Raw genomic sequence first — 71,805 nt, forward strand, 5'->3', positions numbered from 1 at the left:
AGAGCCCCGTCGCAACCCACGGGTGTCGGCTGCGGTGTGTGAGTGCCATTGGCACCACGGAGTTCATGGCACCGTTTGAAAAGACACATTCACGCTGCCCATCATCCTCTTCATAAGGGAGCGGGAGTAAATGTAACACTTTTTGCTCTTTTTTGATGTCCTTATTTGTCGTTCAGCATTGTCTCCTGGGACCAGTAAGAGGGCTATCTGCTCGCAGACAGATAGGCAGCAGGGTGGTATCCTGTGGACTCAGCACTGTGCTCTCTGCTTTAGCCAACCCTGCCTTTCACAGGGGGCTTGGGCTGGTTGATCTCCAGAGACACCTTCCAACCTCAACTGCTCTGCGCTATTAGCCATTGCAATATCATGTGCCATGCTATATTGATAGCTTGTAACTGCAGAGTTTAGTACTATAGATATAGTCACCAACTATAACACCATCACTTGCACAGGTCTTGTACAATCCGGATGCAGCTCTGAGCTGCTGGAGATTTCCAAAGCGGACTTCAATCTCGTAGCCATAAAACAGATATCATAAAACTTCACCAGGGCACTGCAAGTTGTTAAGGCACTTCAGTACCATCCTAACTGTGATAGATATTTCCTTAGATGTTTAAAACGACAGTAGAACATAGATACGCTTCCCTGAGCATATTGTCCCTCTTTCTTCACTTAACGATTCAGCAGTACTGACTAGCAACACAAAAGTAACTGGCTGCATCCCTACCAAGAACATAAGTCAGATAATTGCAGCCTGCAGTCTCAGGCTTGTCTGGAAAGAATCCGCCCCTTTCCCTAGCAGTTCTGTTCCTCAGAGCTGACTGCCGCCAGCTGCTCCGCTCTCCTGGTACGCTGTTACAGCGAGATCCCAAAGCAACTCGACACTGACGCAATAAGCTGTGAATGGGAATTTCCTTTGCTAGGGCGGTCTGCCTCTTCTGGATGAGAGCAGTGCCACTACTGCATCGGAAAGCAAGAAAACAATGGCACATGCAGCCTGTTCTTTTTAACCCTCTGCAACTGTTCAACTAATTTGGGTTTTTTTGTCTCTATGTCTCTACTTGTATTTTCTTCTTGATTCTACTTGCAGAGAAGACAGTTTCAGCACAAAGTAGCATTCCAGGGAGAGAACATGTCTTGCTCTCTGGGGATGCCGCTTGATCAGGAAGAACTTTCGATAACCACTAAAGGAACGGCAAATAAAATGCATCAGCTTTTCTTTTAGAACAAACCCATCTCCCATTTTCCTAAGTTTTGGTGTGTGGTAAAGGACATCTTCACATACCCCACCTAAAACAACCAACGGAAGACAACTTCAACCAAAAATCACCTACATCAGGCCACCTAAACCCACCAGCCTTCAACAACCAGCCTCTCACAACCACCATCAAAGAAGAACCTGCCTCAAACAAACCACCTCAACAACCTCAACCAAGCTACCAAAACCAAAAACCTCCCTCCACCAAAACAGCCCCTGCTTGGAAGGGCTCCAGCCTGGCTGCACCATCCACAGCTGCCACTCGGCACCTCTCCCTGCGGGCAACACAAGCCCCTGGCAGGGACCACAGCGCTTCTCGTGCATCCCTGCCCAAGAAGCACAGCAGCAAAACAAGGTGTGGAAGGCAAAAAGTCTGCTCGTCATCGCTACGTGTCATGGAGCTCTGGAAAACAACCCACTGTACCAGACCCGTCACCATCTTCTTCTCTTTCTTCTTCTTCCTCTTCTTCTTTTGTGCATGGTCAGTCCCGCGCCGCATTCTCAAGGTTCTCCCTCTGAGGAACCAGGGAAAGCTTGGCCTCTATTCCTGCTGCTGCTCTCTGCAGCTCTGGGACTTGCCTTTGCCAGCCCGCAAGGGCTGTTTTTTCAAGCTAACCTGAAGAATGCATCAGCCTGCTCCGGGCTACACGTGGGCTTGTGTTAAGGACTGTGAGCATTGGCTCTGAAACAGAGTGAGAAACAGAAATGACATGAAATAACAGAACATGAAATAACATAAAATTAAGTAAATTAGAGATATAAAATGAAATAAAATAACATAACATAATATAACATAACAAAACATATCGGAAAAATATAATAAAAAAACCCTAAAATAAATTAGAATAAACTAGAATAAACTAGAATAAACTAAAAATAATAAAATAAAATAAAATAAAGTAAAATAAAATAAAATAAATAAAGTAGAAAGACTTGTATGCATTGTGTTATGTGTCCATGAAAGTGGTTCTGAGGGAAGAAAGAAAAGGAAGGGAAGGGAAGGGAAGGGAAGGGAAGGGAAGGGAAGGGAAGGGAAGGGAAGGGAAGGGAAGGGAAGGGAAGGGAAGGGAAGGGAAGGGAAGGGAAGGGGAAGGAAGGGAAAGGAAGGGAAGGGAAGGGAAGGGGAAGGGGAAGGGGAAGGGGAAGGGGGAGGGGGAGGGGGAGGGGGAGGGGGAGGAAGAGAGGGAGGGGGAGGGGGAGAGGGAGGGGGAGGGGGAGAGGGAGAGGCTCTTTTTAAAGCTCGCACAGTCATTATTTGGACTTAGTTTGAGAACACGAGATAACACCCCAGCACAGAACTAATGTTTTTTATTGCTCTGGTCTGAGAGCCAAGGGCATTCTTACTGCTCTGCCCACAGATGTGACGTATTGAGGAAGGGGGACAGAGCTGGGACAGAGCTGGACTGACATCCAGGCTGATCAATACAAGAATTTCATCCCATTAGTGTCACGCTAATTATTTAAGGAGGGAGGGGATCTCTCTCACTCTCTCGGGCGCTTTCTCTTGCGGGCATAGTTTTTTTTCTTCGCTCTTTTTTTGTCAGAGCTGGGGGAGGTTTTGGTGCGGGATCTTTTGTTTGGCCCTTTGCCCTTTTGCAGAGGCCTCTGGGCTTTTCTGCCTTTTTCCTTTTTTATGTCTTTGGTATCAATTGTGGGGACCAGGTGCCCCTTCCTGGGACCGGCTACTTGTTGTGGACAGAGTTTGCGAGATTGCCTTGAGTACCTTTTATTTCTGTGTGTATAGTAGTATATTAGTATTTTGTTGTTTTATTACACTGTGTTTATCTCAATCCAAGTTTCCTCCTTCCCTTTTGATTCTCTGTTGGGGAGGGGGTGGGAGGATGGGGGGAATGAGTGGCTATTATGTTTCTATTGCTAGCTCGGGTTAAACCACGACAAAATGATAAAACCAACTTAACTCAATATTTTCTTAAATCTGAGTAGTTTAAGGCGTTCTTTTGCATGCATGCAGGCCACACTCGAGGACACTCTTCCCCTCTCCAGACAACCATTTCTCATTTCCCTCATGCCCAGAGACACCTTCACCGTGATGGCATGAGAAGGCTCACTTATTATTTTCTCAGCCGAAGTAACTTTTAAACTTGTAAAATAACCTGAGGCAGTTCTGGGGTGTTTAAAAAAATATAAGTCTTTAACCACTTTTGCAAACAAACAGGATAAGATAACTGACAGGATTTTTCAAAAGGCATCTTCTGATACTTCAGTCTGACTCTTAGATTCTAAAACAGGATGTTGCAAACTATGGTTTATATATTCTGCCTATTTGTTGTCTGGCAACATCTCATCCATATGTATGCTATTACTGTATTTTACAGAGTTTATTGATTTCAGAAGCAATGGTGATCTCAAATGTTAAGAATAAACTGTCATTTCCTCTTAACAGAAGTAGCTGTTAGCTATTATCTAGATGCATATTATACTAACGAGATCAGAGTCTTGTAATCCCTAAGAACACAGCGGCATAGGTTGAGTAAGAAATCTTTGTTAATGAAGTGAACTGTCTACGTTGCAGCTCTTACACCCAAGATATTACTTTACACATTTAGCTACATGAGCCTCCAATGACACAAAAGAACTCTGTGTTATGCACATGTAATGTAAGACGATGAATGCACAAATCAATACACACAGAGTAGACAATTAAAATGCTTGGAAGGTTTTGCAGAACTAACAGAAGAGAGATAAATAACCAAAGAGGAGTAAAGATATATTGCAAAGATACGTTTGCCACTGGATGTTTTCCCACTGCTTTCTTATAGATGTTCATATTACAAAATAAAGCTTTTGTACTTTTGTCTTCCTGAGCTTTCCATTCTTTGTGAGCTGCGAAATATCTGTGAAAAAAATGAAACACCATACTAATCTTACGCTATGATATCAAAAGAAAGTGCCACAACGTAACATTCTGATTAAACACTTGAAGTATTTGTGGATGTCTTCCGTTTGAAGAAATACTTCAAGATGGTAGCTCTCTTCCGCAAGTTCAGAATTTCAGCACTAATTTCTCAGAATATTCACCACATCCAGTACTGAGTCATTTGACAGTCTGTAGACACAAGCTGGAACAATTCACTACTTAAGTATGTGAATAGTAGCTATACGCGTGCATTAAACAATGTGTATCCGGAACGAATAGACCACAGAAATTCAGCTACTTCTTTACACTTGTACAGCCATCATGTAATTTTGGTTCATCCCTAATCATTACCATAATAAATAACAATCACACAAAGTTTGATTTAGCAATTGCTTGGCACAAACCTCCTTCATGGCCTGCTGGAGTGCAGACTAAATGACAGTTCCCCTTGCCTTAAAACTCACATTTCCATTTCTAGACTGCCTTGTTACTTGATTTTTTATATAAGCTTGATGGGGGATAGGGTGGGGAAATCAGCAGTGCAAGAGAGGTTTAATTAAACCAACAAACACATCCACTTTGTCACTTGGGACCATTGCCATAGTTAAGTGCTTTTTATAGGCAGCAGCCTAAGAAACACCCGCCAATTATTTGAACTAAAGTGGGTATGCTCTGCCTGAGCGCTCATGACGCCATCCCATCCTCTGGGAGACTCCAGCATGTCAGAAGAGTAAAGAGAAAGACAGGGAAAAGAAACATCACAAAAATCAGTTGCAAGTAAAGTGTCTTCTCTCGTTTGTTAAGGAGGATCATGGATTAAACTAAAACAGCTCTTCCCCAAGAGCTTCACATCCACAGCTCTGACCAAGGTTCCTGACCAGACAGTTCTTACCCCTGATCCCACTCTCGGTGCAGAGGACAACCAGAGTTTGGCAAAGAACAGCAGCTTACTTTCAGCTAAATGTTTAACATGAGACAACAAACGTTGTTACGGTAGCTGAGAAGTGTCATTCTTGTAAAATTAGTAAAATTTCACATCATTTTGGTCTGTAGAGAAAACTCACTGAATTTGTTTGCTTTTCTGTAGATTAGCACAGGTCCTGCAGCTAGCATACATGGCTGAGAAGTTTACATTTTATGCAGCTGTTGTTCATACAAGTAATTCCCTTTTAATCTCAAAGGGAAGCAACTTTCCCCCAAGGTACAGTTAAACTTTCACAAGAGGAAACTATTAGCTTTAAATTTGGTGTAAGTTTCAACTATTTAGAAGGCTTAACAGCATTGATGACTTGGAGCATGAAACTGAAGGATTTCACTTTTAAAGCTGCCCCTGTTGTTTGCATGAGATGTTAATTTAACCTTGGAGCAAGAAGCACATGCTCTTTCAGTACACACCCTAGAAAAAGCCTGTTGACTTAATGTGACACATGCCTTTCATTTTTATGTAATCTGAAACTTTAAGAACAAGCACAGGGAATTTTTATGTGAAAACTTGACTTCAGTTTAACATTAATTCCTCCGTGTTCAATAACAGATGCTTACTTCGCTATGTGTTTCATTTAGCCGCATCTTACTGAAAATTGGCATCTTCACTTGCTGCATTATGGTATACACACAGCTTACTATTCATAATAGCTTTGAAACTCAACATAAGATTAAAATAATTACTTACAATACGGCTAAATCAGTTAGTTACAGCTAAGCTGGATGTGCAAGTACTGTACATTCTGGCTTCACTCCAATGGAGTGTGGAAACTGTAGTTCAGTTTTTATTATTATCAGGTCTGTGCACTACTCAGATCACCTAAAAGTTGAAATTTCCTGTTGACGAGGTTTAAGCAAATTTCTTTTGATTGAGCCAGAATTTATAATCTGATATTTATGACAGTTCTTATGCTTTGTGGGGGAGGAAACAGTACATGATCCATCAGAGAGTTTGCCAGGAGAAATTGCTCACTCAAAATTTATTCACAAAAAATATTAGAAGAGCAATTTCACAAGATTTCACTGCTTTGCACCATGTAGTTACAGCATTTCTAAATGAGTGTTGAGTGTACTGAAACCATATTTGCTGCTTCACGAAAACATGGTCCCACTTGAGTTCAGTAGGGTTTCTTCTGCTCTTAAACCTGAATCAGGCACTTAAAAGCTTCAGTACACTTGTTAATTCAAACCTCCGACAATTTACTTATGCCTGTTATTTCTGATGCCCAGGATAGGTGAAAATAAAACTTTCAGCTCGACAGTTGTCATTGAGAATGATACGAGTTAATCTAGACCACACAAATGGAAAAATACCATGTTAGCCAAGAAGCCTTTCTTAAGAGATTGAAATAAACTTCTCAGGATCTTTTAAGCTTCTAAGTGTGAAATAATTAGTATAGCTTACAGATGTGGAAGAGAAATATTTTAGTATCATAACCAAAGTATTCTTTTCTCTGCTAACTTGAAGACAATCTATAATATCGCATAGGCACTTAAAAATGCGTTCTGTCACTGCTCTATTCTCATCCAACATTTCATTTTAGATATTTCAAGACACTGGGTCATTGTCTACCCCGTAAAACAAGAAATAGATTATTATAGAAAATCTCCTAACATAAAAAGTTAATGCATTAGACTAGCTGTGATACAAAAACTATTTGAGATACATATATGTTTGGCTTCTGATGAATTATCGAGTTGTTTGCAATCGCTAGGATTTCTCTCAGTAGTAAAACACTGGCAATATGCCTGAACACAAGAAACTATTCATGCAGCACATTCATCCTTTATGCAGTTAAATGAAGTTTTTAAATCACAAAAAGATTTGGCTGTTATGTAGTATGCTTAAACTATACAATAATGAGAAGACCATGTCTTTCATGCTTTGTTCTGTCTCAGAATCATCTCAGCTTGCAAAGCAGATCAGTTTTCTAGAACACAGATAACAAGAGCTCACACAGACTTTTCATTTAGAAGGCCACAAAAAGAATAACAGAGATGACATATCTTTTGCTTCAAAATTGTGCTTACAGACAGCTATTTTACCTCACTTCAAAGTGCTATGAAATTCGAAAATTACTTTCTTTAAAACTATGATGTTCTTTTTTTTTTTTTTTTAAACAATCTTATAGCTTAATCCTTAAAGTATTTTTTTTCAAGTTTTAATTTTTTTCTGATGAGAATCAACACAGGAAAATTCTGAATTGATTAAGCAAATAAAGTATTTGCTACAGTTGCACTTGATCAACACCCCTTTCTTTCCAAAAAATGAACAAGTGCAACCAAGTTTCTTTCAAGAGCCATACGGATAGAGAAAGTACAGATTCTGCTCTGTGTGATAGCAAGTAGGTGAAGGAGCTGCTACTGATTTGAAAACTATACGGGCTCTGCTGTGTCAGTTTTGATCCGGGGGAAGAAAAACAGCCCTTATTGTTCCAATATTTAGGTCCACGTTTTCTCATTTGCAAAGTAGATCCATTACTTGGAGAGACTGATGAGAATTACCTGGAACAAACACTATTTTAGCATAAGATCTGATTGTTTCCTGGCCAAAGAGTCACTATGTCTTGGTTAATAACACTACACGATTTCATCAACATATTTCTGTCTCAAGGTGCCCAGTCCTATTTTATTTTCCAGTAACACATTCCTCTCTAATTCCTATCTCGGACTTAGAGATGAGCAGCATATAATTTCTTCAGGGTCTACTTATCACCCAAGGAAGTCAACAAATCTCTTTTCTATAGTTACAAGGAGTTTTCAAGGATGTGACACTTCCCTCCAGGCATCAACTGACCTTAAAGAAGGAGCAAAATAAAAAAGGATCAATACATGTGAAAAAGACCTTTGGTATTAGGGAACTGAGATGAACTGGTGCAACTTTCTTCCTTAGTGATTTGAAAAGAATGCTGTTTGACTGCTGCTCATACTGATAATCCACAAAATATTTGCTACACTTTGTAGCCAAAGGCAGTGCCATCAGCAGCTTCAGAACACACCCTGAAACAAAAATCAGATGCTACAGCTCGAACTCTGAGGAAACAGAATCAATGACTAATGATAGCTGTAACATGGAAGGCACAGTAAGCAACAGTTGTACAAGTTCATTAATAATTTATCATGGCTCTGTTTTGAATACTGACATTTTCCATTACTTTCATTATACCTGTTATTATGAGATCATGACATCACCTATCAGACAACTGTAACTTTCTTAATGTTGAAATGAAAGCTTCTAGACAATACACAAAGTTACACAAGCGAGGGAAGTACACAGTGGTTTCACAGGCAATTTGGAACTGGGCTCCTGACTTGCATTTCTGACTTTGAAAACCTCTCTCCAAATCATTTGCCATCTTTCATTAAGATCCAGCAGCAGTTCTCTCCTGTGCCTCCTGCTTTCCTTTAGTCATCCAAAGCCCACAGAGCTGCACCGCAAGCTTGAAGAACAGTAGGCCAGCCTCATGTCCTGTTTCTGTCACCTAGTTTTTATGTACTATTTCTCACTAATTACAACACCCAGTGACTCCTCATCACACATGACACTTCAGTTAGTACATCCACGCATTATTTTTGCAGCATTGTATTTGCACAGATTAGCTGTTGAACCCTCCAGATGATGTCTTGCCTTTCAAGGGTGTAGTACAACTTCTGGGATTCTACAGAAAGTCCAAAGGGGAACAAAAGTCTGACTTCAAAGTGCAAATTGAAAACCAGCTGCTTAACCTGTAAAGGGCAATAGTGAAGAGAAACAAGTGTGTTTAAACATCTAAAAGGCAGCTATGAAGAAAAACTTTTGTGTACATCCACTGCACACAGGACACAGAATAATGAGGCTTAAGTTAAAAACCTGGAAAACATAGGGTATGTAGCAACCTTTGCAACAGCAGTAACATTAAAGGAACTTTTGAAGAATAAAGTAGACAAGCATTTGTAAGGAATGATACAGAAAACTGATCATCCTCCTTTGGGATGTGAGCAACACTAAACTATCTTTCAAGGTTCTTCTTTCCTCATTGCTGCCCCCCTGTGTGCTTCCGTGGTCATCACTGAACCATCATAGTATCAAGGATTAACAGCATTTGGATGCACAGAAACTGTCTATAGAGTGATGTCCACAGACATTGGAGTCAAGATCTGCTCTTTTTCTCTCCCAAGCTTGAAAGCTCTCTTCATTTAAGACTGTTTTCAAAATATTGAGTGAAGTAGAAATTAAATGCACGCACTGGAACATGTATAGAATTGTGTTAAAAACAACACAATGCAACAGTTCTACACTGGCTAGAAATCTCTGAAGTGTTCTGATGAAGACTCAACTTATTTCTAGGAAACAAAGTCTTTGGGGCCAAAATCAATATGATGTTCCAATCCAATCTAATTTTTTTCTAAAAATATTTTTTTCTTTATATATTGAAAAATTCTGGAGAAGGAAATCGGGACAGAAATGAAAACCCATTCAGGGAGTCAGTGGTATAGATTGTCACCACGCAATGCAAGTTTTTAATATCACAGGAGAACAGGCGCAGCCAGAAGAACATTTCCTCTAATGACTGCTCTGAACTACACAGGCAGGCACGGGCAGCTCCCAGTGCCATTAAATACACACAGCACCACTTGGTGGTGAAAGCAGAATCACCACTGACATGAAGAAGAAGATTTAACACCAGCCCTCTTTTAGGTTTGCTTCAGTTTTGGTTTTTAACCCCTTGAACTTGAACTGGGTCTGGTCTGTCTGTCCTCACTTGCCAAATACCATTCCGGTGCCTTCACTACAAGAAAGTGGAGCTACCGAGCAAAAGAAGTCCAAGAGAGATGAACCCCAAAGCCAGCAGAACCAAAGGCTGCTGAGCACCACACAGATGCAGCCACTTGGAGGAGCTACAGCATTTTATCACACGGTTTCTGGTGACACAGCCTGAAGATCTGTTTAAACACATGACCCAGCTTAGTATCTGCCTGTACCCCAAAGAAGAGCAACATCAGCTCACAACTGGTGTTTTCTACAGGCCTGGGCCATAAACAAACGCACCAAACACAGAAAAACCAAAGGCTTAGAGCAGCTGAAATACAACTATTATTTCTCTGTTCCATCAACCAGTTAGGAAACTACCTATGGCTTGTGCACTTACAGAACAGAACACAATAACTAACAAAAAGAAAGTCTTTGATTCGGAAGAGATCAGTGCGTCTTTACAAGAAGTCATGAGTTCAACACACAAAGTCAGTATTCTCATTAGCAACGCACCTCCCCCGAAGAGGAACTCCTCACCTTTGATCAAATGTCAGCTGCAAGAGTGTGTAAACAAAACAAAACAACCCACACCAAAACCCACCCACATCCCAAAAGCTCCATTTACATTATACATCTATATATAACATGTCTTCGTAGATGATAACTGTTTAATTCATACTTCAGGTCCTTCAACTCCAGGAACCAGCTATGAAAGATAAACACCATTTTCTGTTTGAGTTCTACAAGCCCATATGCGACAGCTCTTGTTTTACAACATTTTAGCAGATGGAGACTTCAGGGTTGACCACAAAAGCGGTTTTTATATTCAACATGATCTTACTCTCCCAACAGATGAAGTCAGTTACGGCCAGACAAGCAGACAGAGAATGCTTAACAAAACAGAAATGAGTTCCCAGAGAACACACATTTTGGCTTTTGTCTTTGTTATTCACTTCCAGGAAACAATTCTGTCTAGAAATGCTGCAGTTGATTTCTAAAAGGACAAAGAACATGCTTCCTTTCATGAAGCATTTCTCCAGTCACTCATTCTTCCCCAGACTGGCGCTAGACTGGGAAGGTGGTTTCCTCTTTTCAACTTCTAGTGCTATGCATAGTCCAACAAGTAATAGAGAGCCTGAACCCTTCTACAGGCAGCAGGGAGCCAGGCAGCATTGCACTTTCCTGTGAAGAAAGTAAAGAACTGACTGTATACACATATGCAGGCACATCACAAGAAGAGCCAGAGGCCAAAAATGCATTGCAAAGAGCAAGTTTTATTTTAGTTACCTCTCCAATGGGGGATCTCCGAAGCCACACCTGAGCTCCAGGCAGAGGTGACACCAGCAGGGATGCAGGCGCTGGTCAGTTCAGCCCTGCTGGAAGATCCCTGGGCCTGCTGAGCTCGCCTGTATTTCAAGGCTTCAGGCAGGCGCCAGCTCCCGCTCTTTCTCACAACAAAGCAGGAATCAGACATAGTGACAAGGTGCCTGGAGTTTCTCACAGGCCTCTGTTATCTAACACAGAGGTTCTACTCATCCAGCACACAATGTCAGTTAAACAATGAGTGTGATGTATGTGCTTTTTCTACAGACTGGTGCAAGTCACTTGAGCATATTTACATTTAACTAATCTCCTCGCCAAATCGTCCGCTATATCCCCATACACCCATATACCTACTAAATTGTAACATTAATTCAGACCAATGTGCAGCTGCTATGGAAGTCAGCTATGTTGTAGTTATGGTGTTTGCCCCCAGTGTGGCTTCCCAGTCCAATTTTGGACTCAGGAAGTTTCAAAAATTATTCCAAGAGAGAGATTAAGACACAAACAAGGTCAGATGCTGCTAAACAATCTTATTTTATTTTTATGCCTAAAGACAGAGTAAAGACAATCTATTTAATTTTAACACATAAGCTTCAAGCATTCTTTGAGTTTTAGCAATTGAGAGTGATCATGCATTTTGCACTTTAACTCGCTGTATTTAGACCTTTACAGCAGGCCCAATTAAGCAAGCAGCGTGAGCAAGCATTTCTCTGTAACAAGCGGGCCTTAAGCATTTTATTTTAGCAAGCAAGCTTTGAGACAAAGAATTCACACTATCTCAGCCTTCCACACTTATGCCATGTGCTAACACAGAGTTGTTTTGTGTCATCTGAGGCTCATGTAGCTAAATGTGTAAAGTAATATCTCGGGTCTAAGAGCTGCAACATAGACAGTCCACTTCATCAGCCAAGATTTCTTATTCAACCTATGCCACTGTGTTGTTAGGGATTACGAGACTCTGATCTCGTTAGTATAATAGCATCTAGATAACAGCTCACAGCTAGTTGTGTTAATGACAGTTAATTCCTAACATTTGAGATAAACATTGCTTCTGAAATCAATACAACTCTGTGAAACACAGTAATGGCGCATATATGGATGAGATGTTGCTGGACAACAAATAGGAGAATATATAAATCATAGTTTGTAACGTCCCGGTTTAGAATCTAGAAGTCAGACTGAAGTATCAGAAGATGCCTTTTGAAAAATCCTGTCAGTTATCTTATCCTGTTTGTTTGCAAAAGTGGTTAAAGACTTATATTTTTTTAAACACCCCAGAACTGCCCCAGGTTATTTTACATGTTTAAAAGTTACTTCTGCTGAGAAAGTAATAAGTGAGTGCTGCTGCCTTCTCATGCCATCACAGTGAAGGTGTCTGGGCATGAGAGAAATGAGAAATGGTTGTCTAGAGAGGGGAAGAGTGCCTTGAAGTGTGGCCTGCATGCTCCTGGAAAAGGACTCCTTAAACTCCCCAGATCTAAAACAATATTGCGTTAAACTGGTTTTACCATTTTGTCGTGGTTTAACCCGAGCTAGCAATACAACCACGAGAGCTGCTCACACCTGCCCCCCACCCCTCCCCTTCCCAACAGGGGAGAGAATCAAAAGGGAAGGGAGAAACTTGGAGTGAGATAAACACACTGTAATAATATAACAAAATATTAATACACCACTAGTAAATATATATAGAGAGAGATAAAATAGAAAGAAAAGGTACGCAACCCAATTCTCACAAACTCTGTCCACACCGAGTAGCCGGTCCCAGGAAGGGGCACCTGGTCCCCACAGTTGATCCCAAAGAGATAAAAAAGGAAAAAGGCAGAAAAGCCCAGAGGCCTCTGCAAAAGGGCAAAGGGCCAAACAAAAGATCCCGCACCAAAACCTCCCCCAGCTCTGACAAAAAAAGAGAGAAGAAAAAAAACTATGCGTGCAAGAGAAAGCGCCCGAGAGACTGAGAGAGATTCCCCTCCCTCCTTAAATAATTAGCGTGACACTAATGGGATGAAATTCTTGTATTGATCAGCCTGGATGTCAGTCCAGCTCTGTCCCAGCTCTGCCCCCCTTCCTCAATACATCACACCTGTGGGCAGAGCAGTCAGAATGCCCTTGGCTCTCAGACCAGAGCAATAAAAAACATTAGTTCTGTGCTGGGGTGTTATCTCGTGTTCTCAAACTAAGTCCAAATAATAACTGTGCGAGCTGTGAACTACACAGGCAGGCACAGATAGCTCCCAATGCCATTAAATACACACAGCACCACTTGGTGGTGAAAGCGGAAACACCACTGACATGAAGATTTAACACCAGCCCTCTTTTAGGTTTGCTTCAGTTTTGGTTTTTAACCCCTCGGACATGAACTGGGTCTGGTCTGTCTGTCCTCACTTGCCAAATAACATTCTGGTGCCTTCACGATAAGAAAGTGGAGCTACCGAGCAAAAGAAGTCCAAGAGAGATGAACCCCAAAGCCAGCAGAACCAAAGGCTGCTGAGCACCACACAGATGCAGCCACTTGGAGGAGCTACAGCATTTTATCACACGGTTTCTGGTGACACAGCCTGAAGATATGTTTAAACATATGATCCAGCTTAGTATCTGCCTGTACCCCAAAGAAGAGCAACATCAGCTCACAACTGGTGTTTTCTACAGACCTGGGCCATAAACAAACGCATCAGACACAGAAAAACCAAAGGCTTAGAGCAGCTGAAATACAACTATTATTTTTCCGTTCCATCAACCAGTTAGGAAACTACCTATGGCTACCGATGGTCTCTTCAAACACGTTTTGCATTCTTATTACTACAGCACTAAAGAAAATTGGTATTTCGACCCCTACAGCCATTGCACTTTCTGTGATGGGTCAGAGTCCAGAAGAACCGAGCCTTCATAAGCTCTGTCCTCTGCTTCGGAGGGTGATGCTCCCTCCAGAAACGCCCACACCTCTCAGAGGAGGGAGAGCTGCTGTTGTCCCGGGGCTGCAGGCCCTTCATTTTCTGTTGACTATCAGTGTTCTTTATTGAATTATTGATTTCTTTTTACTGATGTATGGTTGGTCATTTTAATACGTTTGGGGATTTTCTGGATATTAGTTTTCCTTTATTCTACAAGGGGAAAATGGTGTGGTGTTATAGTTGAACTGAGTTTTTGTAAGCTGTATTCGGTTTTGTAAACTATGTCCAAGATTCCTACCTCATCCTGAAGCTATGCAGGTTGTATTCAGGTTCTTATCTTAGTTTGAGAATAGAGAGCTGAAAGTTAGTCCTTATCTTATCTTGAAAGTGTAGGATGTGCATCCAAGAATCTCACATGAACATATATTATAATGAACATATGGATAGTGCGCATGTGCTGTGACAAGAGGTGAAAAGGACACGAGTGAAGAAGACTACTTACTTCATCCTGAAGACCACCTAATCGACCACCAGAGGACACTGCGCATGCTTAGAGTAGTTCCAAAGATGTTGTAATTGATACTGTAAAATAGTTGTGCAATCTAATGAATATGCAACACATACGTCGTAAACCTAATGAATATGTATATGACCAAATTGTATAAATGTAGTGGAGTTCGAAACAGCTGTTGAAACCAGCTTTGGGTGTGAACCCTTGGTTTCCCAGCGCTGAAATAAAAGCAGTGCATATAACTACGTCCGTGGTTATGTGTTTCATTTGCTAAGTGAGACAAATTTTGATTCATACATGATATAGGACTAACACTGCTTTTGCCAGTGCCTAACCAGACTCTACTGAATGGAGCTTGGGACTTGATACAAGGCTTCATGCAAATTTGGAAGCAGAGGGACCAGGGGATGTGTCTCAAGCAATACTACAGGCTGTTTCAAAACCATGGTCCCAATTTCACACGCAGAGTGATTTCCAATTGGGTCCATCTTTCCAAAACATCCTGTGCTTGGGGGAGAGTTGTGGAAACAAACCTGAGATGGGTCCTATGTTACCTCTGTTCCTGCTCCTCGTCCCATAGTACCGTGGCGGAATTCCTCTTCTGAAAGTGGTTGTTTTGAAGTAAATAAAACGTCTGTTGGCAGGAATTGTGGGAATTCAAATACATGGTTATTACACCTTTGGACAAATGTTTGCGTTAAAAACGGCGGCAAATTTTCTCTCCTTCTCCCTATATATGTGTACGCAGACTGTATAGTTTATAAAGACATGTAAATATAGAAAATTAAATCTATAAATGTGAGCACACAGAAGCCCACAGGAGACCACCGGAGACTGCAGGAGACCATCGGAGACTGAAGGACACCGCTAGAAACCACAGGACACCATTGGCTCTGCATCTTGGTTTAAAAAGGAAAAAGGTTTTCACATTTCAGCAAATAATTAAGACTTTTGTATTCTCTCTCCTTCTCCCTATATATGTGTCTATGGACAATATAGTTTATAAAAATATGTACATATAGACAATAACAACTATAAATGCATGCACACAGAAGCCCACTGGAGACCGCCGGAGATTGCAGGAGACCGTGGGAGACTGAAGGACACCACTGGAAACCACAGGACGCCACTGGAGAACGTCGGAGACCAAAGGACACCGTGGGACCTGCACCTTGCCTGGAAAAAGGAAAAGTTTCTTAACATTTTACAAATACTTCAGACTTTTCCTTTCTCTCTCTCTCTCCCTCTGTAAATAATAGAAATGCAGTACGGGAGAAAGGGAGAAAAAGTCTTCTTTTGAACTTACAATCATTATGATGCGATCTGCTACAATAATAGATTTTAACATTAAAACAAACATGCTCCTAGTGATGCATCTAGTAAAAAAATAGGAAAGATTTGTATCAGTTCTAGTGTAACATTGTATCTGGTGAGACTGTGGCTTCCCTAGATGTCAGCTGGGGAATAGAGAGGCTGCAGGAGAGTTTGTTGACAGAAAGCGGGAAACGTGGATTTTTTTTCCCAGTTAACTTTTTCTTTCCCCTTTCCTCTTCTTCCCACCCCTGTTTAGGCTCACGACCTTCCAAAAGCTGTTGCGGCAGATCACACACAAGTCCCTGCCATTTGCTCGAACTCTGAAACACCATCAGGCAGATACGTTATTGGGATATTGTCTTGCGTGCTGCTGGGCCAAGAAGTGACACGAACGCCGTGTAAACACGGGCAGTGATGCCTCCTGGTCAGCAGTCACAGGCTGGCCTCAGTAATTGCTGTGAGACTAATCCCACACAGGACCAACAGTATATGCTTCTGTCTTGTCAGCTTCATGAACAGGGCAAGTCGAGGAAAAAAATGCTCTTCTGTTAACTTAAAGTCATCATCTATGCTATCTGCAGCAATAAGAGATTTTAACATTTAAAAAAAAATTCCTCATTATGCATCTATTAGTAAAACTGAGAAGAATTGTATCAGATCTAGTGTACAATTGTATCTGCTGAGACCGTGGCTTCAGTACAAGAAAGCTGGGAATCTAGAAGCTGCAGGAAAATTTCTTTACAAAAACTGGTAAACTTGGATTTTTTTTTTTTTCCCACCATTAACCTTTTTCCCCCCCTTCCTCTTTTTCCCATCCCTGTTTATGCTCATAACCTTGCAAAGGCTATTGCAGCAGCAACACGTTTAGGTTGATTACTCCCCTGTCTTGTAGATGACAGGGTCTGATTCGGGGCCAGAACCCCAAAGGCTTCCTCCCAAGGGTGCTGGGCGGAGTTGGGGTGGGCGGGGCTGCACACGTGTGGCTCTGTCACGCCCGCGTCACAATGCCAGCACCCGGCAACGCCGCACTCACAATGCCCAGGCAGGATCAAAAGGAGCAGCCGGGTCTCGTGTCCACTGCCAGAGCCGGCCCGGGGGCAGCCCCAACACATCCCACAGGAAGCACTTGAGGAGCTGGTGGAATCACAGGGCAGGGGCTGAGGGAGGAAGACTTTGCATGAGGCTGCTGGAGGTTCTCTACTGCAAGACAATCTGCTGCCAGGGCCACCTTCCAAGCTCAGCTCATGGATGGAAATGCATTTGGGCACTCTCGGAAGTCCGGGAGATGGCTCCAGCTCAAGGTAGGATAGGGTAGGATAGGCGAGGGATTGGGCAGGTCCTGGGAGGCGTGAGCAGCCTGTGGGAAAAGGAGCCAGGTCTGGCTCACATGCTCAGGGAACAGCCGATCGCCAGCACTGGGGTCAGGAAGGAATTTTTTCCCCCGGGGCAGATTGGCCCTGGTCCCCGGGGGTTTTTTGCCTTCCTCTGCAGCATTGAGCATGACCACTTTGCAGAGCTCCTCTGGGCCCTTTTGGCTCGGTTCCCGCCTGCTGCTCAAGCACCAGGAACATGGCCTCTCGTGCCCTGCAGCTGGGGGGAGGAAGGCTTTTGCCCCCCGCCCAGGTGGGACAGCAAGTGTCTCCGGGGGTTTTTTGCCTTCCTCTGCAGCGTTGAGCACGGCCCCTTGCCACGGCTTCTTTGGGCCATTTGGGCTGGGTGCCTGCTGCTCCACGAGTTGGCCCTAAACTTAGCTAGAACAGCCTACCTAAACCAGCATAGAACAACTCACCTAAACCAACCTTAAACAACCTAAACCAGTCTGCGTTAAAAAACTTCAATCAGCCACCAACAACCTAAGCAGAACCTTAAACAATCTACAACAAATTACCTAAACCAACCTAAACCAAACAAAATAAACCAACCTAAACACCCTAAAACAAACCTATGCAAACCAAATGATCTAAAAAATCCTACCTAGAACAACCTAAAACTACATAAACCGGCATTTCTCAGCCAACCTTAAGCAACCTGTAACCAAACAGGCTAAACAAACCGAAACCAACCAATCTTAACGTAAAACAACCATTAAACAATCTCAAACAACTTCAAAACAATCTGATAAAGGATAAAACTACCTAAAACAACCCATCTAAACCAACCTCAAAAATATGAAACCAAATGACATAACCTGACCAAAATGACCCAAAGCAAACAACCCAAAGCTAAATAGAACCACTGAAACCAGCCTACAATCACCAAGCTAAAAACCAATCTAAATCAACTCAACTTCAACAACAAAGCTAAAACACCCTAAAAAACCTCAACAACAAAAATCCCACCAACAGCCACCCGTCCCCATGCAGTGTCTCACTTGGATGTGTCTGCAGTCTTGGAAGCTTGACTACCCCAGGTTCTCCTACAAATGGACCCTGAGCTTGTTTGGAGGTTCTCAAGCACAGCGCAGCTACCGTATACCCTTGATCTAGCAACAGTTCGCCTCTAGCGGGGAAGGTCGTCCTCTTTGAGCAAGGCAGGGAAACATGTGGAGCAGGGAAGGAGGACGGGGACATCTGCTTAGACAGCAGAAACAGCCCAATCAAGCCTGGTGATTAGTGGGGGGACACATGTCCCAGCGAGATTGCAGTCACATCCAAATCATCCAGACACAACCTAAACCCAACAAAACACAATGAAAATCTAACCAAAGCTCCTAAAGCACCCTCAACAACCAATCTAAACCACCCCAACCTGAAGGAACCCATCTTCAAAACATGCAACGTAAATAACACCGCCTAAAACAATCTACCAAAAAGTAACTAAACCAACCTAAACCAAACAACCTGAACCAACCTTAACAGAAACCCTTCAAGCAACCTAAACAATGTAAACCAAACCTGCCTAAACCAACCTACCTAAAAAAAGACACCCACCAACCCACCTAAACTGCTTACTGAAAAGAAACAACCTAAAATAACCAACCAAACAACCAACTTAAAATCATCTAAACAAACCTAAACCAAACTACTGAAAATGGCCTCAACGAAAACAGCTTCAGATACACCACCTACAACAACCAGCGGAAGACACCTTCAACCAAAAATCAGCTACATCAAGCAACCTGAACCCACCAGCCTTCAGCAAACAGCCTCTCACAACCACCCTCAAAGAACCTGCCTCAAACCAACCTCAAACGACCGCACCAAACTGCACCAAGCTACTAAAACCAGAAACCTCAACCAAACTAACACAACCAGTGCTAAAGAATCGTCAGAAAACAGCACCAACCAAAGAACCCAGCAAAACCAAGAAAAATAAACCTCCGAAGCTAAACAACATAGATCAGCAGTAAGAAAATCACATCACACAACCTAAACCAACGCACCTAAACTAACCAACTGAAACCAAGCTAAACCATCAAACCTGAAACAAGCAATCTAAGACCGCCAACCTAAACCAAGCTTAACAAACCTTAACCTAAAACAACCAGCCTTCAGTGACCTATGAACACACAACCTACCAACAATGTCATATGGTGCCAAACAACCAGTCTCAAAAAGCCTACCAAAGCCAACTCATACAAACTGACCTAAACCACCCAAATGAAACCAACTTAAAAAAAAAAAACAAAACCAAAACAACAACAACAACAACAGAAACAACATCAACAACAAAAACAGAACACCAAAGAAGGTAGAAAGAAACAGGCAAAACCCAAACAAGTTACAGACAAAGAAGGCAGATGTAGGAAACAGGATGCAGAGATGTTGCATGGGGACCCAGTGCTTTGGAGCAGCCACTGGTGTCCTGTCAGGAACAGGAAGGATTCGCAGCTGCCACTCGGCACCTCTCCCTGCGGGCAACACAAGCCCCTGGCAGGGACCACAGCGCTTCTCGTGCATCCCTGCCCAAGAAGCACAGCAGCAAAACAAGGTGTGGAAGGCAAAAAGTCTGCTCGTCATCACTACATGTGATGCTTTGGAAAAGATCCCACAGTACCACATACCTCTTCTTCTTTTGTGCATGGTCAGTCCCGCGCCTCGTTCTCAAGGTTCTCCCTCTGAGGAACCAGGGAAAGCTTGGCCTCTATTCCTGCTGCTGCTCTCTGCAGCTCTGGGACTTGCCTTTGCCAGCCCGCAAGGGCTGTTTTTTCAAGCTAACCTGAAGAATGCATCAGCCTGCTCCGGGCTACACGTGGGCTTGTGTTAAGGACTGTGAGCATTGGCTCTGAAACAGAGTGAGAAACAGAAATGACATGAAATATCAGAACATGAAATAACATAAAATGAAGGAAATTTTAAAAATAAATAAAATAAAAAAAAAATAAAATAGAAACACTTGTATCCATTGTGTTTTGTGTCCTGGAAAGTGGTTTTGAGGGAAGAGTGAAGGAAGGGAGAGGGAAAGGGGAAGGGCAGGGGGGAAGGGAAGAGAAGGCAGAAGAGAAAAGAAAGCCCTGACAGAGCCCTGAGGGCTCCATACCTGAAATTGTGCTGGTTTGACTGAAAGTGAACTCATTTTCTTCATGGAGTTAGAAACCTTTCTTTTTCACAGCTCGCACAGTCATTATTTGGAATTAGTTTGAGGAGACGAGATAACACCCCAGCACAGAGCTAATGTGTTTAATTGCTCTGGTCTGAGAGCCAAGGGCATTCTGACTGCTCTGTCCACAGATGTGATGTGTCGAGGAAGGGGGGCGGAGCTGGGACAGAGCTGGACTGACATCCAGGCTGATCGATAAGAGTCTTTCATCCCATTAGCGTCATGATAATTATTTAAGGAGGGAGGGGATCTCTCTCACTCTCTGAGGCGTGCAGTGTAATCTTGATAAACTGGCCACATGGGTCAAGAAAGCCACCTGGCAACCAAACAGACCCATTGCACTCTTCTGCTCAGCACATCAAGATTTGCCCTCTAAGTCTCGGCAATTTCTTAAATATCACCAATAATCAACACAGGTTTCAAACAGCAACATGGCATGACAAAATAATACACACTTCTCTTTAAGTCCACTCCTTTTTTTAATCTTTGCCTACACCTTCAGGAAATGTCAAACCAAACTAACTACTGAGCAGTTCAACACACAACCCACGCAAAATAAAGGCTACCAATTAGGAACCCGATTACAAGTAGCAATCGTGCAACTGCTACTCTATGGCACGGCTGCCCCGAGCCGATCACCCCTAGAGATGAAGTCCAAGGGAGAAACTACTCAGCTGGCAAATATTCCAAAAACACGTTTTGCTCACAGATCTTACAGCAAGTTTTCCCTCAGCAAACAAAAGATTAAACAGCAACAACAAGCAGAAATAATACTCACAAGTCCGTAACATCTTCTATGCTTGAACATCCATAGAAGTGCCTTGGAGCCAGAAAAGCACTGTCTCTTCAAACACGTTTTGCATTCTTAACACTACAGCACTAAAGAAATATCAGAATCCCTTAGCAGAGTAGAATTCTGCAACACAACTACCAGGTTTGTCGTGCTGGTAAAACATATCGTCCAAAGATCTGCAGCTCTTGCTCTTTGCTGAAGACAAAAGGCCGATGAGCCGGTTCCAGCAGAGGCAAACCAAATCTAAGCACTGACAGGGCTGCAGAGCAAAATGGCCCCGCAATGGGGCCTCGTGGCCCCGGGGGCCGCTATGCCGGCCACCGCAGCGGCCGTTGGGGACGCCACGAGCCTCTGTGATGGCAGTTGAAGCACAGCTGTGCCAGCTGCGCCATCGCTCCGAGAGAAGAGGCCGCAGACGACAGCGCCGGATCGACGCGAAGAAGAGAGAGGAGGCTCAGGGACCCCCTGGGATGGCTCCGCCGCCCAAACAGCGGCTGCCTGGCGGGAGCAGCAGCACCGCCCACAGGCAGGAGGAGCCCATGGAGATTGACCCACTCCGGGAAGAGGCGGAGCCCATGGAGGTGGATCCGCCTCAGGCGGGGCTGCTGGGGCACAGCACCAGCATGGCCGGACCGCCTCCGGCGCCGTGGTGCCCGAAGCGCCGCAGGACGGCCGGGGGCTCTCCCAGAGCCCCCAAACAGGCACCTGGCCGCAAGCAGCGCCGCCCCCGCAGCCGCCACTAGCCACCTCCGGGGGATGGGCCGGACCAGCAGCCGCTCTGGAGCCACAGGTGAGCCCGGCTTCCCAGCCCGCACCCCCGGCCCTCCTGCCGGGGCATCTCCTCTGCCCTGGGGCCTGGGCAAGAGGCGAGGAGGGTCGCTGCCATCTTCTGGTCGGCAGCCCCAGAGCACCGGGAGGAGTCCTTAGGAGCCACCACACAGCGGGGGACAGCGCCACAGACCCGAGGACAGCGCTGGAGCTGGAGCTTGCCTTCAAGGGAAAAGGTTTTCATGTTGCACAAATAATTCAGACTTTTTCTTTCTCTCTCCTTCTCCCTGTAGACGTGTATACAGACTATAGAGTTAATGGAAATATAGAAAGTAAAAACCAGATAGATTTATATGTGTGTGTGTGTGCACAGAAGCCCACTGGAGAGCGCCAGACACCGTTGGGGACCGAAGGACACCGTGGGATCTGCACCTTGCGTTAAAGAAAGGAAAAGTTTGGAGACGTGGAGACCAAACCTTACGAGGTATGCTTTTTATTCAGAGCCTGGTCTTTTGGAGCCCTTGTCTTACTCCTCGGTTTGGGTGAGATGCAAGGGTCTCCTTTACTTATGTGTTCTCTGCTCCTCTCCCTCCCCTCTTGCTGTTTTCCTCCATCATCTCTGTTGTGTCTTCTTGTTCCATTCAGTAATTCTCATCTCTGGCATTTTGTTTTTTCTTCCCAGGTTTGGTCAGGAATTCTTGACAGGACTGCTGGAAGGATTTTTCGAAGGTGAGAGGCATTTGGGCACTCTCCCAAGTCCGGGAGATGGCTCCAGCTCAAGGTAGGATAGGGTAGGATAGGCGAGGGCTTGGGCAGGTCCTGGGGGGCATGAGCAGCCTGTGGGAAAAGGAGCCAGGTCTGGCTCACATGCTCAGGGAACAGCCGATCGCCAGCACTGGGGTCAGGAAGGAATTTTTCCCCCGGGGCAGATTGGCCCTGGTCCCCGGGGGTTTTTTGCCTTCCTCTGCAGCATTGAGCATGACCACTTTGCAGAGCTCCTCTGGGCCCTTTTGGCTCGGTTCCCGCCTGCTGCTCAAGCACCAGGAACATGGCCTCTCGTGCCCTGCAGCTGGGGGGAGGAAGGCTTTTTTTTTCCCCCAGGTGGGACAGCAAGCGTCTCCGGGGGTTTTTTGCCTTCCTCTGCAGCGTTGAGCACGGCCCCTTGCCACGGCTTCTTTGGGCCATTTGGGCTGGGTGCCTGCTGCTCCACGATTGGCCCTAAACTTAGCTAGAACAGCCTACCTAAACCAGCATAGAACAACTCACTTAAACCAATCTTAAAGAAGTGCAACCAACTAACCAGCCTTCAAGAAGCTAAAATAAATTGAAAATAAACAGTTGTATCCCTTGTGTTTTGTGTCCTTCAAAGTGTTTTGGAGGTGGGAGAGGCGGGTGGGGGGAGAAGGGCATGGCTGCTCTGAACCGATCACCCCCTAAAGATGAATTCCAAGGGACAAACTACTCAGCTGGCAAATATTCCAAAAACACAGATCTTACAGCAAGTTTTCCCTCAGCAAACAAAAGATTAAACAGCACCAACAAGCAGAAATAATACTCCCAAGACTGAACCATCTTCTACGAGATTTTCCCGTACCGGCCGACACCGCCGGACCCGGCGGGCACACCCGCTGCCCCCGCTCCAGCTGCCCCCGCTCCAGCTGCCCCCGCTCCAGCTGCCCCCGCTCCAGCTGCCCCCGCTCCAGCTGCCCCCGCTCCAGCTGCCCGCCAAGCGGCGGCGCCGGCCGCGCCACCCACGCGTGCCCACAAGCGGCCTGGCCCTCCCCGCCCGCCCGCCGGGCACCGGACGGACCCCAGCGCAGCCCGGCCCGGGCACCGGGAGAGCGCGGAAGCGTCGCGGCGCCGGTTCCCGAGTGGCAGCAGCAGCGGAGAGGGGCTGCTGCTCGCCTTGGCCGCCATGCTGGACACAGACCCGACCAATCGCTACCGCCTCCCGCAAAGACCGAGCCAGCAGCCCCGACGAGCGGATGGCAGAGCCGTCGCTCCTCGGCCCCGCCCCGTGTTCCGGTAAACGCGGGAAGGAGCGGGAGTCGCGCGGTTTGGCTGCTCCCGAGAGAGAGCTGGAGGAGAAACTCTTCCCGCCCCCTGTCCCTTCTTCTCCAGCCGGGCAGCCTCCTGGAGCTGCCGCCGCTACAGCCGCTGCCGACAGCCCGGTGGCCCCGATGTGCCACCCCGCCCTTCCATCGGGCTTTTCCTTGTGCGTGGAGTGGCCGGTGGAGACTTTTCCGTGCTGTGTGTCACAGCTATTTTATGTGCTGATTTTTTCCCCACCCTATTTTCTCATTAACGCACAAGAAGGTTGATGCAAGAAGGATTTCTGGAAACGCTTGAACATCCATAGAATTGGCTTGGAGCCAAAAAGGCACTATCTCTTCAAACACGTTTTGCATTCTTCACACTACAGCACTAAAGAAAATCGGTATTTCGACTTCTACCGCCGTTGCACATCCTGTGGCGGGTCAGAGTCCAGAAGCACCGAGCCTTCATAAGCTCTGTCCTCTGCCTCGGAGGGTGACGCTCCCTCCAGAAACGCCCCCGCCTCTCAGAGGAGGGACAGACAGCTGCTGCTGTCCCGGGGCTGCAGGCTGGGCTCTCAAACGAGCCGAGTTCCCAGGTCACTCCCAACAACTCGGCTTTCGGCTCCTGGAGTGAAATGCAACCTTTGCAAGCACCTGATGCCGCTGCCCTGCCGGGCTGGGCACAGGAGCCCTTCGCCGTGACCAGGGCAGGGAGATGCAACGCTGGGCTTGACTCGCTGCGGAGCTGCAGGGCTGCTGTGCCATCCGGCAGCAGGGGGGGATGAAGTGCCAGCTGGGGCAGTGACAGGGACTGTGCCAGTCAGCGCAGGCAGGTCACAGGAACAACCAGCTGAGCCCGGCTACCCAGCCCGCACCCCCAGTCCTCCTGCCGGGGAATCTCCTCTGCCCTGGGGCCTGGGCAAGAGGCGAGGAGACTCGCTGCCATCTTCTGGTCGGCAGCCCCAGAGCACCGGGAGGAGTCCTTAGGAGCCACCACACAGCGGGGGACAGCGCCACAGACCCGAGGACAGCGCTGGAGCTGGAGCTTGCCTTCAAGGGAAAAGGTTTTCACGTTGCACAAATAATTCAGACTTTTTCTTTCTCTCTCCTTTTCCCTGTAGACGTGTATACAGACTATAGAGTTAATAGAAATATGGAGATATAGAAAGTAAAAACCAGATAGATTTATGTGTGTGTGTGTGTGTGTGTGCACAGAAGCCCACTGGAGAGCGCCAGACACCGTCAGAGACGGAAGGACAGCGTGGGATCTGCACCTTGCCTTAGAAAAAGGAAAAGTTTGGAGACTTGGAGGCAAAACCTTACGAGGTATGCTTTTTATTCAGAGCCTGGTCTTTTGGAGCCCTTGTCTTACTCCTCGGTTTGGGTGAGATGCAAGGGTCTCCTTTACTTATGTGTTCTCTGCTCCTCCTCTCCCTCCCCTCTTGCTGTTTTCCTCCATCATCTCTGTTGTGTCTTCTTGTTCCATTCAGTAATTCTCATCTCTGGCATTTTGTTTTTTCTTCCCAGGTTTGGTCAGGAATTCTTGACAGGACTGCTGGAAGGATTTTTCGAAGGTGAGAGGCATTTGGGCACTCTCCCAAGTCCGGGAGATGGCTCCAGCTCAAGGTAGGATAGGGTAGGGCTTGGGCAGGTCCTGGGGGGCGTGAGCAGCCTGTGGGAAAAGGAGCCAGGTCTGGCTCACATGCTCAGGGAACAGCCGATCGCCAGCACTGGGGTCAGGAAGGAATTTTTCCCCCCGGGGCAGATTGGCCCTGGTCCCCGGGGGTTTTTTGCCTTCCTCTGCAGCATTGAGCATGACCACTTTGCAGAGCTCCTCTGGGCCCTTTTGGCTCGGTTCCCGCCTGCTGCTCAAGCACCAGGAACATGGCCTCTCGTGCCCTGCAGCTGGGGGGAGGAAGGCTTTTTTTTTCCCCCAGGTGGGACAGCAAGCATCTCTGGGGGTTTTTTGCCTTCCTCTGCAGCGTTGAGCACGGCCCCTTGCCACGGCTTCTTTGGGCCATTTGGGCTGGGTGCCTGCTGCTCCACGATTGGCCCTAAACTTAGCTAGAACAGCCTACCTAAACCAGCATAGAACAACTCACCTAAACCAACCTTAAAGAAGTGCAACCAACTAACCAGCCTTCAAGAAGCTAAAATAAATTGAAAAGAAACAGTTGTATCCCTTGTGTTTTGTGTCCTTGAAAGTGTTTTTTAGAGAAGATAGAGAGGGGAGGGGGGAGAGGTCAGCAGGAAGAGGGGAGAGAGGAAGCAGGAGGGGGGACAGGGGGAATTCTGCTTTGTTATGCCTGGAGTTCCGCATGACAATCCCTGACAGGGCCCTGAGGGCTCCATACCTGAAAAATATTGCACTAATACCTACTCCCCATCACATACCTATATCAATAGTTGCACGGGAAGGGCTGATTTGCAAACTGTACCTCAGCAAACAGTTTGCTGGGCAAGCCATGGTCAGAGGACACGGGTAGGAAGGTGCCAGTGTTAAACAGCCCAAGAGAGAAAACCCGCTGAGTCCCCAAACCCATGGGTGCCAAAACATCCGCTGAGGCGGGAGCTGTCTAAGGAAGAGAAAGTCCAAACACAATGAGTCATTGCCCCAAGTGCCAGACAGAAGGCACCTTTGTGTCATTGAACGCAACATGGTCACAGGCAGTAGCGCTACTGGAAGTGAGGCTGGACTGGCAACAAATCCACACTGTATTTTTGCAAAAAAGGGACACAGATAGGTTGATTATTGCTGGTTTTCTGATCCTAACAGTTAACATATGCCCAGATTGGACAGTCTTTAATGGGAGTAAATATTATCATTCTGAAACAGATGAGAAATCTGGGGTACACAAGAAGGATTTGAGCAAGGTCATGTAGGAAATCAGCAATAATGAAGGGACAGTACCTGGTAGCTGATGCCAAAACCTTATCTTCTGCATTTCTCTGCCTTCTTAGTACAATGGTGGTCTGTGGGCTCAGAAGAAGGATCACGCATAAGAAGGAATGTGGAGTTTGTTGTTTGCAGGTACTCCTTAATGAATTGTGCTGGTTTGACTGAAAGTGAATTCATTTTCTTAATGGAGTTAGAAACCTTTCTTTTTCACAGCTCGCACAGCCATTATTTGGACTTAGTTTGAGAACATGAGATAACACCCCAGCACAGAACTAATGTTTTTAATTGCTCTGATCTGAGAGCCAAGGGCATTCTGACTGCTCTGCCCACAGATGTGATGTATCGAGGAAGGGGGGCAGAGCTGGGACAGAGCTGTGCCACAGACAAAGAAGGCAGATGTAGGAAACAGGATGCAGAGATGTTGCATGGGGACCCAGTGCTTTGGAGCAGCCACTGGTGTCCTGTCAGGAACAGGAAGGATTCGCAGCTGCCACTCGGCACCTCTCCCTGCGGGCAACACCAGCGCCTGGCAGGGACCAGAGCGCTTCTCGTGCACCCTGCCCAAGAAGCACAGCAGCAAAACAAGGTGTGCAAGGCAAAATGTCTGATCATCGCTACGTGTCACGTAGCTCTGGAAAACATCCCATGTTACCACATCCCTCTTCTTCTTCTTTTGTGCAGGATCAGTCCCACACTTCATTCTCAAGGTTCTCCTTCTTCAAGAACCAGGGAAAGCTTGGCCTCTATTCCTGCTGCTGCTCTCTGCAGCTCTGGGACTTGCCTTTGCCAGCCCACAAGGGCTGTTGTTTCAAGCAAACCTGAAGAATGCATCAGCCTGCTCCGGGCTACACGTGGGCTTGTGTTAAGGATTGTAAGCATTGGCTCTGAAACAGAATCAGAAATGGAAATAATATGACATGAAATAACGTAACATGAAATAACAGAAAATAAAGTAAATTAATAAATTAACAAGAAAATAAAATATAAAATAAAATAGAATAAAATAAAATAAAATAGAAACAGTTGTATCCATTGTGTTTTGTGTCCTTGAAAGTGGTTTTTAGTGAATAGAGACAGAATAGAGCAAAGGGAAGAGAGAGGGAAGGGAGAGGGAAGGAAGGTATGCTTTTTATTCAGAATCTAGTCTTTGGGAACCCTTCTATCACTCCTTGGATTGGGTGAGACTCAAGGATCTTGTTTGCTTACATGTCAGGGCTGTTGGAAGAAGGATTTTTTCGAATCCCTTTAGCAACCATATCATCAGCTTGCAGCCAAAACTCACCAGCTGTTCCAACACGCTTTGCCTGCTTAATGCTACCACATTAAAGAAAGTTGTTATTTTGAGTTGTAGAGTCATTGCACATTGTGTGATGCTGGGCTGGGCACGGGGTTTAGATCCCTTAGAAAGAGGTGACCCCTTGTGCATTGAGACCCCCTTCCTTTAGTTATTTAACTGAGAGCCTCCAGAAAGCCACCTGTCTGCACCTAATACGTGACTGACATTTGGTTCCCCAGCAGAGATCCCCGCTGCTGTTAATTGCCAGCCCCGACAGAATGACTCCCCTAATCCAGGGCCTGCCTGATTCCCTGCAGCTTCATCATGTACAACTGCAAGATCATCTGCCTGATGCTTTAGCCCCCAAAGATGGGGGGTGAGCTGGAGAAAATAGCAGCTGCCTGTTGGGATCAGAAGCAGCTCTCACAGGCAAGAGGAGCCCATGGACGCTAACCCTCCCCAGCAAGAAGATGAATCCCTGGGGGTGGATCCACCTGAGGCAGGGCTGGTGGGACTCCAGAGCACCATGGCTGGGCTGCCTCCAGCACCATGGTGCCCGTAGCACCTCCGGATGGTCAGGGGCTCTCAGGGACTCCAAACAGTCGCCTCACAGAAGTCAAATCTATGGAAATCTGTAGAAAACACAAGTCATGAGCTGATGTTGCTGTTCTTTGGAGTCCAGGCAGATCCTAAGCTGGATCATTTGTTTAAACAGGAGCTTCAGGCTGTGTCACCAGAAACCATGTGTTAGGGCGCTGTAGAATTCTGGAAGCTCTTCAAAGTGGATGCATCCGTGTGGTGCTCAGTGACCCTTGGTTCTGCGGGCCTTGACGTTCAGATCTCTTCGGCTCCTTTGCCTGGGAAGGGCACTGAGGGGCATAGCTTGGCATATCTGTGCTGGTTGAGCCCCTGTTGTGGTTTAACCTGAGCTTACAATACAACCACGATAACTGCTCAGTCACCTCCCTCCTCCGCTCCCCCTGTCCCCCCCGATAGGTGAGAGAATCAAAAGGGAAGGACGAAACCTGGATTGAGATAAACACAGTTCAATAAAATAACAAAATACAAACACACTACTAGTGTATCTATGTACATAATATAGAAATAAAAAATACTCAAGGCAATTCCCCACAAACTCCATCCACACTAAGCAGCCAGTCCCAGGAACAGATATCCCAGTCCTGAACAACTGATCCAAACGAGAGAAAAAAAGAAAAAGGAAGAAAAGACCAGAGGCCTGTGCAAAATGGCAAAAGGCCAAACTAAGCATCCCAACCAAATCTCCCCCAGCTGTGCCCCAGAGAGCGAGTGCTAGAGAAAAAGAGCCACCTAGAATGTCCTGACTCTTCTGAAATGATTAGCATGGTGCTAATGGGATGGAATACACTTTTTGATCAGTCTGGATGTCAGTCAAGCTCTGCCCCATCCATGCCCCCCTTCCTCAGTGCCTCACACCTGCGGGCAGAGCTCAGAATGTCCTTGGCTCTCAGACCAGAACAATTAACAACATTAGCTCTGTGTTATCTCTTGTTCTCAAACTAAGTCCAAATAACGAGTGTGCTAGCTTTGAAGAAGAAACTTTTCTAACCGCATGATTTTCAACCAAACCAGCCCAGCCTCACATCTGCAACAAGCAAGCAAACACACCAGTGTTTGTTCTCCAGCTCTAAGTCACTTCTGAGGCTGCCAACCAATGCTATAAATCAAGTTAGAAATGAGAGGGCTCCTGAGTTCAAGCCACATTTTCCTGATGGCTGGCGATGGGAGTAAGCGAGGAGCTGGGCAGAGACCAGGGGAAGAGAAACAGCAAGAAATGGAGCAGACGATGCCAGGAATCTGACTCTTGTTGCACGTTTGCAGCAAATAAAACAAGAGATGGAGCTACCCGAGACTAATTGCTGCGTTTCAGACAGTAAATGTGGCTGGGCAGGAAAATGGGAGTTGTGCTCTGTGCAGAGTAAGCACAAGACTCGTTCCCCTGGTGGGTTTCTCATCCAGTTCTGAAAGTTTAGGCAAAGAGTAGCAATATATCTGATCCAAAGCATTTGGAAAAAGTCAGGCCCTCTGCCCTTCTCGTCCCTTAATAAAACCGAACATGTATTTGACTCCTTTGTTTTGGTTTCTGTGAGGTTCCACCCAAGTTCATTTTCTCCAACGTTTCTCTTCAAATAGCCCAGACACAAATGTTTATCTTTATTATTACATAAATGAATGAAGCAAAATTGGAGTTGTGTCTGTTTGTCTTAGGCAGTCTGATCACAGCTGCAGTCATGAAATTTTGCATAATTGTAGCAATAGCAATCTCGGTCACTTTGCCCTTCAAATACCGTAGCTCTCAGGAAATGGAAGAGGTACATGGATTTTTATTAAATTAAAGCTGAGATGCAAAAGGATTTGCCTCTGGCCGGGGTGGGTTTAAGGCCCCAGTGCTTATGGGTGTTGCTGTACTGGCTGCGTTAAACCTGTCTCCTCCCTGCTGTGCAGAGGACATTTGCCCCACAGCATCGCCTGTGTTCTCGGTCTCGCGGAGGCCACGTTGTTGCTGTGGGATGCTCCCTGCTTGCTGGGGCCATCATCTTCTTCTTTTCTTAGGGGGGCTGTTGTCTTCTGGAGAGGCCTCATGCAATTTGGGGGTGCTGGCTGGCTCGGGGCGCTTGGCCTTGGTGCCGCCTGCCTCTCTCCATCTGGACGGATCCACCCCGAGCTGCCCCCGCTGCATCTCCTCCTGGAGCTGGTCCATGTGAGATGGATGGCACTGGGGGGCAGTTGGGGGGGTGCCCAGGGGACTCGGCAGCGGGATCTGCAGGGGGATGAGCACAGGTTTGTGACTATGAATCAACCACTTTATTCTACAAATATGACAGCCTGAGTGAGCCTATTCTGAGCTCTCTCTGCTAAATAAGCTGGCTGTATGGCGATGGTTAAACTACTCACAGGTCAGTGGATGAGCCCAGTTTAAGGTTCATATTAATCATTTAACTGAAGTAAATGCATAATAAACATAATGAATCATCTAGAAGCAGAAAGATGTGGGATTTTTAGTATACTCTCTGCTTCATATTACTTAGTAAACTGGATTTGCTGAAATCATAAGCTGTAGGGGTCTGCTCATATTTACCAAAAGCAACTACAAACTACACTGAACGTTTGCAAGATGAGGCCTGTTTTGCACTTCGCTGAGAAGAAAAGGATTTATTCACACAAAACAGCACCTACAAGGCTATGGACCATAAACAATGTCTGCAGCTGAACAAAACAAAGCCAAATATGAGATCAGTGAAAAGGATCCAATGAGAAGCAAAACGCCAAAGTGAAATATTGCTATTGGACTGAATCATGGTATGAATGGTCTGTAGAGATACAAAACTCGATGGTTTTCTATGCTCGGGTTGGACCTCTGTGCAGGTACCCAGCTTGAGACAGTGCCAGTGTTGGCACCTGTCTTAGAATTCGGCTGATTACCCCCTCTGAAGGTGGTTCAATTGAACACGAATACAACGTACATTGGGATGACGAATGGGATGCTGATTGGTGTTTACATATCCCTGACAAACCAGGGGAAATTCCCCATGTTGAGGTTTCGTAAGGAGTGATACAAGGCTTGATTCTGGAACTATTTAATACATGGTAGGACCATGTATTAAATAAATTGCACACTTGTAACTTTCAACGTGGAATGTTTCACCTGAACTAAGTTTCTAAGCCTCGGCCACTTGTTTCCCCTCTAAGTTATGGGGACGGGACACCCTGTGGCCCCTGTGCAGCACTTCGAGGGCACCAGGCCCTCTCCTCCCCTCTGCCCCTCTGGGCTCCTGCCGGCTGCAGGGATGACACCACTGTCAGGGAGCCGAGCAGCTGGAGGGTCACGGAGAGCCCCCAACCCTCCTGGGACACTGTGGCCGCTGTCCTGTGAGGGGACCCCAGGCCTGGCACCAGGACGGGGCTGGAGCCCCGGGCACACAGGGGCAGCTGCAGGACAGGCCCGGTGCCTGAGGGGCGGCCTTCCTTTCTGCAGAGCAAAATGGCCTCGCAATGGGGCCTTCATGCCCTTGTGGGCCACCATGCCGGCCACTGCAGCGTCCGTTGGGGACGTTACCAGCCTCCGTTACGGCAGTTGGAGCACAGCTCTGCCAGCTGAGCCACTGTCAGATTGTGCTCAGAGAGAAGAGTTCAGCAAAGGCAGAACCTCATCAAGTGGAAGAAGCAAGAGGAGGTTCAGAGAACCTGTCAAGATGGCTCCACTTCCCAGAAAATGGCAGCTGCCTGTTGGGAGCAGCAGCAGCTCCCACGGCCAAGAGGAGCCCTTGGAGCTGGATCCACCTCAGGCAGGGCTGCTGGGGCACAACAGCACCATGGCCAGGCTGCCTCCAGCCCCATGGTGTCCGAAGTGCCGCAGGACAGCTGGGGGCTCTCAGGGACATCCCAATACTGCTGCCTCACAACAACCAGCTCTGTCCCAGCAGCCTCTGCTAGCCGCTATTGAGCCATAGATAAGACCAACTTCCCGGACTGTACCCTCACGCCTCATTCCAGGGCATCTCCTCTGAGGATGAGGAAGCTAGTGGGGGTGGCTGTCCTCAGCAGGCTCTCACCTCAGATACCAAGCGTGTGGGTGAAGATGAAGCCAGACCCACCCTGGCAGTGCACAGAGAATAGCAGCAGGTCATCAGAGAACTTAGATGCTCTGTTGGTGCTAACATTCTAGACGGAGAGACAGCACTTCTTTATAGAAGCAGAAGACTTCAGTTCTGACATGGAGAAGTTTTAGCAAGACTGGTCAATAAGTGATTAAGTAAACAACAAGGAACTGATAAAATCCGATAAATGTCAATATAACAAAACCAAAAAGTGGTCTCCTCTGTTGTCTGGCAATTGTGGGGTCCATGCAGAACCCTGTGTCCCGTTCTGGTCTTCCAGGACAGGGAGGACACTGAAACAGGAGCTGCAGGCCCAGCCCAGCACCTACAAGATGGTGAGGGGCCGGGGCATGGGCCACACAAGGGCAGGCGGAGGGAACTGCTGCTGCACAGCTGGGAGGAGAGAAGGCTCAGGCTGGGGCTGACTGGTCATCTTCCAGAACAGGGACATTGCTGTCCTAACCAAATACCACCTAGAAAATCATCCTGTTTCTTTCCCACATGCACTTCGCTGTTGCCAGTTTGGGCATCCAGAACAGCAAAGGCTGCCTAAAAAACTAGAGAGCTTGGTTTCCCCAGCTTGTGTCCCTGATCTCTCTGGTAGGACACAAGCCACAGGCTCATTTCTCCTCACTGCTCCCTGAGCCCCAATGATCAAAGCAGCAGGACGGGAGCATTCACAGGGGAGTGTTCTTTGCCAACGTGGATGGAAGCGGCATCGCATCTGTTCCATCACATAAGCAACTTTCAAGTAGCCTCTGGGGCATATGATGGTGATGGAAAAGTTATCTTATTGCCTTCCTTGATGGATGTAACACGTTTGAAAACAAACAAACAAAAATAAACAAACAAACAAAAAAAAAAAACAAACATGAAAAGAACACGGCCCTAACTTTATTTTGGTGTATGCTTTTGCTTTTTTGATCTTTAGATGTGCAAGGAAAACACTTGGGAGAGAAAGATAATATTGAATCTAAACCCCACTTTTGTGGTCAACTCTGAAGTTTCCACCTGCTAAAATGTTGTAAAGCAAGAACTGTTGCGCATGGATTTGTAGAACTCAAATTTGTGGCACTAACACAAAATTGTCATATTCTTTTATAGCTGGTTCCTGGAGGAGAAGGACCTGCAGTATAAATCGATACAATTGTCATCTATGAAGACATGTCATATGTATATATAATTCAAATACAGCTTTTAGGGTATGAGTGCAGGTTGGTTGTTGGTTTTGTTTTGTTTTGTACACACACTCTTCAGTTCTTCTCCATCTGGTGTATTTGTTTATGGGCCAGGTCTATAGAAAACAGAAGTCGTGAGCTGATGTTGCTGTTCTTTGGAGTCCAGGCAGATCCTAAGCTGGATCATTTGCTTAAACAGGAGCTTCAGGCTGTGTCACCGGAAACCATGTGTTAGGGTGCTGTAGAATTCTGGAAGCTCTTCAAAGTGGACACATCCATGTGGTGCTCAGCGACCCTTAGTTCTGCTGGCCTTGACATTCAGGTCTCTTGGGCTCCTTTGCCTGGGAAGGGCACTGAGGGGCATAGCTTGGTGTGGCTGTGCTGGTTGAGCTCCTATTGTGGTTTAACCTGAGCTTACAATACAACCACGACAGCTGCTCAGTCACCTCCCTCCTCCACTCGCCCCGTCCCCCCTGATAGCTGAGAGAATCAAAAGGGAAGGGCGAAACTTGGATTGAGATAAACACAGTTTAATAAAATAACAAAATACTAATACACTAGTAGCATATATATATATATATATATAATACAAATAAAAGATACACCAGGCAATTCCTCATGAACTCCATGAAGCGGAAAAGGATTTGCCTCAGTTTGGGGTGGATTTAAGTCCCCAGTGCTTATGGGTATTGCTGTACTGGCTATGTTAAACCTGCCTCCTCCCTGATATACAGAGGACATTTGCCCCGCAGCATCGCCTGTGTTCTCAGTCTCTTGGAGGCCACGTTGTTGCTGTGGGATGCTCCCTGCTTGCTTGGGCCATCATCTTCTTTTCTTAGGGGGGCTGTTGTCCTCTGGAGAGGTCACGTGCAGGTGCTTGGCCTTGGTGCCGCCTGCCTCTCCCCATCTGGTCAGAGACACCCCAAGCTGCCTCTGCTGCATCTCCTCCTGGAGCTGGTCCATGTGTGATGGATGGCACTGGGGGGCAAGTGAGGGGCTGAGCAGAGCACTGTTCAGACGGTCCTTCAGGGGATCCTTCCAGGGACCGACCACAGGAGTGTCCTCTGAAGTCTGCTCTGAGCTCTCTGGAGAGCTCTGTTTCCAAGTCTCCAGGGGACTCATCGGAGGCCAGATGGGGAGATCTGTCACCCCAGTGCCCGTCTGCCCCTGAGGATCCCTCAAGGGGCTGTCTTGCACCCCCCAGATGGTGTCAGTGTCCTCCAGCATCGCTGCTGCTATTCGGGCCTCATGGTAGTCGTCATCCACCCCATGCTCCAAGAAGTCGGGGACTTCACTGAAGGAGGTGGTGCTGACTAGGCCGTTGAGGACATCAGCGAAGATGTTCTTCCCATCCAGGAGCATCTCTGCCGCCACTTGCTCCTTCTGGCAGCTGCCTTCTGCCCTGTACCCCAAGAGGTGGGGGAGCTTGTTGAGGGAGGTGGTCAAGCTGTGGACATCAGGGTCAGCAAGGAGGGTGTCCTTGCTATCCCACCCCACACCCTTCCCATTCTCCTTGGGACAGCTGCCCTTTACGACGTACTTGGAGAGGTTGGGGAGCTCATCGAGGACCTCTGCAGTTGTGCCACAGCCATTGGTAGTAAAACTGGTGCCCCTGCTGTCCTCTAGACATGCCACCAGTGCTTGGTCCTGGGGGCAGGTTCTCTCTGCCACATACTCAGAGAAATCTTGGAGCTCCTTGAGGCTGTTGGGGAAATCAAGGATGTCAGGGATGGTGTCCTTGCTGTTTCCCAGCCCCATGGCCACCACTCAGTTCTTAGGGCAGCCACCCTCTGCCACATACTCAGAGAGGTCAGGGAGCTGGCTGAGGAAAGTAGTAGAGTTGGGGCTGTCACCCATGACCTTGCTGTCCTCCAGCCCCTCCACCGCCACTGGCTCTGTGGGGTTGGTGCCTTCTGCCCTGTACTCAGAGAGACTGGGGAGTTGTTGAGGCAGGCGGTCAAGTTGAGAGTGTCAGGGACATCATGGATGGTGTTCTCGCTGTCTGCCAGCCCCACTGCCACTGCTCACTGCTTTGTGCAGCCACCCTCTGCCATGTACTCTGAGAGGCTGGGGAGCTCGCTGAGGAAAGTGGTCAAGCCAGGGCTGTCAGGGACATCAGGGACAGCATCCTTGTGCTCCAAGGTCTCAAGCCAGGCGAGCAGGTTGTTGAAGGTGATGTCCTCACCCTGTTCAGCCACCTTCACAGAGGCCTTTTCTGGCTTCAGCTCGGGCTGATCCACTGACCTCTCCAAAGCTGCCACCGTGGTCACTGGAGCTGAAAAAGCAAACAGAGCCAAGCCAGCCCTGGGGTGATGCAGCTTTCCTCAGCTTGGCCACACACCCACGGGCTCTGCCTTCCCCCAGAACTCACCTGTAGGCTCCATGGTGGCTGTACCACCCAACAGAGCCAGAGGGGACTGGTGGGGGCTGGCAGCATGGATACTGTCCTCGATGGCCACCCTGTCCTTGTTGGAGGCCTCCACTGGCTCCTGGGCACTGCTGGGCAGGGTGTGTGGCACAGGGGGGCCCTGCATCTGCTGAGCTGCGTGGCCACAGCGTGGTGGGGGGCCAGGGCAGGCAGGGACGGGCAGCTGGCAGGAGCCCATGTGGTACAAGGACTGCCCCTGGACCATGGCCAATGGCTCCAGCCCCATGGGCTGATGTGGGACCAATGTCCCCATAATCACCTGCTGTCCCCAGGTGTAGGATAGGGGACAAGTAGCAGGCACAGAGGGGAGTTGCACCCCATGGGAGTGCTGCGCCCCGTGTGGGAGCAACACCCCTTGGGGGAGCTGCATCCCCTGAGGGAGCTGCACCGGCTGCACCCCATTGAGGAGCTGCACGCCCTGTGGGACCTGCACCCCTTGGAGGTCCTGCACCTCATGCAAGAGCTGCACCCCTTGGGGAAGCTGCACCCCTTGGGGGAGCTGCACCCCATTGAGGAGCTGCATCCCATTGAGGAGCTGCATCCCACTGAGGAGCTGCATCCCTTGCATGAGCTGCACCCCCTGAGGGAGCTGCACCCCCTGGAGAAGCTGCACCATCTGCCCCAGGGCCCCCGGTACCTCCTGCCAGCTGCTGGCACGCGCCAGCTGGTAGGTGATGGTGTGGACCTGGGCAGGCTGCAAGGACACCAGCAGCCCTGGGACAGTGGGCAGCACACATGCAGTGACCAGTGGTGCCATCGCGGGGGTGCTGAAGGTCACGCTTGTCCCTTTTGATGCCGTTGGCAGACGTAGAGGGAAGCTCTCTGTTGGAGGAAGCAAAGAGGGGTGATGGGATGAGATAGTGGTGGTAGAGCCAGTTGTGGGGGTTAACTGGAGGGCAGGAGCTCCAGGACAAGCAACAGCTACTGCTGGACCTGCCATGGCGGTTGGTCAGTGTGGGCTTTGTTGGGGGCAAACTGGCTCCATCCCCATTGCCATTTTTCTGCCAGCACCTGCCTCAGCCAGCTTTGGGAGGGTTTGTGTTTTCATACTATGACTCCCCACCACAATGATTTCCTATCCTGCTGATGATTGCCTGACCTAGCCTGGCCTGGTTTGCCTCGAACGATGGATTCCCATCTTGACAGTCTCCCATTCCCATGATTTGCCATCCCAAGAGGGATTTTTGGGAGGAGGTGAATATTCTGTCCAAGGAGAAGGGATGGGGTAGGCATCAGTGCGATGCCGACATCTGTGTCTTTCTCCTTCCTGCTCAGTGTGTGTGCGGGGGGCCTTCTTCTCCTTTTTCCCCCTTTTCCTCCTCTTCCACCTAAATTCCCTGTTCCTCCATTCTCTTCCTTTTCCTCTTTCACTGAGTGATAAACATTTGCAGAAGAAATACAAAGAATAAATAAAATAGCGCATGGCCCCATAAACTTTTTCAAGTGCAGACAGGTGTATACGTGGGTGAGCACCATTTGTGTCATGAAAAGTCTGGTGCCTTGCGCCTTTGTTTCCTCACCACGATTTGTTTGAATGAAGAGGGCTAGGAAGGAAAGATGTCTCCTTTTTCATCACCTACAGCTTTTCTGTTCTTTTTTTTTTTTTTTTTTTTTTTTTTTGCCAGTGTGTCAGGAGGAACATCTACAGGCTAATTGGCTTGTGCTTGCCTCAGACCTGTCTGGGTCATTTGCCCTGTGTACCCCACATTCTGTTTTTTCTGTCAGTGGGGGAGATAATTGGAGGATTGCCACCATGAAGGTTCTGGCTCCTGACATCATTTCTCCTGGTGTCCAAAGTACTTCCAGCCCGGTGATGAATCTCCCATCACAGCCAATGGAGCTCATAATTGATAAGGCAAGGAAGCTCTGAAACCTCCCCCAGGACCAATCCTGGTATGTCACCTGTCTGAGCCACGGCACTCAAACGGGATGAGGATGAGGATAGCCTCATCGTCTTTTGCTGCTGATGGCAGTCAGAGAGTGTCACAGGCACTCGCAGTCACCGAGCGTGGAGAGCGCTCAGAAATCTGGCAAGACAGGTCGACTGTCAGCTGCCAGATGGCCTTGGGGAGAGAGCATCAGGTTATCATGGAAATGCACAGAGGCTTTAGGAGCCTGGGTGACATCATCTGTGCTGGTGTGTCACCTGGTTGATCTGGAGCTGGGCATGTCCCACAAGGCTGAAGGGATATTGGCACCTAAATAGAGAAGGATGTAGAGTGGAGAGTGGTGGTCACACTTCTGACTTACAGAGTTTTCTAGAAGTTTTTCCAGAGCTGTGGATATGTAACTTGAATGAGAGCCTTGCTTCCTCCTGTTCTTTCACACTCTCATGAAACAGATTTTCTTTTTTTCCACTTTTTTGTCCTTTCCATACAACTAATACACTCTAATCATGCAGAACTTGGAAAATTGTCCATTTGTTCCTACGCAAGCAATTTTTTCCTTCTAATTAAACATTTGGAAGGCTTTAAGAAGTGCAGACATTAGCTCACAGAAGAGTTCTATTCCTGCTCTTGCCCACCCTGGAAGTGGTTAGCTTTCCTAGCTGGCATAGAATCACAGAATCACAGAATAGTTTCTGTTGGAAGGGACTTTCAAACCTCATCTAGTCCAACCCCCCTGCAATGAGTGGGGACATCTTCAACGAGGTCAGGTTGTTCAGAGCCCCATCCAGCCCAGCCCTGCTAAAAAGTCTGTCCTCATCTTTCTTCCAAGCCTCTCTTAAGTACAGAAAGGACACAATAAAGTCTCCCTGGACCCTTCTCCGGGCTGAGCAAGCCCAACTCTCTCAGCATGTCCTCTCAGCAGAGGCGTTCCAGCCCTCTGATCATTTTTGTGTCACTCCTCTGGTCCCTCTCCAAAAGGTCCACGTCTTTCTTGTGCTGAGGGCTCCAGGTGGGGTCTCACCAGCATGGAATAGAGGGACAGAATCACCTCCCTTGACCTGCAACTACTACTTGAGGAGAATTTCTATGAAATAAGAAATTGCTGGGTTTATTTTGTCACCATGGACAAAAAAAAGAACTGTTTCTAAATTATGTCCACTACAGCTTATGCTTCTGTGATCCACTACTCCACAGATTTCTGTGCGCAAATGTCTTTGGAGAGGAACGGCAGGTGCTGGGTCATTCCACAGACAAGCAGGGTACAGTGTTGGCTCCCAGGGACAGAACAGGCTTTTCTTTCCCATCACCAGAAGGAGGAAGAAGAGTAGAAGAAGGGGGCTCAGGAGAGAGAGACTGCAAAGAAGTTGCTGTACGAGATCCTTTTGCCTTGCTCTATCTGCTGGAAAAGCTGCCTTCTGCTTGCTGTCTTAGCTTGAAATCCAGGGAGAGCTTCTTATTTTAGCCCATGAAAGGGGAAAGAGACCCTCCCCTCGCCCAGGGAGCTAAAATAACTTCACGCTCGTGATGTGCACAGGGACGGTTCCTTTCAGATGGCCTTGGTTGCAGTGATCTTTAGTTTTACTGCATGACTAACTCTCTTAGTAGGGATGTGGTTCCTTTCTGCCTACTGTTTCTGTTTCTTTGCAGACACAGCTAAGACAGCTGTTTGGAGCTGTGGAGTGAATACATATGTGTGTGAATGAGTGTGTATGAAAATAATAAGACCTAAAGTGTCCTCCCCACATCCTTAGTTTAGTTTCGAAACAGTCTCAGGAAGAACATGTGTGGCTGTGAGGGAGGGTCTGTGGTGCAGCATTACTGACATTTGCTACAAACAGTTTTGAAGAATGAGGCATTTGCTTTAGGAAAGGTATTTGAGGAAAATCTCTGATGCTGCTGAAGTTTATTGAAAAATCTGTGCCGATTTCAGCAGTTAGGCAGGTATGATTTCTGCTCATCCATTAAATTAAAAACAGACAAACAAGCAAACAAACAAAATCAGGGATTCTCCCCTCTGAAGGTGGTTCTTTTGAACATAAATACAACGTACGTTGGGATGCCGATTGGTGTCTACGTATCCCTGACAAACCAGGGCAAATTCTCCCTGTTGAGGTTTCGTAAGGAGTGACACAAGGCTTGATTCTAGAACTATTTAATACATGGTAGGACCATGTATTAAATAAATTGCACACTTGTAACTTGTAATATGTGTGATTTCACCTGAACTAAGTTTCCAAGACTCAGCTGCTCGTTTCCCCTCTAAGTTATGGGGACGGGACACCCCGTGGCTGCTGCGCAGCAGTTCAAGGACGCCAGGCCCTCTCCTCCCCTCTGCCCGTCTGGGCTCCTGCCGGCTGTGGGGATGACGCCACTGTCAGGAAGCCGAGCGGCTGGAGGGTCACAGAGACCCCCCAACCCTCCTGGGACACTGTGGCCGCTGTCCTGTGAGGGGACCCCAGGCCTGGCACCAGGATGGGGCTGGAGCCCCGGGCACACAGGGGCAGCTGCAGGGCAGGCCCGGTGCCTGAGGGGTGGCCTTCCTTTCTGCAGAGCAAAATGGCCTCGCAATGGGGCCTTCATGGCCTTGTGGGCCGCCATGCCGGCCACTGCAGCGTCCATTGGGGACGTTACCAGCCTCCGTTACGGCAGTTGGAGCACAGCTCTGCCAGCTGCGCCACCATCGTGCTTGGAGAGAAGAGTCCTGAGAAGACAGCACCACATCGAGTGGAAGAAGAAGGAGGAGGTTCAGGGAACCTGTAAAGATGGCTCCGCTGCCCAGAAAACGGCAGCTGCCTGTTGGGAGCAGCAGCAGCTCCCACAGGCAAGAGGAGCCCATGGAGATTGACCCTCCCCGGCAAGAAGAGGAGCGCATGGAGATGGATCCACCTCAGGCAGGGCTGGTGGGGCACCACAGCACCATGGCCGGGCTACCTCCTGCACTAATGGTGCCCAAAGTGCCGCAGGATGGCTGGGGCCTCTCAGGTGGCATCACATTGACCTGCAGCAGGCTGGGCGGGAGATCAGCCACTGTCAAGCCACAGGTGAGCCCAGCTTCCCAGTCTGCATGCCCACCCCTCTGGCCAGGGCATCTCCTCTGCCCTGACTTCTGAGGAAGTGGTGAGGTGAGGCGCTGCCATCTTCTGGCTGGCAGCCCCAGAGAAGCAGAAGTCCCTTGGAGCAATTGCAGGCCACCAGACACCACCAGGGACCTCAGAAGACCCAAGGACACAGCTGGAGCTGGATCTTGGCTACAAGGGAAAAGTTCTTCACATTTCACAAATGCTTAAGGCTTTTTCTTTCTCTCTCCCTCTTCCTAAATATGTGTATACAAACTATATAGTTTATAAAAGTCTGTAAACAAATATGAAGATAAAAAATGTAAATGCCTGTGCACAGAAGTGCATTTGGCACATGCACTTGTAGATGAGGTATACATACTTCACAAAGGATCTCTAACAGTGTTCAAAGTTAGTTTAAAAATAGGTACAGTAAATCACATAGTATACTGGGACACAGTGATGCAGCAAGTCCCTGCTGTTTGCTCTAATTTTGTAATGCCATCAGGAAGATACTTTTTTGGAATATTGTCTTGTCTGCTGCTGGGCCAAGAAGTGACACAGAACCATTTGATACACCTGTGTACAAAGGAAAAAAAAAAGTGGTTTGTGCCTAAAAGCCATAGTGTTCAAGCTGTCAAGCCCATGTGGTTGTTAAGCAGCTGAACATATAGCTCTAACAAGAAGATTTTTCTTAAACGTTTCAATGAAAGAGATGAAAGACTGTGACTTCAAGGCAAGATATTTAACATAACATCCCTTATTTCAGTGAATACATACTAAATTTTCAATTTGCTATTCAGAATTTCTTCCACAGACAAACCTACAGAGTATTTCATACCATTGACCTTTTCCTAGTGGATTCTTATGACCCTGTTAGAATGGGCCACATGCGGCCAAACAGGTTTTGAAGAAAGAGGGGACCACCTAAGATAAAGTGTTGTGTTCTTATGCTCAGTGATTACACATTTGATAGGTAAACCATTCCATGAATGTTGTGGTTTCCTGAGGAACTACTTGCGCTGTAAATAACACGTGGTCCTTCCAGCTGCTCCTGCAGGCTCCAGCGTCAGAGGGAAGGCACATCCAGCCATGAATTACTTTTGTTTCTGTTGTTTGACTACACATTTTACACATTTCCTCTGTCAGTTCTAGCACAAAGAAGTGTTTTGTTTTGTTTGGTTTTTAATTTTATTTTTAATAAATAGTGCAATGCAGATGAAAAAGCTGTGGGCTGACGCCTCACTGATACTGGCATACCGGCATCACAGGATGCTGGGGGCTCCCAGGGACCCTCCAGACAGCAGCTCCCACCAAGGGGCGGCATGGCCACCAGCCGCAGGTGGCACCACACCAACCTCCGGCAGGCTGGGCGGGAGATCAGCCGCTGTCAAGCCACAGGTGAGCCTGGCTTCCTGCCCTGCAGCCCCATCCCTCATGAGGGCGCATTTCCTCTGCCCTGGGGCCTGGAAAAGAGGTGAGGAGATGGGCTGTCATTTTCTGGCCGGAAGCCCCAGAGCACCAGAAGGAGTCCCTTGGAGCCCACAGGACACCACCAGACACTGCCAGAGACTACAGGATGCCACTGGAGACCATTTGAGATAGAAGGACACCACTGGAGACCACAGGACACTGTTGGAGACAGTTGCAGACCAAAGGATGCCGCTGAAGACCATCGGAGACCGAAGGACGCCACTGGAGACCACAAGATACTGCTGGAGACATAACACCTTAGCAGGACAGAAAGGTCCTCTCACACCTCCACTCAGTCCAGCCCAAGGAGGTGGAAGATGCTTCCCGCAGCCAACAGGCCAGCACCAGAGGCGGTGAGGCTGCAGACCACGACACTGGGTCAAAGGGACCAAAAGGAGGTGGGAGATGTCCCCACACGCATTGCCACTCACACGGCCAGTTTCCACAGGGTGTGTGAGGAGCCTTTAGGTGCATGACAAAAGCCCAGGCAAGAGGGAAGGGGCAAGTGCCCCAAACAAAAAGGGACAGAAGCAAAGGGGTGTCTCTGGAAGGTCTCTCATCCCAGCAGAGACTGGAGCCCCGCCTTCTCAGCTTTCCCGAGGAGGCACTTTCGGGATGGTGTAGCTACACACGGGCCCGCACATCTCCCAGCACCGCCTTGAAACCCCTGCCCCGGCCCGGCCCCGCTTTCCGCCCCACCGACCTTCCCCCACGGACACACACACCCCGCAGTGGCTCTGATCCGGCCCCGCTCGCCCCCTCCTTCCCTCCCGCCCTCAGCCCCGGCCTCTCCCCGACTCGGCCCCACTCCCGTTCCCAGCCCCGCCGTCTCCCGGTGGGGTCGACGGGGCCAGGCGGCGGCTGATGGCTCAGCCATGTGGCTGGCGCTGGCGGCGCTGCTGGTGGCGGCGGGGGCGCAATACAAGCACTACAGCTCCCGCAGCTTTCCGCGGGACGAGCTGATGCCGCCCACTGCTACGGCCCGGGCCAGTCCAGCACCGAGACCCGGCCCGAGAGCGTCAGCGACCCGAAGGTCCGCCTGCAGCTGTACCGCCTGCTCTGCGACAGCGAGGCCTTCTGCCACGCCAGCTGCAGCGCCGCCAGGCAGCCCCCGCCGGCGAGAGGTGGACGAGCTGTGGCTCCTGGCCGGGGTGCTGCGGCGGGCCCAGTGCTTGCGGCGCTGCAAGCAGGGGCTGCCAGCCTTCCTCCAGGCACAGCCCGGCCGCGACCTGCTCAAGAACTTCCAGCGGCACCAGCCCTACAAGTACCTGCAGTTGGCCTACTTAAAGGTGAGGCCCGGCCCTTCATCCCTCTTCCTTCCCGTCCCATCTCTCTGCCCTGCCTGTGCTCCCACTCCAGCCTCGACTCCCCAGATTGTTGCCTGCTGCTGTGTCACCCTCCAGCCAAGTCAAGCATGCCTGTCACTGTTGGGGTGGAGTGGGATAGCGTGACATGTCCCTGCACAGCCTTGATGGAGGCAGGTGCCCCGCAGACGCAATGCTGGGAAAACCTCCTGTTGTGCTGACCTCTCACTGGGCCCTCCAAGCACATTACTGTGGCCTTCTTCCCCATAACCTTCTCCACATCACTTTAGCCCCAGTTGTTGTCTGCCTCACGTCCTTTCCTTCCCCTCCATGGTTGGGCTCCACAGTCACTGCCGTCCCCGTCTGTCCACCCTGCACTTCAGCCTCTTCTTCCTGTCAAATGTTTCAGCCTCTTCCTCTCACTCACCTCATGTCACCCACAGATGGCACAACTGTCTGCCTTGTCTTGTGCCCTTGCTACTTACTGCCATCCAGCTCACTCTTCACCAGTTGTTCCACAAGTCATCCAGCACGTCCCCTCAACCAACCTCTCCAGTTATTCCCAGACCCCCAGTCACTGGCCACAGCCTCCTTGGCTTGTGGTTGTGTTGTTTCTTACCCTGCCCCTCTCGTCTTTCCGCCCACCTTACTTTATTTTTTCTCTGAAACCTTTTCCAGACCCTTCATGTCATGCTTTGCTCTTGCAAGCGCTCTTTGCTGCTTCCTCTGCCTCAGCATGTCCATCTTCCTCTCCTGCTCTTTTCTGCTCCAGTTCTTTCAAGTGTAGCAGCCCCCAGCCTGCAACTCGGAGACAGCCCAATGTAAAACTCCAGTCTCGTTACAGCAGCCAGAAGGAATCAAGCGAAAAGTGGATGCTGGAATGTGACACTGATGCTAGCCCTGCAATGCTATTTACTTTTTGCTCTTGGGTCCACCAAGACTGAAGACACTCTTTTAACAGATTTCATCCTGTTCTTCTCACTTGTCATCCTTCTGTCCAGGACCTAACTGACAGTTGTCTCCGTCTCATCTTCATCATCTGTTCTCTGAATCAAGGTCTGTCCCTCATTCAATACCCGCCGATACTGCAATGACTTGCATTTCAAAGAAACAGGATGTGTGAGGGGAGTAAAAGGTGAACTCTTTGGTTACATGGTTTTATCTTTTACAGCTTCACTGCCTATATAGCCCAGTATCCATTATAGAGAGTTGTATGCTTGTGCATTGTTGTTGAGATTGCAGCTTGAAAACACAGAGCATCTTGACTGTTGTGGTGTCCTATTTGTAGGAGTGCTGCTTTCTCATTAAAATCTTCAATGGTTTTCCCAGATCACACAAACAGGTGCAGGGAAATGTGTTCTCATAAAACACCAACAGCATCTGCATGTACAGGATCACACCAGCATAATTCTGTGCACTTAAAGCCATCCCTAAGATCCTACATAAGAACTTCCCTTCCTATGATGCATTGAAGCCTCAGCATACCCTGAGCAGAAGGTATCAAACGGGGGACACTTCTTTTGAAGGACAGAGTGGGCAAGCACTCCTCGCATTCTCAGAGCCCTGTACGGATACCAAAATGACATCACCTCAAATGTTTCGTTTCTTTGCTTTAACTCTTCCTCCCCCCCCCTTGTGATACATACAAAATTTGCAATGTATGGATCACAGTCAAAATCATCCCTACTTCCCATTTCTAATAAAGTAACTGGCAAATAGGAATGTGAGAGGGAAATTGGAGAAATCCCTCCCCCGCCCTTTCAGCTGTTTTTCAATCACATTTGCAGTGGGTTTGTGTAGTGCGAATGGGTAGTTTTGCCTTGAGTGTCAGTTGTTCCTATTGTTTTTCTTATTAGATTGTAGTCCAGGCCTGAGCTCTTCTCCCTCCCTTGGGGCATTCTGAATGGCCCTGCTAGGGGTACAAACTGTTCCAGACTGCCGTGTACGAAGGACTTTTTCCTGGTGATTTCCTGCAGAAAGGAATATCACCTGCCCCACTCTCCCTACAGCAAGTATAATATAGGAAGCAGGCAGAAGGAAACACTTTGTGTTATTTTTTTAGTGTGACCGTGTGTTTACTCAGGTGGATTCAACAGTGAAATTTTGCCACATCTTAGATGATGGGATTGGATATTCCTGTGCTGCTACTTGCTCTTCTGGAGGGAGCCTTCTCATAGCCACTGAGTTTACTTAGTGGGTTTTTTATTTAGCAGTGAAGGTTGAAACCAACAGTGAATGATGGACTAAGCAAAACTGAGAGAGAAGTCAGCCTACAAACAAAAAGGGTTAAAGCATAAAGCACAAAAGAAACCAGACATTTGAGGAAAGTGCTGCTGAGATTTCCCTTTGCATTTAGCACCACCTGGCTGACTGGAAATGCATAGTTTTGGGACAGCCAGGAAGGGAAGCTGGAGGAAAGTTTGTTGACAAAATCTGGGAAACTTTGGCTATTTTTTCCAATTAACCTTTTTTTTTCCTGAGGGCACAGAACACCGCTGGAGAACATCAGAGACCACAGGACACCACTGGAGCTGGATCTTGGCATACAAGGGAAAAGGTTTTCACATTTTACAAGTACTTAAGACTTTTTCTTTCTTTCTTTCTCCCTCTTCCTAAATGTATGTATACAGACTATAATAGTTTATAAAAATACGTAAATATGAAAATAAAAAATATAAATGCCTGCGCACAGAAGTGCATTTGGCACATGCAGTTGTAGACGAGGAACACATACTTCACAAAGGATCTCTAATGGTGTTTGAAGTTAGTTTAAAAATGGGTACAGGAAATCTTGAAGTACATTAGGACACAATTATGGAGCAAGTCCCTGCTGTTTGCTCTTTGTAACACCATCAGAAAGAGACATTAGTGGAATATTGTCTTGTGTGCTGCTGGGCCAAGAAGTGACACAACCACCATGTAAACATGGGCAGTGATGGCTCCTGCTCAGTAGATATAGGTTGGCCTCAGTAACTGCTGAGAGATTAATCCACACAGGAGCAACAGTATGTGCTTGTGCCTTCTCAGCATTATGAACAGGGCAGGAGGAAGGGAAAAAAAGCCTTATTTTTAACTTACAATCATAATCTATGCTATCTGCAACAACAATAGGGTTTAACATTAAAAAAACACCATGTTGTCAGTGATGCATCTAGTAGTAATACTGAGAAGAGTTCTAACAATTGTAGTGTATCTGCTGAGACTATGGTTTCAGTAGAAGTTGGGAATCTAGAAGCTACAGGAAAGTTTGCTGACAAAACTGGGAAAATTTGACTTTTTTTTTCCCAATTCACCTTTTTTTCCCCTTTCCACTTCTTCTGATCCCTCTTTAGGCTCATAACCTTCCAAAAGCTATTGCAGCAGCTCACACCTTTCTTCTGAAGCATCCAGATGATGAAATGATGCAAAGAAACATGGCCTACTAGAAGAGCATACTTGATGCTGAGAAGCCTTACAAGGTATGCTTGTTATTCAGAGTCTGGTCTTTTGGAACTCTGCTATTACTCCTCATTTCTGGCTGAAAGTTGTTCTGTAGTGAGCAGCTTATGCGTGCCCGTCTTGTCTTTTAAAACATCCAAACTGTAGGCACAAAATATGGCCATTTCTGGAGGTATATTTTGCAATCGTCTGCTGTATTTCTCTGTTGTACTCAGTAGTAGATGGACTTTATTAACGCAGTAATTTAATGAAATTTCAAAGTTCTCAATTTTTTTTTTTTTTTTTTTTAAAGAGCACTCTTATATCTACCTTTAGGAAATAATTATAGTCTGTAACTCTGTAAAACTTACCACCACAGACTGCCTGTAGGTGTCAGTGAAACCTAACTGCTTAGTTCTTTGGAACTAAGTTATTTGAATGTGCTTCAATTCTAGACCAAAGTGATCTTTACAGGAGGGCTGAGTACCAGTACTTGAGATGTACTTCAGATGGGTTTGTAGCTGCTCAGTACTTCCAAGCAGCAAAGTCCAGATGTACATGAGCAAGATCCATATGCACATGACCCAGGAGCGCATTCTAAGGCCCAGTTTAATGGGCACCTAATGGGAAGGATGATAACAATTCACTGTGCTCTATCTATATCCTGTGGTGTTGATTTCTTCCTTCTAGATCATTATCTTGAAGTCCTTGCATGCCAAGTGTAGTGCAAGAGTCATCTGACACCCATTAGAGGAGGCTGAGAAATGTTTGGCTATCATGTGCCATTGCTTGCAGTTTGCTTATTCTAAATGTAAGCAGTAATTTAACTGCTGAACTAATCTTGGGGTAATGTGGGACAGTTTACATTCGTAACCTTCTAGTTCTAATGCTTTGGAATGTAAATAGTTGCTGACAAGTTGCTGACACTTTTCAGAGTTTCATATAAATTATAAATGTTCATTGTATATATTTGAGATGTTTAAATGGTACCCCAGTTCTTCTACACTTTTGAAGTGTGTTTTGTTTGTTTTTGTTCTTTTCTTTGTATTTAATAAATAGCCCAATGGGGATGACCAAACTGTGGGCTGATGCCTCCCTGATACTGGGATATTGGCACCAGAGAATGCCGGGGGCTCTCAGGGACGCTCCAAACAGCAGCTCCCACCAAATGGCACTGTCCCTGCAGCTGCTGCTAGCCGGAGGTGGGCATCCACACTGGCCACCTCCGGTGAGCTGGGCAGGAAGATCAGCCACCGTCAAGCCACAGGTGAGCCCGGCTTCCCAGCCTGCACCCCCACCCCTCATGTCAGGGGCATCTCCTCTGCCCTGGGGCCTGGGAAAGAGGCAAGGAGATGGGCTGCCATCTTCTTTTGGCTGGCATCCCCAGAGCACCACAGGGAGTCACTTGGAGCCACTGCAGACAGCAGGACACCATTGGACACTGTAGGAGACTGTCGGAGACCACAGGACACCACTGGAGACCACACGGCGCTGCTGGAGACTGTTGGAGACCGAAGGACAGCACTAGAAACCATAGAACAGCACCAAAGACCACTGGACTCTCCCAGAGCACCACCGAGGTTACTGGGGACTTGAGGTGGCATTTTTTCCATCTGAGGTTGAGAAATCTAGTGGGGGTGGCTGTCCTTAGCCAGCTCTCAACTCAGACACCAAGCGTGTGGGTGAAGATGAAGCCAGACCCACCCTGGCAGTACAAAGAAAATAGCAGCAGGCCATCAAAGAACGTAGATGCCCTGTTGGTGCAAACATTCAAGATGAAGAGACAGCTCTTCTTTCACAGAAGCAGAAGACATGAGTTCTGACATGGAGAAGTTTTAGCAAGATTGCTGCTTCTGGACACCAACAAGGTTGAGTTTACAGCCAAAAATTAAGATTACATTTGATTAATGTGGTAAATTGAGTCTAATCAGTTGATGCTCAACTTTTGATCACAAAAATGATCATAGGGCAGGATCAGAGGTCTCCTATGAGAATGGGCTGAGAGAGCTGGGACTGTTCAGCCTGGAGAAGAGGAAGCTCCAGGGAGACCTTATTGTGGCCTTTCTGTACCTAATGGGCCTATAAGAAAGATGGGTACAGACTTTTTAGCAAGGCCTGTTGTGACAGGACAAGAGGTGATGATTCTAAGCTAAAAGAGGGGAGATTCAGGCTAGACATGAGGAAGAAATTTTTTATTATGAGGGTGCTAAAACATTGGCCAAGGTTGCCCAGGGAGGTGGTAGATGCCCCATCACTGGAGACATTCAAGGCCAGGCTGGACGGGGCTCTGAGCAACCTGATCTGGTTGAAGATGTCCCTGCTCATTCCAGGGGGGGTTGGATTAGATGAGCTTTAAAGATGTTTCCAACCCAAACTATTCTATGATTCTGTTTGAAAGAGATTCAAGTATCCTATCTTCCAGTTTCCCTTGGCTGAGGACAGTATACACATTAAGGAGGAAAGGTATAGGATTCATTTAATATTGAATGTGCTGGTTAAATATATGAAAAGCAAAATTGAAACTGCTCTGGAGCAGAAGATCCAAAACAAAAGCTTTTGTGGAGTTGTCAATGTGCAGTATTTAAAGGCAAGGATTTCTCTAAAGCCTCATCCCTGAATCATGTTAAATCTTTTTTTTTTTTTTTTTTTTTAATCAGGTTTCATTGGAAAATCACTAGGCAGAAGACTGGTCCTATGTTATTATTTTCTTAAGTGTCAAACCTTTTAAACTAATCCTATGATTTTGAAAATTTAGGATATACTTAGTGTATTCTGATCCTCTAAACACACAAACATTTGACTGCTTCCCTTTGTTTCATGAAAGGGCACAGGCTTGTCTCTACAGGGTGGTTCTGTTGGAGGAGTTCTCGCTGCACAAGCATATAGAAGCGTCATGTCTGCTATGTCCTGGATATAAGCTTGATTAATCCTTTGTGTGTCCTAAATGTAGGAACCAGCTCATGAAGCTCAAGAGGAATATGCACATTAAATGCAGTGTGTGTCGTGGTGTAGGAGGGACAATCAGTGCCTACGTACACAGCTGACATAGCTTTTACATCCCTTCCCAAGGTATACTAATGCTGTTGCTATTCCCAGCCCCATCACACAGGCTCATCAGCTTGTCCAGCAATACAGCTCACAGCTCTGTTTTGCATTATGGTGTAGCTGTAGGTCACATGGTGTGAAATACTTTCCACAAGAACTAAGGATTTTGAACAGGCTATTGGAAAGATGTATGTTTTTGTTTTATAATCTGGGATTAATACTAAATACAATGAATAGTGGTTTTAAATGGGCTATACTGAAGAGCTTAAGGCTCAAAATGGATAGACCAGTTCTGCAGGAAAAGTTTGTTCTAAATATGTTGGGTTCTTAAGTTCCTACTCATTCATCTTTTGACTGTTCCTACTCTGTCATAATCAGATCAGGCAAAGCATCTGCAGTGTTTTGAAGAATAACAAACCATTCTCCCATTCTATGTTAGAAAGAAATTCAAATATCCTATTTTTCAGTTTCCCCTGGTTGAGGAATATATGCATATTTAGAAGAAAAGGTGTAAGAAGAGTGTCTTACCCTAAAAGAAAAGGCATTCTATGCATTGAGGTTATTTATAAGAATATGACTCAGCTGGACGCTAATGTCAGAATCTGTCCCCAAGAAGTTTTAATGTATGAATCTAACCTGTGGTCCTAGAAGTTAAAGATTTCTCCTCCACAGATTAGATTCCTTTGGTTCAGGAATAAGGTGCCTTTTATCTGCTCTAGACAAGACTATTAGGAAAAAATAATGAACTCAAACAATAGAGGCAATTGAATTGTTTGGAAAAAAAAATAAACAAGAACATGAGATCCAGAGATCACTCACCAGCAAAACCAGCAGTACCTATGTGCAAAGAATTAGTTTAGATCACTTCTCAAAGAAAACATTTTTCTTCTGAGACACTTCACGCTGAAAAATACAAAGGAAGAGAATTTGCGATAATTTTTTCCCTTTTCTTTCTGATCAAAGAGATGTGCTTTGCTTTCAAGCCACCAGAGTGTACCTTCCTCATTCTGATTTGGCAGATGCTGGGATCTCTGAATCTGTTGCTTGGGTTAAACAGGCAACTGATCGAGAATATGTAGTGTTTATCAAAAGTAATTCAATTCTTTTCAGTTTATTAATGTTACAACGATGCTGATTGCAATGACTGTATCCTCCCAAGAGCACAGACATTGGCTTTGTTAATATGATTTTCAAAAATGCTATCTGTATCAGAGCACGTGAAGAATCAAAAACAAAGGACTCCATATCTTTCTTATAGTTACATTTGGGTCTGGCAAATATGATGGAGAATCTGAGACTTTAAGCAAGATTCCTTTCTTTCCAAAGATAAAGCTGAATTGAAAAAGTGATGACCAGTGATAAATATGTCTCACTGAGTTTTCAAAAAAGGCCCAGCCTGGGAAGTTAAAAAAATTAAAAGATGAAAGTTCCTTGTTGAATTCAAAGCTGTAGAGAGCATTGTCAGGCAGGCTGCTTTTTGTGCAGTCTGTGTCTGTGTCCACATAGAATTCACAGTATCACAGTATCACAGTATGTTTGGGATTGGAAGGGACCTCAAAAGATCATCTAGTCCAATCCCCCTGCTGGAGCAGGAACGCCTAAGTGAGGTCACACAGGAACTTGTCCTCTTACATGTCTGTAATCCATGTTAATTATGACCACAAGTAGATTTCATTAATAGTGCAAGCAGCAGAAAAAAACATAAGAAAAATGTAAGTTACAAGGTCCCTGCTTCGACAGTAAAATCTGTAGTTACTTTGGTCAAATAATAGGCTTTAACATTTTGCCACTGAGTATTTTCCCTTAAGTGGTTACCATAAGCCGTGATCCTTAGTGGGTATGTTGCCAGTAATTGGAGAAAATGGCCCTCGTTTGTGCCTCTCTTTTTCCATCTACAAAATGGGGATAATACCAGTTTCATGTCACCCCGATGGAGCTCTGTCAGGAATCTTTTTTTCCTAAGCCACATATCTTCTGAAGATCACTGGAATGCTGACATGGGCATCATCAACAGAAAAAAACACAGACTCCCAGAAGTCTACCTTACTGGTTGGCCACTGGTGTCCCCTTCAGCTTCTGAGAAAGGCTAGAGGAGTCTCCCATATAAAAATAACCATGTTTATAGCTGATTCCTCAGGCTCTTCCCACTCATGCCACTAGGTGCAGTGTGCCCATTGCAGAGAAGTGTCTCTCCCTGCTCTCCATGCAGCGCAGCATCACTGGTCTGTGCAGAAGCACTAACAGCAGCTGTGCACCGACAGTCTCAGAGGAGCAGTCATGGAAAATAATCATTCCCACTGATTGCTGGGGAGCAACAAGCAAGTACAAAGCCTCATGGAGACAGCACAAACCACATCTTGGTTTGGCTGAATGCAGCCAGGTGCAGCAGGCTTGTGCCTGTGTGTGGTCTGTGTGCACTCCTGCTCGTGCTGTGCACTGTGGCCCCTAAATGATAAGGGAACAGGTTCTGCCATACCCAGTGGTCAAAGGAAGCATGGATTCGGCTCCTGAGGAGGCAGGAGGGAGTGGAGGCAGACCCTAGTGAGGACAGCTGAACCTTGCAGCGTCTCTTTTCCACCCATCAACCACCACCATCCATAGTGAGCTTGGACTACACACGGTACAAAGATTCCTGGGTCTGTGATGAGATCAGGACAGAGTGCAGCAGGAAGCAATTCTATATTACCCACTCTTGTTGCCATTACTAGCAAGAATATGGAGCTGATATTTTTAAATTTAAGCTATTTGAAGTGTACCATAGTTCTTCCATCAATTAAATACACAGAAGTGTGGGGAATGTTTGACAGGCATGGAACCAACTTTTAGTGTTGTCCATGCTGCAGGAACTGCCAGGTCTTGTTTTCCATGGACTGCTTGATGCTCTGCTTTCCTGAATTCCATCCACAGGGCAATTCTTGCTGCAGTGTCTGATTATTTAGATCTTTATATTACAATTTGGCCACATTGGACTTCCCTGCAAAATATGCATAGCTTTGGCATGTCGTGTGATTTCCCAACCTGATCACTTATTTTCGCTGTTTGAAATTTCAAGAAAATACAATCTGTTAGACACCTTTCTTACAAGAAAATCCTACATTTTATACAGCCCAGTTTTCTTAATATCCTCCTATTTTCTGCAAATGGCCTTGCTGCTAATTTCACCTTTGGTAAATTATTGATCTAAGCAGTGCATATGGGGGAAAGTGTGGTTCCATATTTCCAGCTGACCTGTTGCAAAGTTCTGCATTATTTCCCCTGGATTTTGCAATAAATGAGTTCACGCAGGGCAGAGGTTAAGCTGTATTCTCAGGCTGCCTCCATTTTAAGTTTGAAATCCTGGACTGACACAATTCCTGCTCTCTTCCTCAGTCGTTTTCCAGTAAAGCAAAACACTGAGCCAAAGCTCAAGAACTAGTGAACAACTCGGTGCAAATTACTTCCAGCAATCAGTCCCCAAGAGAGTCAATAAACATGGAGGACTCTCTGTACCTTGTTGACTTCTTTCCAGTTTGTGTTTTCCTTTAAAGAAAAGAACATTGTGCTTTTGTGGAATTCAGCTCCAACAAGAGAATGCTTTGTGTCTGCACAGCTCCAATGGCAGCAATACGTAATGCTCATAACAATGAGGAGCTCATGCTGAGGGGGATCCTCTTTTTGCTCACCCAGAAATATGTTTATCCAAATTTTTCTATTTCTGATCAGCTGGAAAGACAGTGGGAGCATACAGAAGTAGAGGTCTGATGCATCTCTCATTATGCTGAGCCTAATATGGCTTTATATCTTATTTTAGCTACAGAGGAAATCCCGAGGGCATGGGAGGTTATCAGAAAAGCGGCAGTATGGAAATGTGTATGGAGGGGGAAGGGAGATGCACAGCTGGAGAGTACTCAGTGCTGGTACTCTGTAGGGAAAGCAAAAATCTCATCGCAAGTGTCGAGATCTCATTGTAAACATGTTGATCTCATAGGGTTGTGCAAAGAGAACACGGACTGTTAGTTATGGACCACCACTGGTTGTGGATTTTATATCCCATAATGACCAGCATGGTTTTGATTGACTTGCAATGCAGTGCATCTGGCTGCAATACCTTTCAACTAATTTATGCACTGGTTTTCTCAAAGCCAGCAGAAAGCCACATTTTGTACTTAATTAGTTTTTAAATATTGTATCAGTGTCTGAGAAGTGCTTTAGTTAGCCCACCACTTTCCTTGAGGGGTAAGGTTTTTGTTTTTTTCTCCTACTTATACACATATGTTCCATATATTCTTCTAAGTAATGGAAAATTGTCTTAAAATATTAAGAACTGTTACTGGCTAAACAAGCTCTCTAACAGAAAATTTAATTACTTCATTGCCTTGTTCAGAAATTATTTTCAAGTGGATGACCTTGTCACAAGTTAATAACTGGAAATGTGGATCAATATGTGAAGAATATAAGCAAATTATCAGATGAAAGAAAGCTTCAATAAGGATAGTAATCATATCCTTTAAAGGTGCCATTTTACTTTCTCTCTGCCATTTCATGTATAATCCCAAATCCATTCTCCCTCTTGCTTTCCACATTCCTTTGTCTTAGTGGAGCTATCAGCTTCGTTGCACCATTCCCACATCTCTGACCCAGATGTTCCTTCTACCTTTATTTTCTTCAAAGATTTTATCTTTTTAATCTTACCTATTGTATGAAACCCTTATCTTTCCCCTACTGAAGTTCATGATACTCTACACTTCCCTAGCTCCTGAAAACAGATTTTCCTTGTTCTTCTGAAATCTCACCTCCCAGTGTGTTTGGAACTGACATTTCCGTTCAGCATATGAAATGAGTCAGTTTACTGGGGAAACCACAAGGACACCACCAAAAACTTTGTTCCAGAAAGGTTATGGGAAGTGTTAATAAGGAGGAAAAACAAAAAGGCAGAGAGGAAGGGAAGCAGGGAGGAAAGAAGGGAAATCCTGTGTGTCCAGAGATGTGAGATTAGGCTCAGATGGACACTCGCTCCAGGACTTGCTCTCCCAGATGTTGTGTGTACCCAACCCTCCACTCTTCTACCTAATAATTTAACAAGGAAGGTTAAGCAACTACTGACTGTATTATTGAAGATGTAATTAAACCAGCAAGAGTTGAGGGAAGCATGTGAACATTTTCTTAGTGAAAAATAAATATCTTTCACTATGAAATTGTCATGGCTAAATTCAGTTGCTACTTAGAACCTGTTCCCACTCCATCCTTTAATAGCTGATGCACCAGTGCAGTAGATGTGAATACGGGTGGTGAGTCTTCAGCAAAACTACCTGACTGTTTGTCCTGGTTTGTTAAAAACAAGACCGGTTTCTCTATTAGTGAATTTTTCTTTCAGCTAAGCCCTTCTTTGTAAGTGCACTTTTCTGAAGTTGGATACATGTTTTGGTAGACATAGCAATGGAATGCAAGGTCTCTGATAAGGATGCATATCCCGTAAGTGAGAGGGGCAAGGAAGAGCGAACTGAACAAGTGACTAAAACTGACCAACTAAGTATTCCGTCCCATTCATGTGATACTTCATAAAAAAGCGGGACATCACAAGGGTCTCATCCCTTTTTTGCCTTCTTCAACTATGGCCGACATCTGGGAAGGACCCTGCCTGCTGTCCCTGCAAATCTGAGGTCTAGTGACAGACCTTGCATCCTTGAATCCAGTTCTGGTTTGCAGCAGAGTCCAATCCAGGCCTTCTGGGTGCCTGCTCTGCTGCTGCTGGAGCAGTGCTGAGCTGTGCTGGGACTTTTGAGATTGGTTTCGTATATTTTGTGTTATTTTCTCTATTTTATTAGTAGCATTAGTAAAACATTTTTAATTTTTTCCAACTCTCACTTTGTCTCTCTTTGCCCTCCTGTTGGCTGTACTTAGTGGGGAGGGGAGGCTGAGGAGGAGAAGGGGTTAACAAAGCATCTGCCACGGTTTATTGTCACCCTGCAATCAAACCTTGACATTGGAAGGTGACCGACTTCTGACAATACAGGGAAAAAAACCTCTCACACTCCACTTCTTTATCTTCAGTAGTGGCAGTGTTGAGCTCCTGTTTGAAGGCAAGGTCATGCCCCTACATACGGCTCTGGGTAAATATTGAGCTATTGTATATAAAAATCTATCAGCCTCTGGACTGCAAAGATTAGTGTAGAGTGTGATGCTGCTTCCTGGCTGCCTGGAATTCCTCTAAGGCAGAGATCAGGAGTTCATGATTTTGTCCTATGTGTGGCAGAGTTCTTCAGGGTTGTGACAAAGATATAATTCAGCTCGGTAAGATTAGGACTGATGATGAAGCAAAGTTTATCTTAGGTGGGTTACCTTTTTGAAAGTCTTTGGCTAATCTTGAGTGTCTTGCTGTAGCCCAAGAAGGAACAATCCAGCTGTAGAAATCAGGTTTGACAGGATTTTATTTAGTCTAGTAAATGCTTGCTTTAATTCTGGGATTTAATCATTCCACAACTGAGAGCTAAGTTGTGACAAAGTTGTGACGGGTGTCTCTATCGTTCCAGTTATTCCAGCTCCTATGGGACAAAACCTTTAACTAAAAAAATACGTCTTTTCCTGCTTTGCTTCTTTAAGTTAGAGTTTATGACTATAGTTAATAGAAGATGGCATTTCTGAGGGAATTGCTTTTTTTTTTTTTTTTTTTAATTACATCACTTTTTACTGCATATCTGGTTTTGATTGGATCTTTTTGGTTCCCCTGGAGAGGAAGAAGGACTGTATGAATAAGGTACTGTTGGTATAACCTTCCTTTCATGAAACTTTGGTGCAGAGAAGCATCTGTTCTGTCTTTGCTTGCTCCTGTGCCAGCGTGATTGAAACAGAGTCCAAGTAGCATTTGATCCTGTATCATAGTATGGCTGGCCTAAGTCGCAGTCTAGCTCCTGGTTTTATGTAATAGCCAAAAAACCCCCTGTGTTGGGTAGGACCTGTGGGTAAACCTGTAGTCATGGGAAGAAGGCAGAAATAAAAAGACGTGGAGAAGCTGAAAGAGTGTAATGAAACAAAATACTTCAGAATTAAAAACACCCACCCCACACACACAAAAAACCAAACCTCACCAAAATCCAGTCTAAGCACACTAAAATAAATAGGAATGTGTCTTCGTAGGTATAGGCTGCTTTGAAAATTTCATTTACATTCTCCAGTTGTGTATTTAATTTTTTTGTTTATTCTGACTTAACTTTTTTTAACGTTTTATGACAATGGATCATCCAACAGGTTTATGTCCAGTCCAGATCCTCTTGGGATAGCAGTGAAATTAATTTATTGGCCAATTATCCCATAGCCTGAGATATGCCAGCAATACAGTTTGATAACAAAAAAAACCCCAAGTGTTGCCAGAGACAGTTAAAAGGCAGGTGAAATATGGTTTGTTTTGTGATTTTGTGAGGTGGGGGCAGTTGACATAGGGAGAAGCTAAGCTTCCCCCTCACCCCACCCAAAGTATATAAAGACAAATATATTGTCTGTGCTAGCAAGGGTTCTGAGAACATCCTAAAATTTAGAATAAAGTGGAAAAGTTAAACTAATATGAGATTCCCTAGGTCATTTCCAACTAATTGACAGAGCTAAAATTGCCTCTGCAGACTAAATCCAACCCCCCAAAGTCTTGAAAGCAAATATTCTCGGTGCTTCAGGCAATTATACAGGTTTTGCAAATAAACTATATGATGTCCTCAAGTGTCCCTCTTCCAAAATCTTCTTCCCTGTTTCTTCTGTGATGAGCTTATGGTGTTTACCTCTCCAGCTTGAGGCAAAACAGATACAAGCTGCATTTACACAGGCCACTGTACTTGGTTACATTTCAGCTAGTTACTATACTACTGACCCCTCAAAACTAGACTAGACTAAACTTCTTCAGTAAAATCATGCCCCAGTCTGTGCTGAGCCAGCTGCCAAATACATTGGAGGTGACAAGGGCTGCCAGACTTGTGAGGAAGGCAAGCACTGGGAATAGGAGAACTCGTGTTGAATCGTGAAGAATTGGGTAAGCAAAAAAGGATGCTGAACAAAATGGGGACAATGCACACAGAGGAGCTGAAGGCAGGTACTGATAGGCACCCAAGTCACTTCCCACTGACTGCTCACATCCAGCAGCCTTGTTGGTGTGGGATGGTGAAGGCTGGGAAGGTTCCCTTCTGCTGTGATTGAGGTGGGGATGCGGGCTCAAGTATGGTTGCCAAACTGCGCACTGGAAGATTTTGCAGGACATCTGCAGTATTTTGAAGAAGATATTTACAAGAAGAAGCAGTTCCCACTGAGAGACAAACTCAGCAGAAAGGAGAGGTGCTGTTCTCCACAGAGGCACAGCACACCAGCAGCATGTCTCCCACTGAGCTTTTGTCAGCAAGCTAATTTGGGAAAGAAAGATGCGGTCTGGCACATCAGCCTTGCAAGTTACTGAACCCGCCATGAAACTGTTGCCAGCTGTAACGAGCAAAGCTTCAGAACTTTATCCTTTTATCCGGGTTGCAACAGTCCCGCAGTCACAGCTCCAGATGAAATTGTGTCTCTTCTGATGTCTTGTGCTACGACATGCATCAGCCTCTCAGATGCAGAACTCTGTCTATTTTGAAGTCTGCCAGCAGGCCTCCAGCTGCTTTCTCACACACTTGCTCAGTTTTCGGCTTTGGTCATCCTTAGTCTGCTAACCCAGTTGTCTTTTGGGTAGCAAAAGCTTATAATAACTATGTAATTTATAGATTACACTACTTGATGCCAGCTTTTGTCTCCTTCTCTCTCAGTGCCTCCTCAGTGCTGCTTTTGCATTTGGCAGACCATGGAGTGAGAAAGATGTGGTGTGGATGACCATCTCAGGTGTAAGACGAAAAGTCCCTTGACGGGCCTCCACAGGTTTGAGAGAGGTCTGTTCTAGTGACCTGTTACAGTGACCTGTTAGAAAACAAACAAAGCATGTTCAGATAAGTGGGCACTTTTAACCCAAAGCTACAAACTGATGTCTGAGGGTTTTTGGATATACTCTCCCTCCTCTGTGGGAGAAGAAGAAACAGAAACAGATCCCAAAGCCAGTGTGACTTTCACATCTGTTAGAAACCAGTTGCTCTGGACAGAGATGATAAAATCCACTGTAAAACTATTCTCTCCTTGAACAAGGAAAGAAAAGAGACCCTTTTCATTTGATTGCAGATATCCACGGTGGTCTCTCTGCTGTATCCATTTTGTGGATGCTTCAAAAATATATATATTTAAACCCAAAATTAATTTTTCTAGAGGAAATGATCTAAAAGGAAACATTTGCCTCTTCTTTCTTTCCTCTTACTCTCCTTAATGAAGATTTATGATGAGGGAGAATATAGAACATATCCCTTAATCTCTGCTCCCTCCATCCTTGCAGTGATATTTTCAAGTTTTAGGTCTCCGCTGAGGTTTCGTTCTATTTTTGAAAAATAAAAAATTAAAAAGAAAAACAAAACCTAGCTTCCAGCCAGCCCTCTTTCAATACACCAAGGTAGATCTCCTATCTCTTATCCAGATTCAGTGAACTTTTCCCACAGGTGCCAGCATAATGAAAACTCAGAAATGCAAAATCTAAACAACTGGGCCAGTTACTTGTATAGCTTGCATGAAAAATTGACCTTCTTTGGAAGAGAAGCCGGAGGGTCAAAAAAAGAAAAAGGCATCTTTGGTTTTACAAAATTTTGTTGTCAGATTTCAAATGTGCAAAGACATGGAAATAATGTGGTCATCTGAATCTCTGGTTTAATAGTTTATTGTTCTGCGTTTTGTATTGGTAAAGCAAACATTTTTCCTAGGAGGAAAAACAGAATGATGTGCACATATCTTCTAATTATGGGATTTATATTAGGTCCTCTATACTGCTGTTTCCCATGTATCCCAGGAAAGTATACAGTGGCGGTGTAGGCTTGCCCCTCATTGTCTCGATAACAGTCCTAAACTTGGGTTTGAGGCAGTGCCTTGAGGGGTGAGAAGAAAGCTCATCTTCAAGGCTCCACAGGCAGCAGCCTCTGCTCTGAGGCAACCAAGAGAAGCACTAGCTAGTGCAATTTGGGTTATAACAGCAGGTCTGCTTGGAAATAAATGGACACCACTGCTTCAACCCAAGCGGTTAGTCTGTAGTCAGCTGGACAAGATGGGGGACATGCTGACAGAGGGCTTTGCATCTGGGGTTGTTCAGTCTGGAGAAGAGAAGGCTCCAGGGAGACCTTTTGGAGGGCTTTTCAATATATAAAGGAGGTTTATAGGAAGGATGGAGAGAGAGACTTTTTTACCAATGCCTGTAGTAGCAGGACAAGAGACAATAGTTTTAAACTGGAAGAGGGCAGATTTAGATTGGACATGAGGAAGAAATTATTTTACAGTGAGGGTGGTGAGGCACTGGAACAGGCTGCCCAGGGAAGTTTTGGATGCCCCATCACTGGAAGTGTTCAAGGCCAGGTTGGATGGGGCTTTGAGCAGCCCGGTCTAGTGAAAGATGTCCCTGCCCATGGTAGCAGGGCTGGAACTATATGATCTTTAAAGATTTGGATCTTTCAAACTAAAGCATTCTGTAGTTCTGAGATTTTGCTCCTTCTCCCGTGAGGACCTGGGGGCATTTTCCTGTGCAGATGAATAACAAAACTTGTATAGATGTACATGCTTACTGGAAAGAATAGCAAGTCATCTCTGGAAGGCCCTGTTCTCTGATCCACAGGCACTGTTTTGCACAGGGTCCCTGACGCTAAAGGAAATGTAAGTTTGGTGGGTTGCATCTGCCTAAGGACGCCTCCAGCTGAGGGGAATCCTCATATAGTACATGTTACAGCAGCTGTAGCAACTCCTGTGCCAGTGCTGTGCCGGGTTGCTGGAGGACATACATTCCAAATAGCCTAAAAAACTCAGAAAAAAAAAAAAGAGCAGTGAGATTGGGAGATACACTATTACATTCTCTAGGCTTGGTGTGAGGATCTAGGGCTGTGCCGTGCACCTGAGCAGCCCTGGCTTTGATGTGATGCTCCCTGGGAGTTCCCATCCTTCAGCTCTTCAGCAGTGCAGGTGGGCAAACTGCCAGCATGTCAGCTGGCTTTTCTGGAGGAGGTTATGGCAACAGAGGACTAATGCCCCCAGCTCCTAGCTGGAGCTTGAGGCCACCCTGCCGAATGGCAGCCAGGCCTACAGGGACTGCATTAACATCAGGTACTGGTTTCTAGAGTGCATCAGGCAAATAGAAGTTATTGCTGTTTGGAAAACTGTCCTGCAGAAAACAATTTACCCAATCATTCTTAACATCCTAATCTCAGAAGCCAGTCTTTGCTGGGATGAAGAAAGAGGCATTCATTTAATAAATTATGAGGAGCAGCCTGACTCAATGCACAGCTTCTTAATAGTACTTGGCAGTGCTGTTGCTTGTGATGATATCCTTAGTGCATTTGCTACTGAATAAGTAATAACTTTTCCCAGTGCGATTGCACATTTAGCTCAACTCATTTTTCTTGAATATTTGGGTGTTTGTCTTCAGATAGTAGGGTTATTTTGTTGAAATGACCAATCTTGTAGCCTAATGTTTCTTTTTGGTTTCTATTAATGGTATTATTTGTTTGCAAGAGGAAAATTTAGTATATGATTGCAAGAGGCATTGCACAAGCAAAGTCACATTGATCCTTACAGATATTTGTATATGTTTAAGGGCTATGCTGGATCCTTGCACATCAGGCTCGCTAATTTAAGAGGAATCTTTCTTTATTCTTGGAATTGTTTCTTTATGTGGAGCCAGTTTTCCTTGACTGTGCATTATAGAGGAAATTGCAGTCGTTCTACAAATTAGAATCACAGCATCAGTTTTCTTTTGTTTGTGGTAAACAACTAGCTCCACTTGAGCATCAGTCATGAGTCTGCTCTTTGACTGAGCTTCACCTCAGTAGCTGGCCAGAGGAGGAGTGAGCATTGCATCTTCTCCTTGTAGCTAACAGGTTGTTAGCTAGTGCGTTCACTGATATAGCAGACCTCAGTTCAAAACCTTCCTCCGTCTAAAAAACTTGACCTATATCTCCCAAAGGCCAAGACACTACACTAATTCCTGAAGCCTTCCAGGTGAATGTTCTAAGTCATTCTAAGTCACAGAGTAGAAGGAAGTGGTGGTGTCCTCTGCACACTTCCTTGACAGCGCAGGGCAATCGGTGCATGGAGAGCACACCCCCTGGTTTGAGCCTGGCAGATGAAACCGGCAGATTCACAGTATTTTGCAGCTCATGATGGGGCCTGGATGTGTACTAGATACCTAGTGACTCAGTGCTGGGGGATTTTGAACAGTGGTGCAAACACTCATTATGTGAAGACATGTGAGCCACTGCTGAATACATTAACTCGGTCTTGGAAGCAGCCCAGCCATGTTACTGTGGCATTTCACTCTGCTGCTTTTTGCTTTCTGTAGAATCATCATATATTGGCCTGGGAGTCCCCAAATTCAATATTTGGGTTTTAAGCAGTTCCTGTCAGTTCCAGTTCTTTGAATAGCAAGCATACTCCCACTTAGCCCACCTCTTTCCAGAAAAAGGTCATCTGGGTGATGTCCTTTGCTGTGCATCTTCCATTTCCAAGCTTACCCTACTTATAGATAGTTATTATAAATAGCATATGGTATTGCTATAGCATGCCATTGTGCACCTACAGGGTTAGTTGTCACTTGAGGGTTTGCTTTGTGAATGTCAATGACATCTCAGCTGTGTATCTAAGCATCCAAAGCCCCTTGGAAAGCCAGTTTTCCTGCTTCTAAACACCTTTCATTTGTTCTTTCAATATGCAGGAGAGCTCTTCAAGTGAGAATCATAGTTATTTGCACTGTACAAGCAAGAAGCTGAGTGATTGCCACACTCAGCTTTAAGAATCAGAAAAGTTTTGGTCCCTTGTGTAAAACCTCAGACAAAACTACTCCCTTTGATTCTGTGCTCTTGTGTTGCTCTTTTATGTTGGAGTTGATTGATGCCTACAAGGAGATGCATTCAGCTAACTTGGGCTCTAAGAGCTGGTGAGGGAGATGCTCACATTCCGTTTAAATGTGCATCCCGTTTGCCTGCTGATGAATTATTTAAATGTCTGCTATTTATGGAAGCTGTCAGCATGCTTTGCTCTGCTACTTTGACAGTAGAAGCAAAGCAATCTGAGTGCAGTGACCAACTAAGAGTTAAAATTTATTATTAATAGTTGCACTGCACTTAGTTGTGTTTTGCTCAGTTTTTGGCAGTCCTGAGAGATATTACCTGTTACTGTAAAAAAAAATACATGCTGCCAGGATAACTTTTCTTCTTCATTTGTCTGACAAAATGAGCCATTTTTTATTTTACTTTTAAAATCTGTATTATTGAGGCTTGTGTGTGTGTGTTTGGGCTCAGCACAGACAGCTTTTGCACTAGTCTCATGTTGCTGTTCCTCCATGTGGTATTTGTACTCGGAGATGGGTTTTACATAGTAATGCTGAAAGCTCCCACGCACCATAGAGAAGTGCAGGCTGGGCTGCTACCAAGCTGGCAGGCAGGCCTGGTGCTGCTCAGAAGCTAGTGAGCAGATGAGGGTTAGGAAGTGGTTGGTGTGTTATTTATGTGACTCCAGATCACCTGTGCTCTGGATCACAGCCTCTCTCCAAGTCCCAAAGCCACCATCTGCGACAGAGGTTGACAGAGAGCCTTACTTTTCAAGCACCCCTGCTGCCATGCAGCTACATAACCACGCAGAGGAACAGATCTGGCCAAAAAACAGCCAGAGGAAGGGGGGAAAAATAGATTTCGAAGTGCACAGGCAGCACAAGGATGTGTGCAGGAAACCATGGTAGGGAAGAGGATGGAACTACTTTTTTGGTGGTAGCAGCCTTCATCAAGCCAGTTTAAAGTGGTTACAGAACTGACCCACTGAGAGACGACGTAGTTGTCTTTTAAGTTGTCCCCATGTAGCTTAAAAGTGGTCCTGTAGATAAAAGTGTGCTTAAATGTTTGCGTTTTTATTAATACAAGAGTACATGCCAGTAAAAAACAACATCAATAATTCACCTGGAAATTTTTCACAGAGAGATGACTGCCTATCTCTATAGATAGATCTTGATACCTATATATCCATATATATACTTAATGTGTGCGATAACCATCAGGTAGTCTTTCCAAAGGATTAGAAAGTGTTTTGCAAAGATTAATCAATTAGTTTCTGGGAGTATTCAGTATCTCAGTTTTACAGAGAGGTCAACAGAGCATGTATAGAGGGTTTAAGCGTCTCACCTGAAGACAATTGAGTCCAAGAAAATTCTTCTGCTAACTTTCCTGGACTTACCTGACGTCAAATAATAAGTCAATAGCAGACCAAAGGACTGACTGAATTGTCCAGATTTCCTGTTTCTATTTTCTAGTCCCGAGGCACCTCCCTTCTGTGTGTGCCATTTGTAGAATGATGGTGTTACAGTGACTATTACTTCTGATGAAGGTCATCTTAGCTTCTTAAAATAAGCCACCCCCCTTTTTTTTTTTTTCTCAAAGGGCACATAACAATAATAACTTTTCCCTGGGTTGAAATTCAGTCTGAGGATGGCTACAACAACCTTAAATTAGCATAGTCATTTTTTCAAAGTTAAAGAATGCCAAAAAAGCACTTTTGTGGTTTTGCATTATGTGCTTAGCGCTTCTCTCAAATAATATAAAGTGGCTTTGAAAATGTAACTGATAGCATGAACTCAGCTTTTCTAGTATTGAAACAATATAGTCTGCAAATGAATCAAGGAGGAATATTTCCTGCTGGGACAACACCCCCGACATGAGGCAGAGGTGCCCCCGCAGCATAGAGCTCCCCATGCAGCATTAAGCAAATTGTGGTATTTGCTGTGTTGGGAAGGGTATTTGTGAGCAGTTCTCATCCCAACAGTGCACAGAAGTTACTGGTTTCTGCACTTGCATCAGAAGATGGTGAGCACAGGTATTAGGATTGCAATATGTGACCAAGAGACAGAACTATCACAGTGGTGTTCAGGGTCACCACCATGCAAAGCCCATTGTGTACAAGACATACCTTAGTGTAGCATATTGTGCAATTGCATATGAACTCACCTCAGCAACGATGCGAGCTCTACAGTTTGGGAAACATTTTTTACTGTCAGTTCTTGCGTGAGGGTATCTTACGTCTTTTATGGGGCCTCCACTGTTAGCCTAGGAGAGAGAATTTGCGTACAAAATAAATAAATTAATTTAAACCAAAGAGCAGAACAATGTAAATGGGAGGTTTCACTTGCACACCAAGGTATTGCTCTGTGACAGTGCGACAAGGAAGTGGAAGATCAGAGTGTTCAGCTTTTTTTCTGACCTTCCAGTGACAATTTCTGCGACCTTTAGGGACCCTCTATTATTTCTAAACCTGTGCAGCTGAAGTTAGGTCCAACGGGAGCTGAGTCAGGCCTTACTGAAAGAAACAGTTCCTGTGTGTTTCAGCAGGTAATGGAGCAGATCCTGGGTGAGCAGTCGGATTTTTTTATCATTTCTGAAGTGCGAGCTGCAGACGGTAAGCAGCACAGTCATTTTCATGCTTACCTGCAGATGCAGGCACTTAACTTCCATTAGCTAAATCCAGTAAAAGAATCTTTGAGATTTTATATACTTTTTAGTAAAACAGAGGGAAAAAATATTTAAAATACTGGGTGATGTGGAATTGAATCATGTGAATCCAGAATGCCACTCACATGTATATTTGATCTCATGGAAACTGGTGTCACCTCATATCTTCAGGGGACTTGATTCTCATTTATTCTGGCAGAATATAAAGAGCAGAATCATCAGAGTATATGAAAGGTCCTAATTTGGGTGTTTGGCTTGGTGTGAATCAGGGGGCAGAATGTGACATCTAGTAATTGATACCTTAATTTGCACGATACGATTTCGCAGTGCTATGGCAGTTTGAAAAATGTGTATACCTTATATTCATAGCTACCCTCAACTGCAAGTTTTAATGTAACGATGATCCTCACAGCTGCTTTTGTAAAGCATTTGAGAGTCCCTGAGATGGAACTATTAGGAAAGTTGTGTTTTGTTTTGTTTTAAACAATGACAAGAAACAAAATAATTAGTGCCAAAGATGCTTCTGGGTTTCTTACTGTTGTTTTGCATATCCAGTGCAGAGTGGTCACCTGACATTTGGGCCAGATTTACGAGCAAGCTGAACGTGTAGAGACATGAAATAAAGATCTAGGCTTCATCTTCCTACCTGTCAGCAAAGCCTGGGGGATACAGTTGCAGTAATGAAAGAGAATGATGAAACTTGTAATGATAACGTGATGGCAGTGGGGGAAGATCGGAACCAAGCGTGTGACACAGCTATAACAAAATAAGCTCACAGTTTGGGAGGAGCGAAGTATTTGGGATGGAGTATGGTGTGGTAAATGGAGAGAGGGAGTGGGGCGCAGAGGGGGACCCATGCTCTGGTTGTCCAGAGTTCTGTCCTGCTGGTTCTCCTTCCCTCTTTGTCACTGATCTGCCTGAGCAGAGAGAAGCAAAAATGAAGCTTTCCAGCTCTTTTCACACACAGGATTCACTTTCTTTGTGCAGCGCTCAAAGTGTCTGTTAACAACAGAGATTTGTGCACCTAATTACTTTTCCCTGCACTAAGTGTTTGCCTGCAATGTCAGTGCCCCCTGACCTGTTTTCTAATTAAAACTCACACTCTTCATGTGTACATGCTTTTATAAGCCTCCTCCCCCTCCAGCCCTCTCCTCCCCAAATCCTCTTTCACTCCTACAAAACGAGAGCTCAGGAAGCACAGTGACACCAAGCACATTAAGTGCTGACATGCTGTAGCTCTCTGGGGAGCACAGATGGGGGCTTCAGCTGCAGCAGGTGCTGAGAAGACAGATCCCAAATCAACCAGTGAATTATTGTGCATCATCTGTATGGGCCTATTGTTTAGATGCATCCAGCCCGGTCACACGCTACGCGGGGCAGCGGTGATGCCGAGGGGGGCTAATTCAATCGCTGCTTTTAATTTAGAGAATGAAAAGGATGTTCTCCCATCACTCCCTTCCTAGAATGCAGCACATGCGGATTTCACGACAGACTTCACAGTCAGGCTGTGTTTGCAGGAGTTGGGGGAGAAATGGGGGATGAGCTGATTATTATGCTTACAAATATATTTTCTATCCTCTTTCTAAGGGAGCTCTGTTCATTTTGTTGTAGCTAAAGAAAAGCGCCAGGCACTAAGGTTAAGACTACTACTCCACAAGCTGTAATCCAAACTGCATTTTTGGCTGTGGTGGTGAAACGCTGCGTTGCGTGCAGTGCTGACCAGCCATCGTGTGCTGGGCACAGCAAACAGCAGAGATGGGATTTTTCAGCTGTAACTGACAGAATTCCTGGGACAAATTGCGAAAAGTGTTTTTAGTGTGTGTGTCCTGCAGTCCTCGAGGCATCTAGGGCTGTCACAGTTATGCTTCTGGCCCTAAGCAAATGGGCCTGCTTTAAACCAGAGGTTCTCCAATCAGCTTTTTTGAAAATTGGCAAACTTTTGTGTAAAATAAGAACAGAAGAATCAGCTCATCCATCTGCATCTCCAGAGATGCATGTGAATTCTATGCTTTTGAAGTTCCTCACAACAGCAGAGTTTTCAGTCCACTCAGTGGCCAAATGCTGAGTGGATGATAGAAAATGTGCCTTACAGACCAAACCTCAGCTTCCAGGACTCTTACTGCTACAGACGGGAAAAGCAAGCAGAATAGAGTATTTTGCCTCATTGTGACCCTTTTTGTGTGAAACAAGGGAAAGATGGTTAAAAAATTTCAAACTTAAGAGAGAGGGTGGTGCTGCCAGCACGGCACAGGGGGAAATCAGGGGGATATCAGGTCAGGTGAGTTACATTCTTGCTAGGACAGGGAATTGTAGGGTGTCCAGGAGGAAACAACAGAAGGGGGAAAAATTCAGATGAAGATGTAGGTCCAAGAAGTCAGTACAGAGGTTCTATTTCAGAGACAGTAATATCAACATTGGTGTGCATTTAACGCATACTAAGTATGTAGTTTATTATGTACTTTATATCCTTTACTTATATTTTCTACTATATACTTTGTTAGTCATTTTAAGTAGTTACATTTATTAAAAGCTGCAGGAGAAAACAGTACCCTTAAAGAACTTTATATTTTTTCCATAAACTACATTCCTGTGAATCTGCTGTTTGTGAATGTCTGTTTTCACTTTTTGTTCAGGAACCTTACTGATCAAAGTGATAATTAAGAGAGATGCAATACAAATCTCACTGCATGAGAGGTGAACACCAGAAAAGTGGAAACACTAGTAAATCAGTGCTTCTGAAAACATTTCTTAAACTCAGCTGGCCCATAATCTAATAGGATACAGAGATGTAAGCAGTTTATATGGCAGGATTGTGCCAGAGAAGAGAGAAGTGTAAACTCCCTGAGTGTTAGGCTACTCTATATAGTTTTTATAATAGTGTTTTAGAGAGTTTACTTAATCTCGTGACTCTTTTTTATCCTTGGGCTGCTATTCTTTTATGGGTTCATGGCATCAAAGTAATAGCACTTGGCCTATGTTAAGGTGATGTTAAGATGTTAAGCCTTCCACTTCCCACTGGCACTGCCCTAATTACAGCTCTTAAAGCATTTGGGAAAGAAAAGTGGAGAGGAAGGAAAGGGGAAGGAATTAAGTGATTTAGCTGAATTTATGCTTGTAGCCCTGTAGTTATCACCTCAGCACTGGAGGAGGGAGGTGTGTTAGCCTGAGGTGGGAAAGATGTTCTCTGGATCTCTGTTGCCCAACCCGACCCTTCCTCTGCCAGGACACAGACGTCCTCGATTGCATGACCTGTTTGAACAGGAGGAGCCAAAAGAAGCTCTTCTCATGTGCTCGCTTTCAGGATCATGCTGATGCTAGCCAAGAGCCACAGTCCTGGCGTTTGCCCAGCACAGCCAAAGCAATCATGCAGTTCCTCTCCTTTCTAGAGTAGCAAAGGTAGCACAACCATTACCTTCATGGTGCAGAAGTAATGCTCTTCCCCACTGACCCCTTTGGAACAGAGATGGGATTTGGACATTTCCTTGGATGCCGGAAAAGGGGCATCTACCCAAGTCAGCATAAAATTTGCACGCAGGGGGCTGCCAGCAGGGACACGTGGCATCTGCTGGGTGAGGTGTGGCTGCAGGGCTGCTGATGCTGCATTTCTCCAGCAACATTCACTGTGTTTACAGACATTAATGCAGAAGTGCTGTGAAGGCCTGTCATCCATGTGTGAGCTCACGCTGTTGGGTATACCCTACTCTGACGTAAGGTTCATGGTCTGTTCACAGAAAGTGTGCCTGCTGCTTGCCAGCTGCAAGAAGGACCTCTGTTCCTAGCAGGAGGAAACCTTGGTCCCACTGCTTTTTTTAGAAAAGTGATCTAGGCCATTACTTCCAGCACCACTCTTTGTTAAAATAGATCATATTGTTATTGCTACCTTTTTAATTGCTTTCTGCAGCTGGCTTGGTCACAATACAGTGTGTACTTAGATATTTCCAGTTAAAACATAGTATTTAAATGTTCTTCCATTTAAATACAGTATCTCCAGAAATAGTTAAGCTATGGAAATTGCAAAATCTTATTCTAATCTAGGACTGTAATTCCCAGTATATATTTGCAGTGTTTATGTCTATAAATTTCCCTCTGTAGTTGAAGGGGCACTGTCATTAATCTTTTGTATCTTTGTGTGTTGTCATGGTTTAACCCTACCAGCAGCTAAGCACCACGCAGCCACTCACTCATTCTCCCCCAGTGGAATGGGGGAGAGAATCAGAAGGATAAAAGTGAAAAAACTCATGGGTTGAGATGAAGACTGTTTAATAGGTAAATCAAAAGCTGTGCACACAAGCAAAGCAAAACAAGGGATTCATTTACTAATTCCCAGCAGCAGACAGGTGCTCAGCCATCTCCAGTAAACCCAGGCTCCACCATGCATAACAGTTACTTTGGAAGAATAACACCATCACTCGAAACATCCTCCCTTCCTTCTTCCCCAAAAATACATACTGAGCATGACATCACATGGTGTGGAATATCCCTTTGGTCAGTTGGGGTCAGCTGTCCCAGCTCTGTCCCTTCCTCGCTTCTTGTGCACCCCCAGCCTACTCGCTGGTGGGGTGCTGTGAGCAGCAGAAAAGGTCTTGACTCTGTGTAAACACTGCTCAGCAGTAGCTAAAACATCCCTGTGTTATCAACACCATTTTCAGCACAAATTCAGAACATAGCCCCACACTAGCTACTATGAAGAAAATTAACTCTGTCCCAGCCAAAATCAGCACACGCTTAATCGTGTCTGGAGTAGATAAAAAGCAATGTTAATAAATCTGTGTCCCATGGAATACTCTTAAAAATTTTTTTAAGCCTACTGTCTCAGTCAGAACTTAAATTCACCACAGAGGGTCATTCTTTCCACTGGAAATTTTTTAGGAGGTGTTGGATCAAAACTTAATAACTGACAGAATGGTACAAAACCTGGAGACTGTTTTACACTGATGGGTCCTAGAGTTGCTAATATGGTAGGTCTGTGCTGTGGGTTGACTCAGAATGGGTCAGAGATTTTTGAAAAAGTCATACTGGGTAGATCTCCTAAACAAGAATTTCAGGCATAGAAAACTGATTCACTTTTTTCATTGCTGTGCCACAACTCATGCACTAATTATAATCCAAGAGGAACTAAGCTATATGTGAAACATTTCAGGAACTGGGTGCTCTTTGCAGAAAAGGTGCTCCTTTTTCTAAATCACTGATTTTCACTAATTTGAATTGGTCTCACCATAATAGCCACCAGATTTGAGTAAGACTCTGTGAAATTCAAGGTCAGAAAAAAAAATAAATAATTTTCTAAAGTAGAGGAAATTTTCCTCTTGATGATCTCATGTCTTTGGTCCCCTGTTGACCAAAGGGTAAGGAGGATGTAACAAATATTAGTGGATGTATATATTGTTATTTTGAACAGGCTAAACCACATGCACTTGTCTCACGAGTCCTAGATATTTTCTCATTGATGGAACAGAACAATGTTATGTGCAGTGAAACTTAATTTGGTTTAGAGTTTTTATGTAGAAATAAACGACAACTAATAGATGGAGGAAGGTGACCTGTGGGATTAAACGCCTATATTTTTGCAGGAATAAATCATGCTCTGGTTAATCCCATATAGAAAAGGAATGAGGATGTTTTGACCATAATGAA

At 45.7% G+C, this 71,805-nt stretch overlaps 3 long non-coding RNA genes and 1 pseudogene across 4 annotated transcripts; 3 read left to right on the forward strand and 1 right to left on the reverse strand.

Moving 5' to 3' along the window:
* Window positions 1-11,690: 11,690 nt before the first annotated feature.
* On the reverse strand, window positions 11,691-21,885 carry LOC135578497 (uncharacterized). The gene is made up of 3 exons (XR_010470204.1): window positions 21,206-21,885; window positions 19,892-20,112; window positions 11,691-15,750 (listed from the first exon to the last, which is right to left on the reverse strand). It is a non-coding gene; the product is annotated as an uncharacterized LOC135578497 (long non-coding RNA).
* Window positions 21,860-23,338, forward strand: LOC135578496 (uncharacterized). 2 transcript variants are annotated; one of them, XR_010470203.1, is made up of 4 exons: window positions 21,860-22,010; window positions 22,121-22,224; window positions 22,362-22,472; window positions 22,671-23,338. It is a non-coding gene; the product is annotated as an uncharacterized LOC135578496 (long non-coding RNA). The 2 variants fall into 2 exon arrangements; XR_010470202.1 differs by having other exon boundaries at window positions 21,994-22,224.
* A 683-nt stretch (window positions 23,339-24,021) lies between these two features.
* On the forward strand, window positions 24,022-26,210 carry LOC102097765 (uncharacterized). Its single transcript, XR_272216.3, has 3 exons — window positions 24,022-25,088; window positions 25,240-25,350; window positions 25,552-26,210. It is a non-coding gene; the product is annotated as an uncharacterized LOC102097765 (long non-coding RNA).
* A 17,237-nt stretch (window positions 26,211-43,447) lies between these two features.
* Window positions 43,448-48,078, forward strand: LOC110361775 (cartilage-associated protein-like; annotated as a pseudogene).
* The last annotated feature ends 23,727 nt before the right edge of the window (window positions 48,079-71,805 follow it).

The sequence above is a fragment of the Columba livia genome, chromosome 2, assembly GCF_036013475.1.
Source record: "Columba livia isolate bColLiv1 breed racing homer chromosome 2, bColLiv1.pat.W.v2, whole genome shotgun sequence".
Taxonomy (NCBI): Eukaryota; Metazoa; Chordata; class Aves; order Columbiformes; family Columbidae; genus Columba; species Columba livia.